General features: G+C 38.6%; 3 protein-coding genes and 1 long non-coding RNA gene across 4 annotated transcripts; 1 reads left to right on the forward strand and 3 right to left on the reverse strand.

The window, feature by feature from the left end:
- Positions 1 to 1,583: 1,583 nt before the first annotated feature.
- Positions 1,584 to 2,743, reverse strand: LOC122658845 (glutathione S-transferase PARB-like). The gene is made up of 3 exons (XM_043853979.1): positions 2,511 to 2,743; positions 2,340 to 2,388; positions 1,584 to 2,237 (listed from the first exon to the last, which is right to left on the reverse strand). The coding sequence occupies exons 1-3, from the start codon at positions 2,661 to 2,663 to the stop codon at positions 1,780 to 1,782; spliced, it is 660 nt and encodes a 219-aa protein (XP_043709914.1). The 5' UTR covers positions 2,664 to 2,743; the 3' UTR covers positions 1,584 to 1,779.
- A 2,379-nt stretch (positions 2,744 to 5,122) lies between these two features.
- On the reverse strand, positions 5,123 to 9,405 carry LOC122657877 (mechanosensitive ion channel protein 6-like). The gene is made up of 5 exons (XM_043852670.1): positions 7,622 to 9,405; positions 6,303 to 6,426; positions 5,913 to 6,206; positions 5,620 to 5,822; positions 5,123 to 5,441 (listed from the first exon to the last, which is right to left on the reverse strand). Exons 1-5 carry the CDS (start codon positions 9,388 to 9,390, stop codon positions 5,153 to 5,155), a joined length of 2,679 nt encoding a protein of 892 aa, XP_043708605.1. The 5' UTR covers positions 9,391 to 9,405; the 3' UTR covers positions 5,123 to 5,152.
- Positions 9,406 to 14,429: 5,024 nt separating this feature from the next.
- LOC122660061 (serine/threonine-protein kinase STY46-like) lies at positions 14,430 to 43,425 on the reverse strand. The gene is made up of 16 exons (XM_043855234.1): positions 43,104 to 43,425; positions 42,400 to 42,514; positions 40,410 to 40,504; positions 40,090 to 40,209; positions 36,839 to 36,893; positions 35,763 to 35,873; positions 23,915 to 23,965; positions 21,366 to 21,541; positions 20,829 to 20,936; positions 19,522 to 19,595; positions 19,184 to 19,359; positions 18,738 to 18,833; positions 16,020 to 16,100; positions 15,852 to 15,905; positions 14,747 to 14,881; positions 14,430 to 14,650 (listed from the first exon to the last, which is right to left on the reverse strand). Exons 1-16 carry the CDS (start codon positions 43,295 to 43,297, stop codon positions 14,588 to 14,590), a joined length of 1,704 nt encoding a protein of 567 aa, XP_043711169.1. The 5' UTR covers positions 43,298 to 43,425; the 3' UTR covers positions 14,430 to 14,587.
- On the forward strand, positions 22,635 to 41,236 carry LOC122660062. The gene is made up of 3 exons (XR_006332607.1): positions 22,635 to 22,849; positions 23,477 to 23,483; positions 41,225 to 41,236. It is a non-coding gene; the product is annotated as an uncharacterized LOC122660062 (long non-coding RNA).
- Positions 43,426 to 60,715: the final 17,290 nt, after the last annotated feature.

Raw genomic sequence — 60,715 nt, forward strand, 5'->3', positions numbered from 1 at the left:
GACGCCATGTGCTTCCCTTCATGGCGATTGGTCTCTGCCGTCCTGCGTGGTGGAATACCTCAAACTCGCACGAGAGGATACGACATGCCACCACGTTCTTTATCTCACTGTCTTCCATGGATACACACCCAATAAACTCGATCTCTACGTACATGGAGAGCACATTTTCAGCCTTCAACAAGACCTTTTCTGCTCTGCATCTTTTTTAGTGTACAAGTTACAGAGAAACAGAGAGAGAGAGAGAGAGAGAGAGAGAGATGCGACTGAACCGTAATTGGGTTCGGATGGGAGTGCGCAAGAATTGGGTTGGAGCTGTTCGAAGGAGTTTCAGGTGCAGGGGATCATCAGAATCTCTTAAGAGAACGAGCAGCATTGGATTACAGTGTAACTGGGTGGGAGCTGTTCGAAGGAGGTTGAGTACTAAATCATCTTCCGAGGAAACAATGATTGTCTTCCACCACACCCACAACAGTGAATCCTTCAGGAATGACCAAGAGGAGGAAGACAAAGAAAAGAATACCAAAGAAGAACAAATCCTAGATTCAAAAGAGGTTGCTGTTCTCGTCCTCCACCATATCAACAACAGCGAAACCAAGGATGAAGACAAAGTGAAGAAGATCAAAGAAGAACAAATCCTAAATTCAAAAGAGGTTATTGATGCTGATGACGATGGTGGTGATGCTGCTAGTGATGCTTCTTTTTCATCCATCCAGGAATTGTTACTGATCGAGGACCTCGCTGCCATCAAGATCCAAGCTTTTTTCAGGGCTCACCTTGTACGTATCCAAAACCCAAATCTCTTTCACTTTCATGTATGCCTGATTCAACTCATTAGATTAATTTGAAAAATTTTATTTTCCTGAAAATTAACAGGCAAGACGAGCATACCAAGCTCTAAGGACTATTGTGAAGCTGCAGGCACTAGTTCGTGGCTTAAACATCTGTTTGTAAGTGCAAGGGAGAACATCACTTCCGTTCTTTCTTCTTCAATTCTTTGATTCAAAAAATTGTGAAATTTTAACAAGGAACATTGTTGTTGCTTTCTTTATCTTATTTTCTTCTGTACTTCTTTACTGAAAATTTGTTGCGCACCTAGTTCTATCTAATTTACATTACCCAGTTACCAATAGCTGTGGCAATGGGTAGGATTTCAAATTTGGCTCTCCTCCGGCTGTGGCGAGAGCTGGAGGAACCAACCCAGCAAAACAGAGGGGGTGTGGATCATTTCACGTGAAATGACCAAATCCCCCTGTTTTTGCTGGACTTCACCGTCTAGTTCCCGCCACGGCTGGAGGAAACCAAGGACTTCTCAGTTCCCACTGCCAATTGCAAAGGATAAACTCGATAGGACGAAATTTTGCTGCTACCCTGATTGCAGGAATGTTCTTGTTACCTGTGGCCAAAGAAATAGAATAAAAAGAGTATTTTGAAAAATACTATAGATGGTATTTATGAACCCAAAGGAAAAGTGAATTCTTCCATTTTTTCGCTGCAAGTCCAGGTAGGTAACAGGAACATTCCTTATATGTTAAGGTGTCTCGCACTTTCGCTTGAGTTATTCGGCTCTGCCGTCCCCAAATTAGGCCATGCAATGTAGTAACGTGTACAGTAATTCTTTAATTAGGACTTTCAACGAACAGTTGGCTTGAATCACTTTATCACTACTCCTAAGTTCCAAAAAGATGACCACTGAAACTGAAAGCGTCAAATTCGAAGGTAAGGAGAAGTTTAAAAAAAACCCAAATGATAACAGACAACGAAACCATTCTATCCACCATTTCAAGCAGGCGGCGAATTCTGCATATCAACCACCTTCTTCCATGAGTCTCTACCGGAGATCTCATCCCACCATCTCCCCACATTCTTCCTCTCCGTAAACAACTGGCCCTTTTCAGTATTCACCAAGTACTGCGTATTGGGTAGGTGAGAAAGATCGGCAAGCGTGAACTCATCACCGGCCAAGAAACGACTATCCCCGAGCCTCTGCTCGTACACATCAAGCACCTTCGAGAGCTTCGCCTCGTTCTGCTTGATCATGTTCTCGTCTTGCTTGATTTTCATTCGCGGTGCAAACGCAAGTTGGAACACCAGAGCACCGCTCGATGGGTGAAAGCTCTGTCCTTCAGCCTCTAGCCACTGATCAATCGATGCCTTCTCCAGCGGATTCGTCCCAAACAAACCCTTATTCCCCTGCTTCGAGTACTTTTCCGAAATGTAACGACAAATCGCCCTCGACTCTGTAAATCCAAGAAGAACATCAACTGTGTAAGCTTACATTTGTTGGCTATATTCGAATCCAGATGAAATGCACAGAAAGAGTGAGAAAAAAAGGGCCAAACCAAAGAGGGAGATATCTTCGTCCTGGAAAGCTGGGACTTGGCCGAACGGCTGCGACGCCAACGAAAAGGTTAAATCTATCTATCATTTATGGAACAACGAAGAAAACCCACAAGAGAAAGAAACGGATAATTGAAACTCAATCTTATCCAGGGTTGGTCATACATTCATACCTGAATCTTGAGATAATCGGGCTTCTTGTGTTCTCCTTTAGCCATGTTGACGTTTATGAGCTGAAACTGGACTTCCTTCTCGAGAAGACAAGCTAAAACCCTCGCCACAGCGGTCGACATGGGTGGCCCGTACACTTTCACAGGCGTCGCCATTGGAACTCCTCGCGAAGCTGATAGAGTGAGAGCTGTCGGTGGCCCCTTATCAGTTCTATCTTCCGCGTATCTTTTCCTTACTTGATGTGAGGAGCTAAGCAAGAAACCAAACCATTGGACATTTTATCTTCAAAATGTAAAAGGTTGCACAGCATTTTTTTAATTTAATATTACGGGAGATTCGAAAGTATTTAGGAATCTATGGTAAATTGAGGGACAGCTTGGGGAGTTTCAAGACGAGAGAGAGAGAGTTGTCATCATTATGGGCTTGGGCCCATCATGAAGGATGGAGGTGCATTAGTGGGCTATAAACCAAGTCTAACCTATTCCCAGTTTGGGCCCAACCATTTGATATATGTTCACGGTTTACCTACCAAAGAAAAAAATGGAAACTCGAAGGTACATTGATTATTTAACCATGGATTTATGTTTTTTTTTGGTAAAAATTTAACCATGGATTTAGGGATCTATATCTGTTCAGCCGATAATCGAGGGTAAAATAGTAAAAAGAAAGGTATCGAAATCTTGGGAGGGGACAAAATTTTTTGATGTAGGCCGATTTGACGGATTTGTATAGGTATCGGTATCAGTATTGACAGTGATCGATATTGTGAATTATTAGTCCCTGAATTTAACCCCATTTAGGGGTACTCGATACTTGGCCTGTAATTTTTGGCACTCAGTTTGTTTTCAAATCTACTGCCTGGGGATTTATTATTAAAATTGTTTCTTTTGAATGTTGCCACACAGACCCTAAAAATAAATGGCTAGCCACGGGCATTGGGGGGTTTTCCTATATTGATGGATTGACAAGTATTTGCAAGTAAAATGTGAGTGTTGTTCCCAATAGAACAAAAATAGCAAACATGGGCCATGTGTCTCATGGCCCAATCAGTCCCTATGTGTCACCCATCAAACATGAGTCAACTCTTGGCTAAGGGTGTCAATTGATATGGTTTCGTTTCGGTTAAAGTTATAGAATACAGAAATCAAAACTGAATCGAGAATAATAACACATTTTCAAAATCACAATCAAATCAATTCGTTTCGATTTGACTTTGGTTAGTATTCGGTTTAAATTTGGTTTCATACTCAGTTTAGGTCCTATCAACTACAAAGACATTTCACCAATAAATAATATAACCTCCAAATACTAACACATATTGACTTGAATATGCGCATAATTCCCCCCACAAATTAGAAAGTTCTAGTATCTTGTGTTGGGAAGAATGAAAGAAATATAATTTAAAGTTAACAATGTATACTTAATCACTTGGATTCATATAATAACAACAAACACAACCTTATCCCAATTTAATGGAGTCGGCTACATGGATCCAAACAAAACAAATAGGAAAAACTGAAGTTTAAACAGAAATGGGAGACGAAGAGATGGGGAAAAGAGGGATGAAGAATGAGATGAGAAATGCAAAAAAAAAGAAAATGACAAATGAAAGATGAAAAACAAAAGGAAAAATGAAAGATTTAAGTAAGAGGAATGAGACACAACCCAGTAATACAGGAGAATCTTAGCTAATTGGGGTCTGCTACATGGATCCTCACCCTCTAATAGATTCTATCCGAGATCATACTTGGTACAAGACCTAGACTATGCATGCCCTTTTAATCACTTGGATTCATAAGGTTGAATATGCAACAAATGTCCCAAATTAGCTTGTGCCTTAATGATTCTTTATGCCTTTATCTTCAAAAACTCAACTAGTTCTTTTTTTCAACATATCCGTAGAAACTGTAAATAGGATTGTTCCACATAAAACTTTCTTTGTGTATTAGTGACTTTTGGAGTGCTTTTGGTGGCAGCTCACGTTACCCAACTCTAAACTATTAATACAATTTAGCTTAAATTCACTTCAGTAGAGTTCGAACCCAACAATGTCGAATTTTTATCCTATGCAGTAACTGCACGGTGCTGTACTGCATCGTGCGGCTGCTGCAGAGGCCATGTGCATCATGTGGGGCCCGTTGTGCCACATGGCCTCTGTTGCGCCGCACGATGCAGTACAGCACCGTGCAATTACAAGAGAGGATAATGATTCAACAATCTCATCCTTGAAACCGATCAGAAAAAAGATTCCTTGTTTTAAAACCAAAATCAAACAGATTCTTCTTCGGTTTGATTCAGTCCGATTTAAAATATCCATTCTTAAAAAGGTCAAAATCTCACCTCAAAAAAATGGTACCAAGAGAAGGAGAACATGGTGATGGGGGAATACACAAGAATCACTGCACTGTACAACTTAAAAGAAAAGAAGAGGGGGGTGGGGGGGGGGGGGGGATTGGGATTAATGAGTAAGAAAGAGCCTCAGAAGGCAGAGCAGAAACCAAAATACCCTTCCCTTGCTCATCAGGCTCTCAAATGCTCTCCAGTATCCTAGTTCATATGATTTAACCTCACCCTCTTGGGGTGTCAAGGATGTTATTCCCAGTGTAGCTATCAGGAGGATCAATACTACAAGATTAGAACTGCCTTAGTTTCCACAAGTAGTCCAAGTAGATGGAAGTCTTGTAGAATTTATGCTAGGCATATTTCGAAGATTGATATCAACAGGTAGCATTCGGTATTCGATGTCGAGCTCCTTGAGAGTTTTTATAATCTCCTCTACCAAGGGTTCCCTCCTTATCCACCTTTCCCCCATGTCCTGATGATTAATTCTGTGTGTTACCCATACTGATATCTTTAGTCTGTTCATGTCCTCAACATCCCTTAGAACAACCATGGAACCAGGACACCAATGGTCCTCCTTCCTATCAGCATACCTGAAAAGGACAGAAATCCAACAGAAATATTAGATTCGAATCAAATTCAGCAAAATACAATGTAGTTCTGAGACATAATAAGGAATCTGATCTTCAATACTATGCAGAAGAAACTGTAAAGAGGAAAGTTTCACTTCCAAAAAATTTGAAGAAACAGGGACAGTTTTTGGGCATATACCTTAATATCCTTTGTTTCATCAAATCAATTTTCTCAAGTGGAGTGGAAACATGAACACAGAAATCAATGCTATCCCCCATGTCAGGACTACGGTAGAAGTTACTGATAGGCAATTGAGCAAGCTGAGTGTTTGGGTATGTGATCTTCAGGTTGTCAAACCTCAGAAACACAGTAGTTAAGATGTTCATCTCTTCTACTATCATCTATGAGCCAAGAAGACCAATTTTAATTAGGGTACTAATTAAGACACAAATACACATGGATATTACAAATTCAATTTGATAATATCATACCTGAACTCCATCTATTAAACATCGATCACCAACATCGAATGGGTGCATTGCAAATAAGAAAATTATTGATTCAAATACAGTCTTGCAGGTGTTTCCAAAGATGAACACCACAAGTAGGAGTTGAGAGCTAATCAAGACAAAAAAATGGGTTGTGGCAATTCCTAATATAAGAAGCCATATAACAATGATGATGATTATCACAATGATGTCTAACATATGATGAAGTTTGTTTACAGCAGTTTTCGTATCGTTCAATGTCAGGGCAAGGGCTCTTCTTTCTCTGAATGCATTAACCTGAGATTCAAAAAGATGTCACACATTAACAATGGTTCTCTTTCTTTCATAACATCCACCACAATTTGTTTCTAGCAGGGAAAAAGAATTATTTACCACCCAGTTCTTGAGAGAAAACCTGCTGATTCTCTTGGTATCGTTTGCTCCTTCAAAGAGGCTCATGGTTTTAAGAGCTTCATCTTCTCTCATGAAACGCATAAAATCCTGTAGGTAAATGTACCTGTAACAGAAAAAGGCACTAAGCTATACTTGGGCAAGTTCAGTGATTTTAAAAAAAAAAAAAAGATTTGTAGTTGCATGGGAATAATGAAAGAACTGTGTCAACAAAGAAGCATTAAACCATCAATGTCAAAAATCCAACTGCATGGATTTTCTTATTGACAACCCTCATGCTGTCAAATAATTTGTAATCTTTTTTTTTATTTTTTATCTTTTTAGTATGATACACAATTTTTTAATTTTTTTTCAGTGAAGATAATAGAGTCATTTCATATCTATATTCGAAAAAAATGTGCATGACAATGACATCTTTTGATAATGACATGATGATATGTCACTTTCAAATTATTTTTGAAAACACTTTTATATCCCTAGCTTAAACAACTTTCGAGAATAAGAGACGGGACAAATAAAAGAAGGTATTAAGTTCTAAATACAACTATAGATATGTCATTTAGACACTACCATATAAATGTATGGGAAAATCTTGTTGTACATTAATTATACATAGACACTAATGATTGCCTTTTTTTTTTTTTTTTTTTTTTTTTGTGAATATGATAACCTTGGAAGATTTGATAAAGAAGAGTTGTATCTAGGTTCAGAAGGAACAGTTTTCTAAATAAAGATTAGAAAATAAAATAAAATATTTTGAAAAATCTGTTCCTTTTGAACCTAGATACTAATCTTTTCTATCAAATCTTCCTAGGTTATCATCTACAATAAAATTAAATAGGCAATCATTAGTAGTTTTTTATGAAATGACAAAAGAATTGTCTCAAAGACTATCTGAAATAGAAATTACTCCTCCTGGTTCAAGTATAAATCTCATAAAAATTCTAAGAAGATACTAATTCTATGGCAAATCTCTCTGAATTTGAGTCTTCTCCTCCTTTACAGTTAAATAAAATTATAAATTATTGTCCTCATCTGTAATTGACCAATCTGCACCTTTTTCTACTTGCAAAACCAAGTAAACCATAAAATTAGCCTTCTAAATGCATAGATTATCAAGCTTTTAATCTGAGCATGCAACTAATTCATTACTGGATCAAACAATTGAAAAAAAACAAAACAAAGAAGAAGAAGAATTAGAGAAAATGAAGCAAGAATGAGAATAATTCAACAGCATAAACCAGCCTATAAAACCAAGAAGTAAAAGAAAGTACAAGAAGAAGATGAAACAAAAGATTTACTTGGAGTCAGGTTTAGCCACATTGCGAAAGATCTTCTTTGCAGCAATTTTTGCCTCATATTCACTTCTGATCTGCGTATTTGATTCCTCGGCTCTATACTGTGTTGAATCTAATATCCGTTCATCCAATGTCGATAAGACTCCAAGCCGAACGATATTGATCAATCTCTTCATGTTCCAAGCAGAGACGTTCTTTTGGTTCAGTTTATGAAGGTGATCAATTGTGATCCCCTCATCTTGATGCCTAAAGCTTTTGGTGCCAGTAGCAGTATTCTTCTGTAGCCTTCCACTCCCAATTACTCTCCCACTTCTAATTGAAGGACAAGCAGCAGTTCTAAGGTCAGCCGGCATGGTTGCCCCTGCATCCTGCAACTGCTGAACCTCTGCCATACACTTTTCATTCTCTTCATGTGTTTGTTGAATTTCAATCCAAGGAGGTCCAGAGAGTGTCTCAATTACATATTGATTGAACAGAGAATCTTGAATTCGATCAAAATAAGTGCTCACATGGAACGAAGAAGCAAGAACCTTAACAAGAAGAGTCTTCACCAACCAAATCAAAGTACTCACCAAGAGACAAACCAAAATCATAGTTACATATAACAATAGTCCAGCCTTCTTACTCTGTCTCACCTTATCACCTAACATTGCATACCAAACGATAAGAACAAGTCCCAACCAAATGCAATTCCTAACAGCTCTTCTCACACCATAAACAAAATACAAAACCCTTTTGCGCAACAAGAAATTGCATTCGATGAAGAAGACAGCAATCCGAATTGCCCAACCAGAGACTAATCTTCCGCAGATTAGAACTAGAATCAACATCTCCCATTTCCATAGATGGAGACTCCAGACAAGCTTTTTCTCTAAACGTGGAACTGTAATACTTGCAATAAAGACAGCGAGGATTAAAACGAGACTTATCCATTCGAGTAATGCTAATACACTGAGTTTCCCCTTTCTGAATTCTTCGGGAATGTCTTCTAGGAAGAAAGGATCTTCTTCTTCCTCTTCACCTACCTTACCTGATAAACCAGATTTCAACATTCCTGATTTGGCCGGAGGAGTTGTACTTCTGAAAGATCTTCTTTCTGATTCTTCCACCGGATCTATCAATCTCGACTTGGTTCTTGTCCTTAACATGCCGGAATTTGGACGGAATGAAGCATTGGAAGTACATCTTAACACCGCACTTCTACCATCCGAATTCCAAGACTTCGGCCGTGGTGGTAGTTGTTGATGGTGCTGCTTCTCCTTCTCCTTCTCCTCGTCGTAGTCGTCCGGTCGCCGGATGGGATCAGAGGAGATTTCGATACGATTCCGTGAAGGTTCTTGGAAAGATACCTTGAGGTCTCGAGACAACTGATCGGTCGGACTCTCTGCAATTGGAGGTAAACTTCGATCATTCTGAATCTGAAGCTCTTCCATCTCCAATTCCATATCCAATGACATCTCCCCTGCAGCTTTTTGCTTATTCAAGAACTGCTCAATCAACCTGGACGGTGGATCTTCCCCTCCCTGTTGTTGTCCTGCATTGCTTCCACCTCTGCCCTCCATAACCCCTTCTTTCCAGAAATCGTAACTGGATTCTTTCCACACTTGATCGACATCTTTAGTACAGGCATTGTTGTTGCCGTCAATTTTGACGACGAATTCTCCATGGTGGGAAGGATCGACGGATTTGGTGAGATGATCATCGTTATTAGAGATTGAAATTATTGGTTTCTCTTTAGAAGGTGATTCAATAAAAACTCCTTCCGAAGACATTTTCCTGTAGGAACCGGAAGATTTGAATGGCTTTCTGAGCGAATCCATGAACAGAGAAAGAGCAGTTTCTTATAATAAGTTCCAGGAGAAGAGGTTACACACCCATCACTGCTGAGAACTGTCGTCGTTTTTGTAAGTTTTATCGGTTTTATTGTTCTTTAATTTACGGTCTCTGAAAGTTAGAGACGCGTGATTATAGAAGCTTAAACGGCAAGAGAAGAAAACGAAAACGAAAACGAATGCACAGAGAAGATAACGAAACCCAAAACTTCACCGGCGAGACATCACGCACCCCCACTTTGCCCGACATATACGGGTGCATCAGTGCATGCCATATACGGAAATGGAAACGTCTTAAATTAGGGTTTGAAATTTGGCACGTGGTTATTTAGACCATGAGCTCTTTATTTAAGGTTAAAAAAAAAAAAAAAAAAACCACATCAGCTATACACGTGGCGTGTAGGAAAGGTTATTGCCACGAGTGTGTAGGAAACCTGTTTTTAGAAAATTTATTTGGGAAGCAGTTTTTTGTATGGTCATGTGTCTATCTATCTCCTCCTTAAAATAAAGGGGCAAAGGTGTTTTTTCATATGAAGAGGAGAGAGATAGATTCATGGGAGTACTGGCGTAGGCCACACTCCCGGACAGAGATCTTTTTCCAATTTATTAATATGTTTTGATTGAAAACTGATTTATCTAATAGATTGCTATGTGAAAGTAAAACATCCTATACATGTTTTTTTTTATGAAAAAAAAATATATATTAAAGGGGTGATGTTTCCTGTCTAGGAGTGCACGGGGACGCAGGATGCGCCTAAACATATAGGGCGGGAGTGGGCGGTCATTTTGGTCATTTTGGTCATTTAGCGAGTGGGCTGGTCATTTTGCTCAAAAACAAAATCTACAATATTGTCGGTATATTATATTTTGCTTTAGTGGCTAATATACGTAATTGAATAATAAGATATCTATCATTATTAAACATACAAGTTTGATCTATCAATTTTAAAATCGCATGAATATCAAAAAGGTCTGCGAAAAGTTCCCATAACCATGGATGATCGTCGGGGGACATGAGCAAGGTCAGCAATTCTATAGAATATGTCCATAGTTCTTGCCGTTTGCATCCCACTGACATGGCTCTGTGTACTCCGTGCTTGCTCCCTCTTGCCTCGATTTCTTAAAGACAATTGATTTAGGAGAACTCTAAATTTATTAAAAGAAATAAAATTATTAATGCAAACAAAAGGAGGGAAGAAGAGGAAAGAGATAAAATAAAAATAAAAATAAAAACATTTTCGGGTAACAAGAAAGATATAAATTCAACCCCAGTTTTTTGGTAAACAAGCTTCATTATAGAAACAACAAGAACTATTTTTTCTAAGAAATCATCCACTACTCATCCTAAAAAAAAAACCTCCAAAGTAAAATCCCCCATGAAAACCCTAGGGATGAGGAGCTAAATATGGTACACTAGACACAATAACTATCTTTAAGTAAAAGAACACTGAAATAAGATCCTAAAGTATCCTTCACCAAAAGTAAAAAGTAAAACAGTTTAGAAAATAAAATTTTCCCATAAGTACCCTTCTCATACAATGTACATTTAATCTACATTTATAAAAGAGGAAACCTATAACCACATTACTACAGCCACTTCCCCTACATGTCTTAGCCATTGAAACTGCTCTACTAAATCTAGACCCCAAATTTGGTTTCACTAACACCATACAAAAATAATCTTATGCAATGATGAAGATAACTAAACTATGTTGTGCTAGCATTACACATGGGAGAAAAATAAATACGATAAAAGTAGAACCAACGATGGTTTTTATATACATAATTGTAGAAATGTTACGCCATACATATAATATGCATTTTGTTGTCTTTTGGGAGAAGTATATTATGTGATGGTCATCGTGAGACAGTTCATCAATAGAGGCGGAGAGGAGATAAAGTGTCAAGAGAGAGGGAGAGAGAAGAAGCGATGGAGAGTGCTCGAAGAACTCGCAACCAAGGTTTGAGGAATTGGAATTAAATAGGTTGAATCAATTGGAATCAGCCGTCACTGATCCGATTCTGCCCATATTGAAGCACCAATTCCTTACCACATTTATAGATTTGAAGTGATTATTTTGAGTGATTCTCGGTCGATTCTAGAAATCCTAATTTATATACGCTTAACCGGTTGCTGATTCCGCTTACTTGAACCTTGCTAGCAGCTGATGGAATGTTTTGTTTTGTATTTGCCATAGACTATACTGCTATCAATTTGGATCCTCTACTGCCGAGCTGCCCAACAGGACTGTGTTGTCCCACCGCAAGGCGCAAAATGACTGCCTCACCCCTGTCCGAACGCCTTGCCCAAATGGAGATAAGACGCTTATTGCGTGCCACACCTTATCTAGGCAGCACGATCCTCCGGGCAACTCGGTAGTGAAGGATCTGGATCCATACTGCTATAGTTGCTGCATTTGAGTTTTCCCTCGGTGAAAAGTGGAAAATGTAATGAAGAATAACGCCATGTGCTTTCGGGCACGACATCCACAAAAAGTGATGAACAACAAGTCCTCTGGCTGCGGGCTTGCAAAACCCAACCAAATCAAAATTCCGAAATCTAATTTGATTAAAGACTCAATCATATCAAAAAGTCAACTTCCAAACATTCCCTTCCCTTCCAAACATACAATGTTGGTGACATTTGATTTTTAAAACCCTATACTACTTGTAACGTGACAACTCACTACTTGTAACGTGACAACTCAAATGAGGCTGAAATTCTGTAGATAGAAAAACCACATGATCCTACACGAGGACATATCTCCTCCTCCAACACAGCCTAAGGCTATTGTGCATGACATTTGGACTTGCACGGCTAATCTTGAAAGTTATGGTTTGTTTTTCTGTATTTCTAGAGATATTAATGGTTGTGTCCATTTTCTAGTAAGGAAGGCCATGTCTTTAGCAGGTAAGACATTGTGGTCTCTTTCCACTCATTAGCTTGTTGAAGCATGTAATCAGGATGCCTTATGTGTTTGTTGTCCCCCTTTGTATGAAGATTGGTTGCTGCTTGGGTTGCACCTATGTTCCTACTGCCCCAATTGTAAACATTGATATGGAATCTAGAAGGGTATTATGAAAAATACAAAAACATAAGAGGATAGTTGTGAACCCAAAGGGAAAAGGGATTATTCCAAATTTGCGCCTACGATTGGGGGACAGCAGGAACATGGGTTGCAGCCAAAATTTTCCCCCTTTTCAATAGAATTTCTCCATACCAAAAAAAAAAAAATTTCAACTTAATATGAGTATGACACATGACACAAGAAATGGTTGAAATTAAAAAAAAAGGCACACAGAAGTATAGGAAGTGCATGGAATTTGAGGGTGACATTAAACATGTGGCAAATCTTGACCATTTCTCTTAAATGTAGAATGTTCAGATTTGCGACTTCTTGTTTTTCAAATTGCAGAATAATAACGACATTGTTACAGTTCATTTATCCAATCGATTTGGAAGCCAAATAGAACTTAAAGTTAAAAGACGAGCCAAGAGAAAGTCCAAGTAAGATGCGAGGAGGCATGATCTGAAGTTCAGAGAAGTTGAAATTTTGCGGACAGGTAGGTGTAACTTAAGCTCCTCTTGTCACATGTCAAATCACAAGCCAATCAGAGTTTCCCAAAATACAAGATAATGTATTGAAGAATTTTTGTGACTACCAAGAGGGTGCATGGACAATCCAGGGATGCAGTGATGTTAGGAATGAAATTTTGCCGGCCCGGCACATGGCCTGCTCATCCAGGCCTATATTTAGCCTGAACCACGACTTGACATAGACACCAAAAGAATTGAGAGTCCCAAGCCCAACCCTAGCATGATATAAGTTAGGGAAGTGCTCTCTCTCTCTCTCTCTCTCTCAACCAGGCCACTGAACTAGTCTTATAAATGTATTTTGAGCCATAGCTGGGCCAGGATGACATGCCAACCCATTCTACGCCACGACTTCCATCTCTATGATGGTCCAGATTAATGAGCGGGCTGATTGAGCCACGAGATTACCCACTTCAATTTATAATCCTATTTGTGGAGATCTTGCACACACCATCTAAATCGATTCTTCTCATCAAAAAACAAAAAAATCTAAATCGATTCTTCTCATTAAAAAACAAAAAAAAAAATCTAAATCGATTCTTGATTATATATGTATATATAAACCAAAAACAAACCGATACCAACCAGAAAATAGACCAATAAGAACCCATTAAATCAACCTGATACAAGACCGAACCGAAATTAATCGAAAATGGACCATCGGTGGGTCGCAGGTGTACTCCAAGATAGTGAGCTCATATTTCAACTCGCCAAGTGGCAAAACAAAGCATAGAAAGTAAATGCTTGAATTGATTCTGAAATTTCACATCTGCCAATTTAAACCATTTTCAAGATTATTAACAGTTAGAATTGCCACATAACTCTTCCATGTGGCAAAACAGATACGACCCACCAATTTTGTCCATGGTAGCTGACCACAAACCCAAACCAAAACCCCTCCTTGCATTGCTGGGCTGGGCCCTCCAGCTCCAGCAACGGCAGGAGGAGAGCCAAATTGGGGAGTAGGGGGGTGGGGACCTTTACGTATAATCCTACGACTATTACAAGCCCACGTAGACACCAATATCGAGGGAGTTGGAGAGGACACATATAGGCAGACAGATGGGGGGGGTACTTAAATACGCTCGGTGAAGACAAGAGAGTTAATCCCATGTCCTCCGGACCCTGGTAACCTACTGGCAGAAAAACCAACTGAGCAAGCAGTGGCCTTCCTGACCAAAATAACTTTCACCAAATCAGAATTTACCACTCATACAACTAGCTATCTGAAATCCTGTGAACAACTTGTTAATCTAAACAAATGAGGACGAAAATTAGTGAGTTAATGAATTCTGCTCAAATTTACAATTAATGCCCACCATGGACAACACAAAACTAAAACAATATTGAAAAGTGGAAGAAACATTTGAAAATAAGTGAAGAATAAAAAACCCAATGAGAAATGACTACTATAATTAAGGGCAAATCGATTATTAGGAAAAAAAAATTAATAATTACTGTACAACGCACAAAGGTAGATGGACATTCGCTTACATGACCATACGAAAACATTATAAACAGCACCATCTTCTTTGCTCTACATCAGTGGTGACTCCACTTAAGTACTGAGAAGAATCCCCCAGATTTCTTCTCATCATCCCCAACCTGTTGAATATAAATATATGGAAATATTTTCATTACGTTTACAAAAATATCGAAAAAGGCAATATATTAGCCCTTTTGGTACTAAAAAGTACAAACCTCTTTGGCTATTCGCTGTAGCATATCTATAATTTCAGAAAAGTCTGGTCTTAAGCTTGGGTCTTGCTGCCAGCATCTCTCAAGCAGTTCGGCAAGTTTTGGATGTGTGTTCTTTGGAATTGGGGGCCGTAGACCCTGAAAACCACATCAGTGAAAGCGAACTGTTATTTATTTGGATGTCAAAATTTTCCATCTAGCCAATAAACAAGGAACACAGCATAATAAAATATTATTTAGGCATATCTTAATGACCTAAGTTATATTCAGCAACAAACATAAATTCTGGGTACCAGTAAATCCACGACTTAAAATGGTTAAATTTCAATATTAAGGATGCTGTATTGATTGTGACTGATGTGCAGCATTGAGCTTCCTCATCTTACTATTTTGGAGTAAAGGAAAATAGCCCAGCATCTCATCTAAAAGAAAAGCCAACTCTAGTAGAAGTACAAAGCGGGTGAAAAAAATTTGACCTGCATTTAGAAGTGTCACTCTATTTTTGGTGTCAAAGATCGGTTTGTTGTGAGAAGTGTGTAAGTGACATGGTTACCCAGCAGGTACAGCAAAAATAAACACAAGTCTATCATTTTATACTTAAAAGAGAAGTGTATAAGTGACATGGTTTTTTTTTTTAAATGTTTCCTCTACTCAAGTATTAGGAACTTCTTTCCTGCAAGCCTGCCACATTTCAACCACATAGACTGAGAATTTACAGGCTATCCGTTGGATAGATTTGGGAGCCCTTAATCCTTATATGGGCTTTCCCCATGATTTTTCAATTGCTCCAGTTGAGTTCACTTGGTAGACATTAAACTTCTTCAAATGTCAGGTAGTGATACAAGGGGAATTAAATTCAAATTTTAACTACAGATAGATGATGATGTCGGTAAAAGCCCTCTAAATTTGGGGCCCAGTTGAACTGTCATGTGGTAATAACCAAGGTCGTGCAGGAATGGATTCCTAGTAGAAGGTGCAAGAACTCTGTTAATTTAATTTCATTTTTTTTCCAACAAATTCAGCTATTCATTGAAAAGCGAAAAAGAGAAATAGTGGATGATAAAAGGATCTATTCCGGTGAGACCACAGAGAATGGTAAAATAAATACCTTTTGCACCACACCCACGGCAGCTTGTAATGGAGTTAAGAACTCGTATGGGATCTGAAAAATCAAAAAGAACATTTGCTAACATTATTTGTTGGGCATAGGAAGGTACACTAGATATCAAATTGTGGGACTTCATCTAGTAACCATTATATATCAATAAGAGGTTACCTTCCCTGTTAACAGCTCCCATAATACAATCCCAAAACTGAACACGTCAGCCTTGTGATCATACGGATTGTGTTCTATGACCTAAAAACACAGAGACACAAAAATTAACTAATTGACAAGGAAGTATCCCTACCAAAAAGCAAAAGATGAAAGAAAATTGATAAGAAAATAACATGAAAGAGGCACCTTATATAATAGATAAGAAGGACTTGTGGGTGTAACATTCACCATTTCAGTAAAATAATAAAGACAGTGTGAGATAATATTATACAAGAATATTTTAAATATATATAAACAGATTTAGAATCAGTCACTGTACCATATCAAAGAACCTTGAGAATGACCTTCACTAAAAGTACATTCCTCTCTCTGTCTCTCTCTCCCCCATGTTGTGAGAGAGAGAAAATGAATCCCACCATATACAATCTATCTAAATTAACCTTCTCTTAGAACTGGTTGTCCTATCTCACCTGTTATTAAACCTTTTCTTTTTAAATTTTTTTTTTTTTTTAATAATACTACACCTACCACGAAGCTCAGTAATTCATGAATAAATGCTAAATTACTGATGACCTGCTAAAGCATTCATCTTGATGAAGAAATTTCTTAATAGATATAAGAGGAAAGATTCAGATCGGAGGAAAACCTGCCAGTAAGATGCCGCAGGGAAAAGGGGACAAAAAGGAGATCTCAAAGATGAGGGAGAATGGAGAAACCGCAAGGAAAGAGGAGAGAGAGAGCAGGGGGTTGGTTGGTTACATATTAATAAGGAAATAAATAAAACAAAATCTCCTAGATTGACTCAACTACTAAGACTTTCCAACTAGACAGCTCAGGACTCTAAAGTTCCTAAACTAACTTAAAGACTAACAATTTAAAGAGCATCCCAGTGCACAAGGCTCCCACTACTGCAGGATTGGAGGGGCAAATGTACGCACTACGCAACCCTACCCTCTGTTTCGTAGGAGAGGCTGTATCCAATCAAAGACTAACATGGGACTAAAACAAGATATTAATTTTGTGTACCCCTTAATCCCCAACTTTTAGGTAGGGGTGTCAAAAAAACCCGGCCAGCCCGAACCCGCCCTTAGCCCGGACAGGGCTGGGCCGGGCCTGTGTTTAATATAGGGTCGGGCTGGGTTTACTGTGTTTAATATAGGGTCGGGCAGGGCCGGACCGGGCCTGAGTTGGGGCCTCGACCCTGGCAGGGCCAGCCCGACCCTGTATTATATAGTATATGTTTATGTAATATCTTAATTGTGGCCCTTGCTGCAATGGTTGAGGTTGTTATTATAACCAAGTGGTCATAGGTTCAAAACATGGTATAGACTTTGCTTAATTTCACCTCTATTTTTTATAGTCTGGGCTTTATTAAGTGGGCTGTGATTGGGCATTTTTAGTTTTAAAACTCAATGGGCCAAGGAAATCAGGGTCAATCAGGGGCGGGCCGAGCTTGGAAAAACCCTGCCAGGGTCGGGCCGGGTTGAGGGTATGCTTGACCCTGGCAGGGCCGGGCTGGGCTTGGGTTTAGTTTAAGGCTCCTAGGGTTGGTCTAGGGTTTAGGGCAAGCCCAGCCCAGCCTGGCCCGTTGAAACCCCTACTTTTAGGCCTTACAATTCAGCCCATTACAGTAAATAAACCCAAAAATTAATGCCCAACCTAACCCGGTACTAAATCCTGGCCCAAATTTAAAACAGGCCTTGAAACGGGCCTGCATTACATCTTTTCAATAAATCAAACAAACAAAAACCAAATTTATAAAAGTGAAAGGTGTATGGATGCATGGCATCAAAGCCTACTAGCACTTGAGGTGCAAGGTGCCAGGTAAGTCACCCACCTGGCTGATGTGAGGAGAAATTTTAAAAACATATATCTAAAATTTAGAAGCAATGTATAATTCATATAGTGATAAAGATAGTAGAAAATAACTTCAAACAATTAACACAGTATGACAAAAAAAATATATGACTAAACCAATTACAAGTAATCAGCAACAAATACGTTAACCAGCATAAAAGATGGAAAGTCTGAAGTTCTTTAGCACACAACTCTGCAAGACAACAAAGTCCAAGCTCCATAGCATAACTAATTGCAGAATTACATAGACCTTCTTGCTTGACTGGAGCATGCCGACAAAGGAAGGCAGCACTTGTCATACAAAATGAATTGAGGAATCTGCTAAATACAAAGGGCTACCAAAAATATATAGCATTGTGGTGAAGGTGAAGAGAACATTATTTTGGATTAAATAATGCATGGCACCTCTACTTACATGTGAGGCACTGCCTTGGTGTGTGGGTGTGTGTGTGAGAGAGAGAGAGAGAATAAGTCGGGGCACAGACATCAATTTCAATGAAGATTTGGGATTCTGGTTACAAGGAGGGAACTGAAGAATGTTGAGATCATGATTGATATGTAGCAAAAACAAAATTGACAAAAATTGCATGAATTCAAGCATAAGATTAACAATATACACAGTAGAAAGTTTATTACAGTTATTGGATTCAAAGATTTTACCCCTAGAAAATGTATTAACCCAAATCTTGGTCACCAAAAAAAGAGGGGTGGAGATGGGGTCAGGCATGGAGGTGCCAGCAGGGACGGGAGGGGGGGAACCTTAAAGAAAATCTTAATGGTTGGTGTGGAGGGTTAAAGATTCAGTACAGCTGCAACCAGGAAAATAGCCCATAAGTCAAAAATTGGCAGCAAAATGCTCACCTCAGGAGCCATCCAACGATAAGTTCCAGTTTCTGCTGTCATCACTCCAGACTGAGTTTGTACCCGGGCAACTCCAAAGTCAGCAACCTTGACAATCTGAAACTCAAACTTCGATTAGTTTAGACAAACCAAGTACAGAACCAGAAGTATCTTAAGTATATTGCAGCTCTAAACAGAATTGGAAATTTGAACATATATTAGTCAAAATATACCACCAATAGACTGAAAATTTCAAGGATATGTAGAGTCTGGAACCCATATCTATATCGAATAAAACATGATGAACAAAATCTTCTTTACGTAAAACCTGCTCAATTTAGAGTGAGAAAATCATACGGACTTTATGAAACCATGTGCTATGGCTCGAATCCGTAGTCCTTCATATTCAAAACTTCTAACTGTGCAAGGAATAACAAGCTCTATAAAAGTTTAAGTGAAGTTCTTACTTCATTTCCGTCCATCAGCAGATTAGCAGCCTTTAGGTCTCTGTGAATTATATTGTTCTGATGCAAGTAGTTCATTCCCTTGGAAACATCAATTGCCACTTTGAGTAAGGATGGAAGCTTAAACACGCCCTTTTGTTTATGCAGAAAATCAAACACACTTCCCCCAGACATAAATTCTGCATGAGAAAATCATAGGGAAAAAAAGGTTAAATCAATGATCACAAGGGAGCTGGCAGGGAGAGAACCACCCCAGAATAATATTAAAATTTAAAGAGGACAGCAAATCTGTTCAGTATACACTACAGTGTAAAAAAGGTATTCAACTCCAGGACTATTACCTGTAACAATGCACAAGGTTGGAGGTCGGGTACATGCACCAATGAACTGCACCACATTCTTGTGGCGAACTTTCCTACAAAGGACCAAAAGGAGAAAGCCCTAATAAATGAGAAATATGTAAGAAAAATGCACAAAGAACTTTGTTTTGTCTTGCTCTAAACTGGAAGGGAAGTGAAATATCATTCTATTGACAAAAGGGTAAAACAACCAATAGACCTCAATTCATGCAGAGAAAAAATGGAATAAGATAGCACAATAAACCAGGCAAAACAAGCTGCCTGATCAAATCTATTAACAATTTTAAGTAAGTTATACGCTTAAGGATAGTGAAATTTATGGAACAAGGAATTTCATAATCATCTCAGGTGAGCCACTACATTCTGTCAACTTAGTTCAAGCTTTCAATACATGTTGTAGTTTTGACTCGAGTCTTTTCCCAACTAAATGAGGTCAGCTACAGTCTACATGGATGATCATCCTGTTTTGACCATTCAACCTCTTCCCCCCCCCCCCCCCCCAAGAAATTGACATTCAACTATAAGTCTATAACCACATTATCACGGTCACTTCCCCCACACCCTCAAATTTTTTACTAATATTCATCTAACATACTATAAACAAAAGTAAAAATTACTTCTACCTGTCGATACAGTGGCCCCCACCTCTTTAAACTTGGGACCTATTGTATTGAGTGGAGGGACCAATAGTCATAATGTTTGACTGTCACAGCCATTTTTTTTATTATCCAATATTAATTATCTTACAAAATGCCCTAATACCAATGATAGCTTAAAACAATTGTATAATGGCTATTACGACAGAAACTGGATAGCAGTAGTATGCAATATGCCAGGCCTGATATGCTATCAACAGTAACAATGGCCATCCTAAGCACCCTAATTAGAAGCAACTTGTTTGTCAGCAGCCATGCACACCTTGTATACAATAAATGACAAAGGTTTAAATATAATTTATGAATAAAAGAAGAATATATTGAGCAAGTTCATTCCTTAGATATATCAGGAACACAATTCTAAGTGTAAGAGTAAAGAAACTCTTATCCAGTACAGTGCATTATGGAAACAGCATCTTTTCAATAATTTAGACTGTACATTCAGGTTGCTCATATCTTGAAATCATGAAAGAAGCAGGTTCTTCTTTTTAGACTAGTTAAAAGAGTGATTTGATACTAGCACTAAAGAAGAAACCAAATTGGGAAATCATGCAAACTATTCCAAAGGCGAAAGAATAAATTAGTAAAGCACCATCTCGTGCCACTCAAAAAAAGCACATTAAGTTAACAAACCTCATAATAAATACTTCCTGGGCAAACTCCTTCTGCATATTCTCATTTACACGCTCAGGCTTTAGGACTTTAATAGCCACCTCCTGGCTACAGAGTGTACCTTTATACCTGAATAGATAGAAAGAAATAAACAAGCAACCATCACTCTCAATAAATGGAATAGAACTGAATAAGATTTCTGTACAAGATTTCATCCTATTACATATTTACTTCATCCGAATTCAATCCAAGATAAGTTGAACCTGATGACACTGGAAGCAAATTCAAATCCTATAGGACTTGGAAGGTCTTTGGATGACTAGGTGGAAATTATAACAGGGGGGAAAAAAAAGGTCATAAAATTTTACTGTTCACACTAAAGCACAAACCATGCTCACAAGTAATAAATGTATCTACTTGAACTGCACAAGGAATGGGCCAGAATGCAATCCACTTTAATCGGATTGAATCTTATCAGTTTCAGATCACAATTCTATTAATTGACAACTAAAATCTATACACAATAAGAACATGGAGTCTAAAATAATTAGAACTTACAGATCACCATAGGACCCGGATGCAACTTTATTTCCGAATTTTAACAGCCTCATATCAATTTCCCATACATCAGTCCCATCAGTAGGTATCTTTACATGATCAGGAATGGGATCAGAAGCAGTTTGTTCATGCTGGCTGATAGAAGACAAAGTACGAGGCCTCGACAAAGATTGCTTCTGCAGAGAGAATTCTCAATTATCATCTACAAACAGATTTGTTCTCACTTGTCCGTGACAGAGAAAAATGAATAGAAAAGAAAAACCACAAGCTCACAATATCAGATACAATTCGCAGAAAGCTTGTAATCCTTGAGCATATTTATCATCAACATTTGATTTATTTTTTGAGAAAATTACATCTCAAATTTCTTACCTTGTTCCATATGATAAATTTAAAAATTGTGTGCAAATCCTTTCGGGAGCATATATTTTTTATGCCCAACACTTTGTTTTGGATCTGTCTTACCAATCAACAACCGTCCATTTACATGTATGGATACACAACCAATCATGGATTCCATTAGTTTGACTAGCAAAATACATCATGTGATCAATACCTAAGCTCCTAGGTTTTGATAAATTTAAAAAAGACTCCAATGTACTGCATTCTTTTAATTTTACCACTAAGAGCCTTTAACTTGAACCAGAAAGTAGCACCACCTGTATCGAAATGAAAGGACGACCACCAACCAGCAGCAAAATCTAAAAAGTCCAGATATGGCAGCCACATATTTTTGAGTTCAAATTGGATAGGAGCCCAGGGATCCACTTCCACATGAAAGTGAGACAGGTATATGATCTGAAGTTGGCAGAAGGTATGCTAAAGGAACAACTCTGATCCACAAGTGTCAGTCCTACTTCATCATCCAGTGCAGAACTGAAGTATGTCACCATTGAAGAGGAGCCAAAAAAAATAAAAAAGAAACAGCAGAATCCTGGTCATATCATTCAAAAGAGAATTTAAACTACAATTTGGAATGGTTAAGAGAGCTGTAGAAAGATCTAAGAGCTCATGGGTGAAGAAAAGATGAAGAATTTGAAGACTTTTCAGCATAGGAAGTTAAAAATAGTATGGGACTGAATGTATTTGCAAATTGAAGTTAAACTAGAGTCCATTGAGATTTTCATTCTGCTCACTCTTCTTCTGCCCTTGAGGTTTTAGTTAAAGGCATTGCTGCACTAAACTGTAGTTGAAAAGTAATTCATCTACTTAGTACTTTCTATCAAGGTTCCAGGTTTCAGGTTTCAACATGGACGAAACCAAAACTTCCCAGGTTTAGAACCAAAACCTGGTTGAAACCTCAGAATTTTTTGGGCCAAAATCGAAACCTAGGTTTCAAGGCCCAGAAAATGGGTTTTTGACCCTTTTTTTGTGCTGCCTATTTTTACCATTTTACACCTATTCCATGAATTAGTTTCACAAGAAATTCACCCAAAGTCTTACTTGTGGTTCGGACCCAAGTTTTCTAGTATATCCTGACTGTTGTAGCCTGCTGTACACTAGCCCTATTATAAATACTGACTAAATATCACTGGAAATGTAAATATACAACACAATGACTTTTTGATCCTCTTGTTGTACACCAAGAGGATTAAACATACATTCGGTTTTGACCTTGGTTTTGTCTCGGAACCTATCGAAACTTTAAGATTTCTATCTTTTAATATACATACTAATTTCTCTTGAAATTCCTCAGTGACTTACTATTCCAATTGACAAAGCTAGAGGATTTACTCAAGGTATTTAAGACTCAAAGATTTGGATTCTACAGGTCAGTAGTGTTAGAGTTCATATAATAAGGGTATTAAGGGTACTTTGTTATAACATGCATTTTTACCTTTTTACCTCCCTAGGTACTCATATCTTATGTTAGTATGAGGGGGTATTGATGTAATTATACATGCTCACGCACTCTCTTCTCTTCTTCTTACTTCCTTTTGTTCACTTTTATCGCTTTGAACTTGGTATCAGAGAAAGGTTTGAGAGTCCGCCAGCAACCTCCCTCTCCATTGTGCCTCTTGTTGAACCCTAGAAGGGTAGAGGGCTCCAACAGAGGCTGCACCATGCAAGAAGAGTTGATCACACATCAACTAGAACACACATTGATGGAGTTTTAAAGTTGTAAAGACAGATGTATGAGCAAAATGAAAAAAAAAAAACAAAACTAGTCAACCCCATGCCGTTAAAACACCTTGTACTTCACTGTTCACTAGGAAACCTTTCAAACTTCCCTACACATTTTATCCCCAACTTAGTCTTCCGCAACAACAAAAACATCCATATTTCAGCAGAATGCAGAAAATACATAACTAAGTTCTGTTTAAACATGAATTCGACATTTCAGAACTAAAAAGATTCAAAAGTTTGAAACTAAAGAAACCGAAATAACAGATCAAAATTCGGTAGAGAAAACTCTAACTAAAAATATATTAGGAAGAAACATGAAATTGAACAACAATCATCATAGCCGGACATTCCATGCAGAATTTGTTCAATATGTGATTGTAACCAAAGAGAAACATGTAAAAAAAAAAAACAAGAACAGTTACCTTGATCTTTAAAATCTCTTTTTCCAGCGCATGTCTAAGCTGCTCAGTTTCCTAAAATTCAAACAAAAATGTAAGATCAGAAATTTACAGTCAAACAAATGGAGGAAGAAAAACTCAAAAAGTTTAGATAATAGTACTAACATGCTCACATATAAATTACCCTTAACAGTATAACATAATAAAGTTCCCAGATGACATCAACTTCAAATCAAAGTTGTAACTGATGTGGGAGCACTTCCTTGGACCGGCTTGCACCTGTTTGAGAATCCAGATCGAGAACCGAGTCCAATCTTGGGTCTTGGTCCTGTAGAATATTAGTAGTTTATTTATTTATTTATTTGGATTTATCTTATACTCTTTTGTTTTACTTTGAATAGGCTAGGTAGTGGTAGAGTTCGATTATATTTCAGTTTTAGAGTCTAATTAAGATTCTTTGTTTTTCTCTTCATATACTTGCATGAATCCAATGAGATGGACAGAACTAATTAGAAAATTGATTGGATTGTGCTCAAGGTGCGAGTGAAGCATGATTGTGCATGTGTGACCCCTCTTCCCCCTGCAACTCTGAGTTTCTTCTCAGATTTTCCCTTCTTCCCTAACCACCCCTGGTAACAATCTAAGCAAATAAACTGAAACAGAACATTAATTCAGCAAAAGTATAACAAACCAAAATAAGATTCATAACCAAGTACAATTCTGAATATATCTTAATAGATAAATTATTAAGAATATACGAAATCAAAACATTCCACAGATTAAACTCTGGAGCTAAACGGAGTTGAAGGGCTAAACAAGGATCCATGTAGTCAAACCCGTTTAGTTGGGAAAATGCCTACGTAGAGTTAAGGTGATTAGAGTTGTTTGGATTCATTCTAGGGACACATTTCTAAGTTGCCTCTATTTTCTTCTTTTTCCCATTTACACAGACATCTTCCCAAGTCTAGCTTTTCCTGTGTTAAAGTATACCATGGGATAACGTTGAGTTGTAATTAGTTTGTTATTTCCTTTTAGTTATTCTCCTCTATTGTAACTAGACTTAGACCACAATAGACTACATTCAATTCCTATCGTGGTTCTAGCTCACCCTCTCCCTTCTCCATCGTGTTCACTGCTCTTCTCTCTTCTTCGTTCCTCTTCCTCTTTCTCTTATAAGTGCTGGTTTACAGGTTTTGTTTGTTGTCACATGGTATCAAAGCTTTGTTAACAAGCTCCTAACCTTTTTTTCCGTTCTGAAAGTCCCTTGAGGCTTTTCCTTTCTGGTTTGCAGCAACCTATGCTGCCATATGGAACCTTAGTTTGAAACAACATAAAAATCAACTGAGGTTTCTTCTAAATATATATTGCCAATTTTTTCCCAACTTGGAGCACCATGGAAGATGGATCTACCTCACTTTTCTCATCTATTTGAAGATTATTATGTGCCGCAATAAGCCCTTATGCTTTCCCTTCATCAGGTTCACGGTTCATAGGGAGGCCGAGGCCATGGTAGTGGTCGAGGCAGAGGTCAGCCACCACATCAAGAATGCATCATTGTACTCACTGTGGTAAGATGAATCACACAGTTGATACATGTTCGGGGAAGCATGGGAAACCTGAGTGACCTCAACAACTGTCTGCTACTACTAATACATCTCATCAGAATTCAATTGCGGCATCATCCCTCCGACATCAATCAGATTTCAAATTCTAGAGGTAGTCAATTTGTTTCTCTGTTGCACGATGAACTCAATCAATTACTTAAAGCGTATTCAAGTAATTCAACAGATTGAGCCATCTACCTTTATATCCACTGCTACCATCGCTCATTCAGGTACTGGCACACTTCTAGCCTCCTCTTCTTCCACATCATGGGTCATTGACTCTAGTGCCACCTCTCCTATGACTGGTAAGTCCCATGTATTCTCTTCACTTCAAAAAGATTAATCACCCTTCTAGATTCATACTTGCTAATGGCTTGTCTACTCAGGTATCTGCTTTGGATTGTATTTTTTTTGGATGAATAAATATATTACCATACCCCAGGGGGGGCAAGGCGGAAAGAAGGGGGGGGGGGGAGCCCAGCCTACGCAGAGGAGGGAGGCCTCAAAATAGACAAATCAAGACCCCAGGAGACAACAATATGCCTGTTCCTTAGGGAATCCAAAATATGACGGATGCGGCCGCAATTGATTTTGGAAGAGACGTCAAAGGAGCTGGCCTTCCAAATCTGATCAAAGGATCGGGAGTTGGAAGTCCATCTCCTAAGGTTCCGCTCCATCCAGATGTGGTAGATAGCAGCACAGAAGACCAGCTTATCTATGGAGTCACAGACTGAGGTACCTGAGAAAGGTTTGCCCAACCAGCGCCATTCTCGATCAAAGTCCAAGGATCTTCTACTTCGGTGCCAGATGAGGGAGAGGGCTTTTTTCCAGATGGTGGAGGAGAAGGGGCAGGCAAAAAAAAGGTGGGCTATGTCCTCGTGACCATTCCAACAAAGGGCGCAAGAAGGGGAAACAGGGATGTTACGATGCATGAGGAAGGCTTGGGTAGGGAGACAAAGTCTAAGGGATCTCCAGGCAATAAAGCTATGGCGAGGGATGTGGCCCTTGGAACCAGGTTAGTTTGTGCCAGGGAACAGTGGGGCTGGGCTCACAGACAAGGTTCCAAGCAGAAGAGGTAGAGAAGGATCCCTTGGGGGAAGGGAGCCAGATGATCCTATCAGCAAGGGAGGGGGAAGAGGGGGGGAGGGATTGCCAGAACAGAGACATGGTGTGGGGATTAAGGGAAGGGGGGGGAACCCAAGACCCAGAAACGATGATGCTGGAGAGGGGGGAATCTTTAGGGAGACCTGAAGAATAGATCGCCCTAAGGCCAAGATGGTTATAAAGAACTCCAAGAGGATGCCAAAGATCAAGCCAGAGAGAAATGGAAGATCCATCAGCAATGTAGGCAAAGGTGCCACGGAGGGCAAGAAGCCTGAGCAGGAGGATTTTGCGCCAGCTCCAAGAGCAATCCGAGGGGATCTTAACAGTCCAAATGGAGTCAGATTTGAGAAGATGGGAGTAGACCCAATTGACCCAAATGGAATCCTGGCGGGAAGAGATTTTCCAGAGCAGCTTGAGGATACCCGCTGTGTTGGAGTCACAGATGCGGCGGATTCCCAGACCTCCTTCAGATTTGGGGAGGCAAATAGACTTCCAGCTAGAGGGATGAAGGAATTTGGAGGAATTGGACCCTTTCCAAAGAAAAGCACAGAAGAGACGCTCCATAGCCTTGATGATGGCTTTGGGGATACCGAAGATGCCAGTCCAATAGATGTAAGAGGCTTGGAGGACAGACTTGACACATTCCAATCTGCCCGCATAGGAAAGGAGTTTGCCTTTCCAAAGCTGGAGTCTCTTACGAATATTGTCAAGCATGGGAGCACAGTGATGACTGGACAATCTGGCAAGAATGAGGGGAAGACTGAGATAGATAACAGGGAGGGAGTCAATGGAGAACCCTGTCAGGCGCAGAAGAGCGTCTTTGGCCAGGTTAGGGATGCCAGTGAGGAAGATTTTGGATTTGAGGAGATTGATGCGAAGGCCAGAAAGGGATTCGAAAAGGTGGAGAGAGTCCATGATGGCAGAGATAGAGGAAGGGTTGGCCTTAGAGAAGATCATTAGATCATCTACGAAGGCCAGATGGGTGAGATTTATCTGCTTACACTTGGGGATAGGGGAGATGAGATGAAGATCGGTTTTGGACTGAAGGCTTCTAGAGAGGACTTCCAGAGCCAGGGAGAAAAGGAAGGGGCATAAGGGGCAGCCTTACCGGATGCCCACTTTGGAGTGGAAGAAGCCAGCAGGGAAGCCGTTGACAAGAACAGAGTAAGAAGGGGAGGAGATGCAGGCATAGATCCAACGGACAAAGGCAGGAGGGAAGCCCATTTGGGCAAGCACATCACAGATGAAGTCCCAGCGAATGGAATCAAAAGCCTTATGAAGGTCAATTTTCATGAGGGCGGCCGGGCTATGGGATTTGTGGTCAAAACCGCTTTGGATTGTATTTCTTTATCTTCTCTTCCTATATTGAAATTTGTCCTTTATGTTCCCAAAATACCCTTAAATATTATCTCTAGTAGTCAATAGACTAAATGTATCAACTATTCAGTCACATATTATCCTACTTCTTGTGCTTTTCAGGATCTCCAGACAATGAAGACGATTGGTGGAGGGCATGAGAAGGATGGTTTATATTACTTCGACGGCGTCTTTCCCACCTTTGCTTCTAGTGTGTCTTCCCCTCTTTAGTGGCATACTAATTGGGACATCTTTCTCTTTCCAAACTCCAATGTATAGTTCCCAGTTGCAAGCATATCTTTTGACTTGAATGCGAGGCATGTGAGCTTGAAAAGCATCACTATACCTCGTTCCCTTCTCGTGATGTGTCTCGGAGTTCCTCTTTATTTTCTTTAATTCATTCTGATTTGTGTTTTATGTCGTGTTAAGAGTCAGTTTGGTTTTTTATACTTCTGTTACCTTTGTTGATGATCACTGTTATGACTTGGTTATATCTGTTAAAGGATCAATTAGAATTTGTTTGTACAATGCCATAAAGACTCAATTTTGTGTATCCATTAAGGCTTTCCACTCTGGCTATGCTTTCGACTATACTCAACGTAAAATATCTGAATTTGTTTTGATCATGGGATGATACATTAAACTAGTTGTACACATACTGCTCAGCAGAATGGTGTGGCTAAAGGTAAAAACCAGCATTTGCTGGAAGTTGCTTTATCTCTTATGTTTTATATGCATCTTCCCAAGTTCTATTGGAGTGATGTTTTAACTGCTTGCTATTTGATTAATCGCATGCCATCTGCTGCTGTCATTGACAACCTATCTCCCTTCTGTGTTTTTTTTTCCAAATCATCTTTGTTTGGTTTACCACCATGGGTGTTTGGTTATACATGCTTTATTCACAACCTTCGCTTGGTCTTAACGAATTATCTTCGTGTGCCACCAAGTGTGTTCCTCAAGTATGCTTGCACACAAAAAGGCCATTGGTGTTATGATCCTATTACGCGTCATAATTTTGTTAGTGTTGATTAGAGGTGTCAATCAGTCGGACCGGACCGGTTTCAGTTGGGCCTAATCAATCTTCCCAATAGGCTCGGCATGGTCCCATTTATAAACGGTTTGTCGGCTACCAATCTTTGCTTGATCTACCAATAATCGGGCTAAACCGGCCTTAGACGGGCTTTAAACAGGCTAATGAGATATTTATCTCTAAATGGGCTTTAAAAGTGCTAGGCTGAGTAAACGGGCTCTAAACGAGCTTTAAACATGTCGGCTGAGTTGGGCTAGTAATCGGTTGGTCCGATTGGGCACCCGTTGGGTAGCACCCTTGCACCAGGAATGGCTAAATGTTAGTCGGGTCAGGCTTGAGCCCGAGACGTTTAATAAACGAGCCGGGCCGATTTTTTGTTTCCCCAGTCAAGCTCAATTGGGCCTACCGATGTGGCCTGGAATTGACACCCCTAGTGTTGATGTTACATTTTTTTAAACTACACCATATTTTTCTTCTGAGAGTTATAAGATGGATACCTTCTTGATCCTCTACCTATTCCTGTATCCATTCCTCTTACAGACTCCAAAACTACTACTACTACTACAACTACTACTTCCCCACCTAAGTAATTGCAGGTATACAGGAGTCATTCCAAGTCGACTTCAATAGTTCCGACTAATCCTCTGTAACATGCTCTACTTCATCTGAACCTTTCCTAGATATCCTACCTCCACAGACTTGTCAGTCGCCCTTCGTAAAGGTATTCGAACTCTTACTCAAAAGTCTAATATTTCTTATCCTATTTCTAAATTTGTTATTGTTTCTCATCTTCCACCTTTACTTCGCAACTTTTCTTTGTTTTTATCTATTGAGGTCATGGTTTAAAGTATCGACCGATACGATACGATACGATACGGACCGATACTTATCGGTATCAGTCGATACCGATACGATACATGTCAATACGTCTCCTTTTTTTTTAAATGAACTGTCTCGAATTGTATCGAAATGTATCGACCGATACGGGCCGATACGATACGATACGACCGATACATATCGATACCATCGATACGTCCAGTAAAGGGTTCAGTGGGTGGTTTAATACGTATCGGCCGATACGGCTCGATACATACCGATACATTCCATAAAAAAGCCATTTTCACTCACAGACTCTATACAATTCCTAATCTAACGAAAAAATGAAGGAAAACTCTCAACCAAGAGTCTAAAATCTTGCATTTAATCTTGGTTTTTCACACTTTTAAACTCAAAAATGAATCAAGGAGTGCTACAACATCATCCTTTGCATTATCCAATACTCTTCATAGCTATAGACGATTACAACATATGAGAAACTTCATCTTTTATAACAATTTCAATTTAATGAACTTGTTTGGTCATACATTATTCTCCATTTTAGGTTTTATGCATGACACTTATTATATATTGCTTATTTATATTGTTTTTTGTTCCAAAAGTGTATTTCCATGTGTATCTTGACCATTTCTATGCGTATTTGTATTGTTCGATACGTATCTCCGAAACGATACGATACGTCTCTTAAAATCACCCGACCGATATGATACCCGATACCGATACTTTAAACCTTGATTGAGGTTGTGCCTACTAAGTACCAAGACGCTTTGTCCCATACTGGTTGGAAGTATGATATGGATGTCAAGATGGATACCTTGTTAGATCAACAGACATGGTCCCTTACTGACTTACCCCGAAGAAAGGAGCTTGTGCGGTGTTGTTGGGTATACACTATCAAGTATCTTCAAGATGGTTCTGTTGAGTACCTTAAAAATTGCTTGGTTGTAAAAGGTTATACTCAAACCTATAGAGTTGATTACTTTGAGACCTTTTCTCCAGTGGCTCGTCTTAAATCTGTCAGTGTCCTTATATCATTAGTTGTTAATCTTGACTGGCTCATGTTTCAACTTGATATCAAAAATTCTTTTCTTTATGGTGATCTTGAGGAGGTGTATATGGAAGAATCTCCTAGGTATATTGCTGATGGGGAGAATGCATCGATTGTTCACCACCTTCATAAGGCTATTTATGGGTTGAAACAGTCCCCTTGTACTTGGTTTGACAAATTCAGCAAGGTTATTAGTGGTTATGGCTTTACATTATGCTTCTCTGATCATTTTATATTTGTTCGCCAGCGTGGGTCCAAGGTGGTCATTCTGGTTGTACATGTGGACGACATTATTATTTTTTGGCAACGACTCTTCTAGGATTGAAGATGTCAGGGCTTATTTACATCAACACTTTCAGATGACAGACTTAGGAATGCCCAGATATTACTTGGGTATTGAAGTTGTTTGTAGTACCAAAAGGTGTTAGTCTGTCTAAAAGGAAGTATGTACTTGATCATCCATCTGAGACTAGGATGTTGGGCTCTAAGCCTGTGGATACTCTTATGGATCCTCATCTGAAGTTTGGAGTGTGTCATGACAAAGAATTTGAGGATAAAACATTAGTACATGCAAAATGTTGGAAAATTTATTTATCCAACTGTCACTCAACCTAATTTTTCATTTGTTGTGGATGTTATTAGTCAGTTCATGGAAACTCCTAAACAAACTCACCAGATGTTGCTTGTCACATTTTGAGGTATCTTAAAGGTGCTCCCAGGAAATGTCTTGTTTATCTAGGTCATGTTCACGTTGATATTATAGGATACTCTAATGTTGACTGGGCTGGCGTTGATGGTGACCATAGATGTTCTATTGGGTACTATACGTTTGTTGGTGGAAATATTGTTACCTAGAGGAGTAAGAAACAGACTACAATGGCTCAATCGAGTGCAAAGGCTGAATATAGAGCTATGGCACATACATCAGCTGAAATGATGTGGCTAAAATCTCTCCTTCAGGAGTTGAGGTTCTCAGTTGCTAAACCTATGAAGATGTATTGTCATAATCAAGTGCCAATTTATATTGCCAGTAATTCGATTTTCCATGAGAGGACTAAGTATATTAAGGTTGACTGTCGATTTGTGAGGAATGCGGTTATGCAAAAGCTGATTTCTACTCCGTTTGCCAACTCAGGCGATCAACTTGGCCATATGTTCACTAAGGCGTTGTCCAGGCCTGTGTTTATTAGTGGTCGTACCATAGTTGGGTATGAGAGACATATATACTCAAGCTTGAGAGGGAATGTTAAAAGTATAACGTGGGATAATGTTGAGTTGTAAATGTGTAATTAGTTTGTTATTTACTTTTAGTTATTCCCCTCTATTGTAATTAGACTTTGACCCTTAGTAGGTGTCCTACTAAGAGTTGATTACTTGATATAATATAAGGGACTTGACCACGATAAACAACATTCAATTCCAATCGTGGTTCTGGCTCACCCTCTCTCTTCTCCATCGTGTTCACTGCTCTTCTTCCTTCTTCTTCTTCAACCTCTTCCTCTTATAGGTGCTGGTATATAGGATTTGTCTATTGTCACATCCTGCTAAACTTTCGATATGGTCTTAAAACTTTTGCTAATCAAGTATATTGCCTATGTGTACGAATGTGTGCGGATGGGTGAGTGGGTGTGTGAATTCAAATCTTCCTTCTTCATTTTCCTTTCGGGTGAAGAAGGGGTAAGTTGTAAGCAAATTTATAATCTACAAGAACAAGGAAGGGGACAGAAAAAGGAGAAAAAAAAAGACAACTTCCAAATTTAAGAACAATTTAGTACATACATATGTCACAAGTATATCTATAACGCAAATGCCCTACTAAGCATGAATCTGTAACTAGAGGAATGTTATTGTCTGGTGCCCCTACAACTCAACCTACACAGCACCAGATGTTCTGTAATCCATACAACAAGTAGAGAAGAGTTCTGGCATGACTCACAAGCTCACCCACTGTTTCTCCTAGTTTGGTCTGGCACATCAATCATTTAAGATAATTGGGCACATTTCAGGTTGTCTTTACCCATGGAGAAAATGCCATACACAACCAATAACAGAACCATCACCAGCCCTACTCATTGGAATCAAGGAAAAAGTCTTTCTAACATGTTAGAGTGTCGCCCATATCCAAAACCAAATGAACCATTCCAACAGTCCACGTAATACAATATAAAGCAGTGTAGTAGAGTCCCTAAAGATCTAATCCGGCATGCTCTTGCAAAGAGAGGGTTGTCGAGTAAAAACATATAGATGTAATTAAAGATATGTATGAGAATGTGGTGACTCGTGTGAGATCCGTGGAAGGCCAGGGCAAGGAATTCTCAATTAAGGTTGGGTTAAATCAAGGATCAACCCTAAGCCCTTATCTGTTTGCGCTTATCATGGATAAATTAACCAAGAACATCCAAGACATGGTACCATGGTGTATGCTATTCGCCGATGATATCGTTTTGGTGGATGAGACAAAAGCAGGGATTAACGCTAAGCTAGAGATGTGTAGATTGACCTTGGAAGCAAGTGGCTTTAAGGTTAGTAGATCAAAGACGGAGTATATGATGTGTAACTTTAGCCAGACTACGATGGATGATGACATGGTGAAAATTGAGGAGAGAGAGTTAGCACCAAGTGACTATTTCATATATCTAGGATCTATCATACACAAAGAAGGTGATATAGATGATGATGTTTCACAAAGAATTAAAGTGGGATGGATGAAGTGGAGATGGGCGACCGGAGTACTATGCGACCAACACATTCCTTTAAAGCTTAAAAGAAAGTTTTATAGGACTGTGGTCCGAACTGCTATGATGTATAGGGCAGAATTTGGGCAGTTAAGAAGATCCACATAGCAAAGCTATGTGTTGCAGAGATGAGGATGCTAAGATGGATGTGCGGCAAAACTAGGAAGGATAAAGTCAAGAACAAAAGTATTAGAGCCGATGTGGGAGTTGCCCCGATCAGTGACAAACTCCAAGAATGTCGTCTGAGGTGGTTTGGCCATGTGCAAAGGAGGCCTGGGGACGCTCCGGTAAGGAGGAGTGATGATGCAGGTTCATCACAAAAATTGGCTTATTTCTTTAGAAATAGGCCTAGGGTTGGGTTATATACATGTTGGGCCTTTGTTCCCAAGGGTTTTCTATGTAATAGGGCACTTTAATGAGGCTAAACTAGGGGTATATAGGTTGCATACGGGATTAGCCCAATACTTAGTTTATTTTTATGTTTTTTAATTGAACCGGTTCAAATTGGTTGGATCCAATTGGTTCAATTTAAGTGATCATGTGACTTGGTTAAGTGGTCATGTGACAACTTAAGCGGTCATGTGATGTAAGTTGGGCTGGATTAGGACTCTACAAGTCCAGCCATGTTTTGAGTCTATTTCCTTTAGTATTCTGGTTTCCTAGTCAGATTAAGTTACCTAATAGGTTAGGGATAGGGTTAGGCCATTCCTTTTTAGTGTCTAAGTCTATTTTTGAGTCCTCTATATAAGTTTGTAAGGGAGGCCAGCATTGAATACGAATTTGATTAATGAAAAAGCTTTTGTTTTGCTGCCATTGCTGCTGCCCTACTCTGTTGAGTGTTGCTCTTTATGAGTGTGCATCCTTGTGGTTCTATCAAGGTGGAAAGGGACTGGTGGAATCCGGTTGACTCCTTACGCCGTGACGGCTGGGAGGATCTTCTTCAATTCGAAGGTGGTTCTATCCTTCACATCTGTTCAAGCTGCTGCCAGTGGAATCTCCAGTAAGTTTGATACCCAATTTCTTCTTCTAACCCTCTAATTCTTTCCCCCAATCGATCCCCTTTATTTTTGGTTTGAATCCCATAAACCCTAACTCCATTAAACCCTAGATCTTGCTGCCCAACCATATTTAACCATTAGAATTACTTCAAATTCAAACCACAGCCTCTCCTTAACACCCCCTACATTCGACCCAAGCTGCTGCCCCTATTTGTCCATCAAAACCCTAATCCCCTCATCCTTCATTAATTTCCCCAAAACCCATAGTCGATCCTGACTTTCTGCCCAGTTTTACAGAATTTTCAAAACACTTAAAACTCTATCATACCTACATTATTAGAGTCCTATAAACCTGCCTAGCCATACCCCCTAAGCCCCCCCTTCCATTATCCTAACCTAAGCCCTAGATTTGACCTAAAACTGCAATTTTGTCCTACTGAAACAGAAGAACCAATAGCCCCTTAATTCCTTGTTATTGGTCCTGGTTTAATTAGCTTCTAGTAGGGCTTTACCCTATCTAGAACTACATTAAGTGACCTGACTTCGATTGAGGGAGCTAAAAGAATTAGGGGCAGGCCTAAAATGACCATAGGTGAGGTTGTGAAGAATGACATGCAGAGTCTGGGTCTTGTGCCAAGTATGACCTCAGATATAGCTTATAGGAGGGCAAGGATCCACATTGTCGGCACCAAGTAGCTGAGATATTCCTGATTTCCTGGGCTTGCCGCTTTCCTCTACTCTCATTTTTCATTTTGCATTTATCACTTTTCTTATCTCATTTCTTAATTTCTATTCTTCATTCCTCTTACTTTACTTATACTTTATGAGGACCTCTGTTTTCCCTACTTTGTTTGTAAGGATCCATGTAGCCGACCCCATTTAATTAGGATAAGGCTGAGTTGTTGTTGTTGTAGACAATAGTTACTAGTCAACTATGATATCAATGAAAGTATACACAAATTGATAACTCGAGAGAAAATACTGTTAAAAAAAAACATAGCAGTAAAAGGCATGGCATAGGAAACAAATATAATGTGGCCAAAGTAGCACAAAAGGCAGCATATCATTGATATAACACCATGGAGAAATGTCACATTTGCTTTCTCAATAGTAATAAATCCTTTTCATCTCATAATAAAATGGAGAAAAGGGGGTAGTACCTCATATGGCCAGCCATCAACAACGAAGACGTCTAAGGAGTAGCCATCTACTGTGGAAAAAGCATGTGCCTCTTGGATGTTCAGTCCAACCTCAGCAAGTAATGATGTCAACTGGAAATTATAAAATTAATGTAATTATGACAAACACAAATCAGAAGCATGGAAATACAACAATACAAAGAACTTCTACAGGTGTATAGCAGGCCAGGAAACCAAGACCATTAGTAATACAACGCAAGACCAAGCCAACCTGACAGAGAAAAAGATGGGAGGAGGGAGAATTTGCACCGAAGCCCTTACAGCCAGAAACAAAGATAATCCTTTGACAGATATGGTTTGTATTTGTTTTTTACATTTCTACACATGAGTTTGATTTCAACAAATTTCTTTCGCCAAGAACAGTGGAAATTTTGAAAAAGAAACAAAAAGAGTGTATGAAGAGCCCTCCACAGGGAAGGAAGAGAGATAAAAAAGAAGAAAATACAAAAAGAAATGAGAGAGAGGAAAGACAGAAATCATAAACATTGGAAACATACTAGTATACTACTGTCAAAAGTAAAAGTATCAAATCCCTTCATGTTTCAGCTATAATCATAGCTTGAATGCAGTCCAATGATGAAGGGCCTTGGAGATTTGCTCATATACTTAGGCGCATAAAATCCATTGCTTCCTGAATTCTGCATTCAGCTGGAAGCCGAGGACAGCCAACCACAATGCAGATTTGTTGGCTACGCAGGTAGTTGATAGGCCAAGTTGGAGGCTGGGAAATGCACTCCTTTTGGATAATCAGGGTGGGTGCCATTGATATATCTTTGCTTCTCATGGGCCTCCCCCCCCCCCCCCAACGTTCTGTCCTTTGGATCTTAGTAACAAAAAATACTCCCTGCATGAGGCCATGGACTGGCAAGTAAACCATCCAGGCTAAGCTTCGGTTGGCTCCCAACAAGCCTAAGTTGCAATAATACCAATATAGCACAGAGTATTTGTACATCTAATAGTGTCTTATCATGCATAATATTTTTCAAAACTATATGATCCTAGATCTTAAAAACTGTCCAAATCAACCAATGAATTACCTGACTAAGAAGTTTTGGCTTATCATCGGTTGAAAAAGTGACTTCATGCATAGGCCTACATGATTCCAATATACAAAAACCATGAATTCCAGACTACAAAACAGCAGAAACAAGAGTGCGCTATTTTTTTTTTTTAAAAAAACTCCAAGAATTATAACTTTAATTTAAACCTGGCAAAGTTGAACATTATAAACTTATAATCAATCATTAATATTACCACTGAGAAAATTTTTCATCAGGACTAGACAAGGAGAAAATAAAATAACAAAGATTTAACAAAATGAAAGAATCAGACTATAAGACAGCAAGGATATACTACAGAATAAACAAGAAAATCATATATCTAACTGAGAAGCAGAAAAAGACATAATTTTTACACAGCTGGATAACTCAACTTATGCAGCTCTAAATTTGTGTCCTTCACAATCATGGTAATAGCCATGTCATACTCTTCAATAATTCTTATGACCATGCTTCAAGCTTTCACACAATTCTAAAAGGACACCACTGAAGGTCACCTTCAAGGTCCGAGGCCACCAATCAACAAATTCAGTGTAACAGAACATCACATGGTCAACACCATGTAATCAGCTTTACGTCCAGTATTTCAAAGGTTGATCTGCCAATCCCAACATCGAAGCAGGCTGCAATGTGATAAACATAACAGTATAACACCCTCCTTTGAGCATATCGCTTGCACTCAATTTGAGTCTAGATGGAACTCCCTTCCTAATTGCATCCACAAAATCGTCCAAATGTTTTAATACCTTTGACATCCATGAAACTTACTGGGCCACCCTCCCTTTGGGCATATCACTTGCACTCAATTTGAGTCTAGATGGAACTCCCTGCCTAATTGCATCCATAAAATCGTCCAAATGTTTTAATACCTCTTACATCCATGAAATTTAGTGGACCAAACCCCCCACCCCCTCCCCTCCAAAAAAATTCCCTGCAGCCAAAACAAATATTCCTCAAAGGAAAAAGGAAAAGGTAGGATAATTAAGAAAGGCCAAGACAGTTATCCCCAGAAAAGAAACCAACAACACACACAAATCTCTTCCTCAAAATTTTAGACCCAGAAAAATGACAAGGCTTGGATCTTTCATTTTCCTCTCTATCCTTACCAAGAAAATCTTGGAAATCTATTCAAAAAAAAGGGTGTAGGCCGTACGCAGCCTTGGAAATCTATTCAAATACTAGGAAAATACGTATTCCTATCCATGGCCTCCCCTGAGGAATTCCCTTTATTAGGGATATAATTTACAATTTCTAATGTAGAATCAGTCCCCAACTAGGAACTAATTCCACAGCAGGATCACTAAGATATCAGCAGTAGCACTTCACAGAAATCAAACAAGGATAGTAAGGATAGATTTGGCTTGAGCTTCTCACTCTCTCCCAGACCTCTCACCCTCTCAAAGCATCTCACCTCTCACTGAATCGCAAAGCTTCATGAAGAAAACTTCAAATATTCATTATCTCAATCGTTCCCAGCTAATGGCTATTCCAAATACATATTTAAAGAAAACCCAATAAGAATCTTAATTCATCTAGGAAATTAAATCTAACTAACCTTCTAATTTCAGATTACAAATAATTTCACTAATAAAACCAACACAGAAACAAATTTCAATAGAAACCTATCTAATAAAACTAATTATAACAGCTGTAGGAGTCCTCCATATATATTGGCAATTGAGTCTTCAATTTGTATTTGCTAGCTAGCAGGCTGTGGGTCCACTTGATCACAAAATCTCCTCCCAATAAAGCTGAACAATATCTGTTAAATTCTGGAAAATAAACCCTTCATGACAGGCTGGCCGATAGCTAATGACAGTCTCCAAATAAAACTATAAACTGCTTGATATAATAGGAAATAGGATAGAAAATATTTCCTTAAATAACTGATCGATCTCCTCTTTAATTCTGGAAGTAGCTAATGACAATTCTGAAAACTATCAGTTCAATTCTAGAACATAAACCGTTCATGACAGGCTGGTCGATAGCTAATGACAATCTCCAAATAAAACTATAAGTTATTTGATATAATAGGAAACAGGATAGAAAATATCTCCTTAAATAACTGATTGATCTCTTCTTTAATTCTGGAAGTAAATCCCCTTATATGCTGCTGAACAATACCTCTCTTTGGGGCAGCAATCAATGGGTTTGAATAACCCAGAATTTGGACAAGGGACCTGCTGGTCGATCTACATCAATTTCTTGGGCTCTAAAAGAAAGATGTAGTAAATAAATCTTGGAAGGTTATCAAAAGAAAAGAAAAAAAAACGATGATATATGTTATAATACGAGTAGGATGATACTATACGTCAAACAATTTTTTTATTTTTTATTTTCTTTAAAAGGCTACAATAACCAGCAAAAATATCTTGGCACACTAATGAATTTTGTAAAATTTCTTTAAAAAACATTATTTTTATTTTGAAAGATTAGGAAAATTAAGTATATGTAGTAGAAACCAACATGTTTCAGGCTTGAACACATAATTAAAAGGAATAGGATTTTGTAATGTTTCATGTTATTTCAGGGAACACACCAACAATAAGAATTAGAAGGAACAGGATATTGTAATGTAATATACATTTAATCATATTCATTACCTTTTCTTGGGCGGAATGTTCTTGGGCCTTTTACACACTATCAATCAAATTGATTACCCAGACAAACAAAAAAATTAAACAATGAGGAATTTAAGAAAATAGCTGAGATGTGGTGCAAAGTGCAAAGTCGATTCCCAACTTCAAACATGTATTCATTAGCATTGGCATATCTATTTTCATCACCAAGCATATCAAAAACATTTTTCCATCATGCAATCAACCATATCATTAGACAGCTCAGCTGGACAAAAAAATCTTTGCCATTATATCTTTCTAACCTACAATTATCCGGGAATATTGAACACTGAAGATTATGTGCACTAGAAAGATTACTTGAACAAAATCAAGAAGTAGTCATCAAATGCACCAATTTCACTGTTTCGGTTCTATAGCAACCAAAACAAGTATTGAGATATTTCCTTGTATTACTCATTCAATGCATGAGATCCACAACGTGCATAAGCATACATGTGTGTGTGTGTGTGTGTGCGTGTGTGTGTGTGTGTGTGTGTGTGTGTGTGTGTGTGTGTGTGTATGTGAGAGTGAATGAGTGAGTGACACAGAGAGAGAGAGAGAGAGAGGCCATGGATAAGCTAACTAAGAAGAGACGAATTCCAGCTGTCTTACTGGGAGAGTTGTGGATTGTCATGTACAGATTTATCACCATCTTCAACATGTGATTTGCTTGCTTCAAGTGCAAGGGCTTCTAGATTAGGTGATGAGCCAAATGCAGGAGGAGGGTGAATGCTGAAGAATCCAAAGGGGCACAGACAATCAATGAAAGCTAAAGCAAATAGAAATGAGTGAAAATGAAAACTGAAATGAACGCAAGACCTCATGAATACATTGAATTTGCATCCACAGAAAAGCATCTTAGAGTGAACATGCATAAAAATAAAGCATCACATACTCTGAATAGTAAAAGAAAGAGAAAAAAGAAAACTGACCTCTGTCTTTTGTGTTGATTGGAAGAACTCTGAACACCTTCATTTCCTGAAGAGCTTGAGTTGATGGAATCAACTGAATTTCCATTACGCATAACCTTCACAAGAAAGGGATTGACAAAATGCATTTTACATAAGTTCCAGACCACCACCACCAGCGCCCCCCCCCAAAAAAAAAAAAAAAAAACTAAAAATCGAATCAAACCAAAGTCAACAAACTAATTATAGAAATGATAGCGACCAAAAAAACCAATGATGTATCCAAAGGGCTATTCCCATCAGCTCATGTCCACCCAATCCATTCAAAGCCCCTTAGCCTATGTTCAGCCTAATAAACAAGCCAGCATATAAGCCAATTCGACTAAATAGAGCCAAACCCAATTAGGTTAAGCTCCATCTAAGACAGAATGTTCCAAATAAAAGGGTGTTTATAATCTAGGGGGAGACAAAAACCAAGGAGAGAGAAGATGATAGAATAGATTTTTCTAAAGTGAAAATAATGAATGCGATCTCCTCTGGTGTCAAGTGATTCCACTGCAAATCCACCATGTCAAGCACAACTGCAAGGACCCAATTAAGGATTCTCAGATTAATTTGCAGATCTGTTAGTCATTAACAGGCCAACCTACATCAAATTGATCTACAAGCTACAGAGTGATGCCTGGCATAAGTAAAAATTTCTCTGACATTATCACTCACTAGGTTTGGTTTCACCCTATAATCCAACATCACAGTGCTGGATTTGAATCATCTTCTTGGAACCCTGCCATCACCTGTTTGCAGACTCACAAGTCACAACCCACATCAGCAATGCAAAGCACTGACCTCATCTACTGGTGGATATACAACAGAAAATGAAACTACTGGCCAAAAAAAAAAAATCTCCTCATTCAGAAAAATTCAAATGAGTAAACTTCAAACGCATGAATAAGAATCACTTTTAGGAAATGCAAAGAGAAACATTTGTTTAACAAGGCATGTCAGGCACCAAGTCAATGTCCAGCAGATGAAGGGTCCAAGGCACCAAGGCGACAACGATATTTCTTAGCCAAGACCACATTTCTAGGTAGGCAGGTATCATCTCAAATCCAGAGGATAGCAGATTTCAATCAGAGTTAAGATGAACCCAACTGCCCTGTCTCTTGGGCAATTTGGAGGACTGTGCTTAGTAGATTTAACCACCAGGAGGCTTGACTAGAAGGCAATTTGGGGACTGAGCTGGAACTTGTGTGTCCCGCAAATCTGGTGTGCCCCATTGACTATTCTTCTTCATTACTAATGATTTGCACTCTTCTGCCCTAATTCCTTTACTCCATTAGTTGATATTAGCCTAAGCATCTGCTAAAGAGGAAAATTCATGATCAAGATCTAACCATGGCCAACAGAAAGTGACAACCTCACTTAGCAACCCATTTATGTAACCACGAATGATGAGCCTTTTAGATTATGAATACAGAGATTGGTGTGGCAATAATTCAAGTAATTGGAGAACTTTGTTCCAGATTTCGGAGTAAATTTCTCTCTCAGCAAATGAAAAATTATATATTGAGAAAAAAAAATACTATTTGCACGCAGAAGCTGTCTAAAAAAAATATGCCACCACTGAAAGATAAACATGACATGTTTTCATGTCATAATAAAAATGGACTAAAATGCAAGTGTACTACTAGATGATCACTTTATTCATAATACAAGGCAAGCATTGAGATCAAGGCTATGGGTATCAATATCTGTGTCCACATCGGTCTCAACCAATACCGATATGGATCAGGCAGTATCAGGTGTAAATTCAAAAAATCGACGACTTGTGGCAGATACAACCATATCAGTATCGATCTACAGAGACACCGATACGTATTGGTCAATATTCCAATATGATACCAGTACTTAGAAGCATAATTGAGATAGGCCATTCCTCAACAGCCACCAAATAACTGATGAAATAGCTTAATAATAATAATAATAATAATAATAATAAATTAAATGTTCCTACCTGCACAAGGCGCACATCTAATGCTGGTCTGTTATCAGGGTCATGCGCGAGTTGCAGTAGTCTTTTGTGTTTGAGAACATCTTCGGCCCTCTCAGCATTCACATCCAGTGCGTACCTACAATGCAGCAAACAAAATCCTTCAAAACAGTCATTAAACAAACAGAAACATTAAACAAAAAACAACAAAATTTTCAAAACCTTAGCAAGCCAGACCATAGCAGCAACGATCATAATACTAAAACACCGCGTAAGCCATCCCAGACACAAAACATAATAACAATTGCCTACCAGATGAATTATTACAAGCATAAGAGAATAAACTTGCTCTGTTCAACATCTCGATTTCTCAGTCTGAAAATTGCAGACGACAAGGAGAGAGAAGCTAATACCATATTTAATTCGGAAAAAGAAATACATCAAAGTGCATTACGAACACGACCTGAACGAATGGAAAAGAAACCAAATAAAAAAATTTTAAAAAATAAATAAAGTAGCAAAACAACAAGCAAAGCAAAGAATGCTATAAAAGGACATTCCAGATATAAATATTAAGACGCCAATCTCCCACACACTGCAATGAAATATCTTTATCAAACAAAGATAATGACAAACAACAGTTAATGAAAAAGAAAAAACCACAACAAAACCAGAAAAAGAAAAGCAATGAAACTGAACGGAGCAGAAGAAATCTAGGGTTAGGGTACCTCGTCGGCAGTCGACTGAAATGAGACCATAGCTCATCATCAAAGCCAGGAAGATTAGCCTCCTCGTGATTAGATTCCTTAAGTCGACGAAGCACCTCGTTATACACCTCAAGCTTCTGTCTCTGCTGACGAGGATGCGTTGGTGATGACTCCACAACTCTGCTACTGCAACTCTCGTTATCGTCCATCGCCATTAAAGAACGAAGAAACAACAACCAACCAATCAAAACGAAATTAAACAGAATAAACTCGAACAGAAACTCTAGTTTTCTCTCTCTCTCTCTCTCTCTGTTCGAGATCAGAATATCCAAACACGAAGAAACAACGCCAACCTACGACGGCCACTCATGGCTCACGGTTATATAGATACTAAAATCGAAAATAGAGAACGGGACACCGAAGAGAGAGAAGACGACGAGAGAGATAGAGAGAGACAATGAAAAGGTCGCAGTAAGAAGGAAAGAAAGGAAAGAACATGAAAAGGGAAAATAATAAATATTTTATAAAAAAAAATTTATATTTTTAAGCTCTGTTACTTGAATTGCATGAGAAGTGAAACTGGCTAGTGACCACTCTACCAATTAACAATGCACACTGGCACTGGGCAGAGGGGGAGGGTGGCAATCCCATCCACTCATGCCGACGTGGATCTTAACACGTGTGCTTTTTAGTAGATTTGGATTTATCTGATTTAATTAATGAAATATTGGGAAGCTAATCTCTATATTAATGATAATACAAATGAATATGAATCTCACGTCAACGAATCCTTATCCCCTCCAATGCGCCACCCTCTTCAATTCCTCCAAAGCCTCACATGAGGTGAAAATAATCATTATCGTCTCTTGTTTCCTGTCTGGTACAGTGAGCCAGTTCCTCTCATAGGGAGGCAGACATGACCACCTAACCCCTAAATTTTTATCCTATACGATTCCCTGACCAGTGTGGTTCCCTAGTGCCTCTCACAAGAGGAGTGTGGACCCCATCCGGGTAGAATGTTCGATCAGATGCCCGGGTGGGTCCCACCCCCTCTTGTGAGAGACACTAAGGAACCGCACCAGTCAGGAACCGTAGACGATAACAATTCCCTAACCCCCTGCCCGAGGGAAGTTAAGTGGTCATTTCCGCCTCCCTATGAGAGGAACTGGATCACAGTACCGGGCAAGGAACAGGACAAGAAAAAAATTCCCCTAACCCTTGCCCAAAAACACTATCCAAGGTGGGGTCCACTCCCCCTTTTTAGAGAAATTGGAGGAATTGGAGGTGCCCGCGAATTAAAGGTGATAATTATTCCACGTCAACCAGGCCACCCACCCATCTTTATCCAATAATAAGAATATCAATCGATTGGTTTGGCCCGGTTTTAATTGGATTCAGACCACTTATCACCCCAAATGAAAAAATATTTGATTTTATTCATCGGTCTGACCGGATCGGGCTGGACTTTGATATCTTTATTCAATACTAGCAAAGGTTTCACGAGGGAGGTTGTGTTCATGATTTTTAAGAAAACTGTGACGGAACCTCTTGAGGTGGAGAATGAATGGGAGTGATAAGAAGGTGACATATCATGAATCTTGATAAGAAAGAAAAGGGAGAACATGAAGAGGGAAAAAATAGTAGTAGACCTTGAAACAGAAAAAGCTGGTAGTTGGATCTATAACTTTTGAAGGATGTATTTCGTGTTTTATATTTGGATTTTTATTTATGGAATCCATCCAAATTCCATTTTTGTTTTTGTTTCCATTTTTATTTTTTATTTTTTCTGTTTCCCCATTTCCATGGAATTAGGAATTTGGTATGTTTGGTCCCTGCTCTATTTTAGGTTTTAGGAATTTTGGGGATGTTTGGTCCCCTTTACAATATACTAGTTTGGCTAGATAGATTGTTAGAGCTGGAATGTTCAAACAAGATTCAAGATTGTGACACGTTGTGATAATAACTAGTTTAGAATTTAGACATTTACGCTCTGTTTGGTTGCAAGGGGAATTAAAGGAAAGGGAAATGAAATTTTTAAACTTAAATAAGAAACTTTTGTAATCATTATCCCATGTGATTATATCATTTGCTTCAAATCATTCCATATTTGGTTATTAAATTTCACTTTACTTTGCATCCAATTCCCTTTTGGTTTAAAAAGTAAAATAAAAATTACATGTAAAATGTATCATTACTAAATATGATATGAAATTTAAGTAATTTATACAATCACATGGGGTAATTATTACAAAAGTTTCTTTTTAAGGTTTGAAAATTTTTACTTCCCTTCCCTTTAATTCCCCTTACAACCAAACATAGCCCTAGTGTTTATAGCATTTAGGGTTTTAGGATTTAAGGTTTCAAATTTATCGTTTGGGGGTTTAGTTAGGGTTTAAGGTTATGCTTGGATGTCAAGAAATAAAAACATAATAAGAAAAAAGTCATGATGATAGAATGATTGATTTATATGTCATTCTCTCTCCTCAAATAAAAAAAATTTGAATTTTTTCTTTTATTTTCTTGACAACCAAGTATAGGTTTTAGGGTTTTGGATTTAAGATTTGAAAACAAAAGGATTTTTTATTTTTATTTTTTTGTTAAAAGAAAAGTTAGATTAGATAGAAATCCACTCAAATATTAAAATATTATAAAATAAAAAAAAAACTTATAATTCCCACTCTTCATGGATAGAAAGAAAATATACAAGAGAAGGCATTGGAATGGCACAATCAATCTCTTTATAGGGACTGCAAAAATATCTCAAACTTTCATGTCAATCATTTATTGATATCAATTCTTAACTTTATACCATAAAAATTTCCATTAAAAAAAAAAAAAAAAACTTTATACCATAGAATTACCAAATCAAAAGAAAGAGAAAAGAGAGAGAGGAGGAAAAACCAGATAAGAACAAAAAAATTAGTTTGTTAGTTCAAAGTATATAATTCATGTAGACCAGCTCTTTTTGATGGAGTTTCTCTTTTTAGGGAAAAAAACATATAACTTTTTCCCTTGGCAATCGGAGGAGTGGATCTCCTTCCAATCTAAGCTTTCTTATTTTTGAAGTGATTAGTGTCATCTCTATCTAGTATGACAATGCAAGCGTTCCTATTTTAAGATGAGGAGTGAAATCTTTATCTAATCTAAGCCTAACTTTTTTAAGTAAATTAAGGGTACGTCTGGTATGCATTCTTGGAACATATTCTCACTTAATAATGCATTCTACGAAATCAAACAAAATGCAATTTTAAATCTCACCGATGGTCTCAAGCACCTGTACTCACTCTCTATGTAAGGTATATTTGTATTTGTATTCCGTCGCATGCGTTTGTGAGCTGATTCCAAATGGCCTTTAAGAGGCCATAGGGCCCCACGAGAAAAAATTCATAGGATTATATGGGTATTTTTGTAAAGTGTACCCATATAATGTCACTATGAATTGTAGCGAGTTCATTCTTTTTAAATTGACAGAGGCATGAAGACAAGCAGTTAAAACCCTATTCTCTATTTATAGTGGAGCAAATCTCATCTCACCATGGATGTAGGCAATCTTGTGGATCCACGTAAATCATTGCATTGTATGATTGATTGTTTACAATTTTCATTAATTTTTTGCATCATTTTAAGTTTCAATTTCTACAACTTCTTATCTCATCTTGTCGACCTCAACATTTCGTGGGTCTTGGGCACCCCACCCCTAGAAGATCTAAGTCTAAATTGTGATTAAAATGAATGAACAATACAAACTATACTTCGAAAGAATTTGAAATTGTATAGTGGATTTTTTTAATTTAAAATTGCATTTGATATGATTTTTTGAAATGTGTGATATACCCAAAAAATAGCCCATCAACGGCTAGTCAACATGTGGCAAAGTTAAGGCCACAAGCAATGCCAAAGCGGCACAAACCCCTAAGAATTTACATCCCCATGTAGAAAAGTAAGTCTACACATTCCACCTTCCTGCAGTAAAGTCTACACTCCTAGGCTCTCCATCGTTATGCTTAGAAGCCAGATTCATGCACCATTTCACCTATTAATAGGGAGGTGAAGCTCAGAGGTAAAGGATCTAGGACAATTTACTCTCAAAGCCAACTGCTCTCTCAATACCCCAACATATACTATTGCCTGGATTTTCGATTTAGGCATAGAGAGTTTTGGAAAATTATCACTCCTGTCTCTAATAGTGGTCGGGTGTTTGGGCATGGGTAGAGGTCATTTCAGCCCCTTTGGCTCAGGATGTGATAAAGATCCGAGAGTTCCTCCCAAGTCTCTTCTCTGTGCTCACTCTCTAGTTTAGTGTGTGCAGGTCTCTACAGGCGTTACGTACGCGTAGATTTCAACGGCAACATCATGATTGACCTAGAATGCATACTAAACAAAATTTTAAAGTTTGAAAGGCTAACAGAGTAAATTGCCAAGGCTGATATTTCTCTGAAACAGATGATTAAGATTAAATGGGTGACTTTTATTGTTATGTACAGTCTTTCATTACAAATACAAATAAGTGATCTAGTTCGAACAGTTATCTAATACTTATGATGGAGAATTTTGAGCTTTGAGAACTAATGAACCATATGAACCATGAAGAATTTAAGTGTACCCATGAAGTTGCACATGACACCATATGAACCATGTACATCAAGGCGACTACCTGGTAATTATTATCCATCAAGAATTGAAACCAAACCACACTTGAAAATATTTATGGCATTAGGACAAGTTGGAAGTTTAGAGTGGAAAAAAAAAAAAACAAAAAAACAAAAAACAGAATTCCATTATTACCTTAAGCCACAGGTATAGAGAAAGACATACAACCAAAGTTTAAAGGTTCCAGAATAGATAAAGGAGGAGAGGGTGGCCAAGAATCAACTAAGGCACCAAAACATGCTCTTAAGCAAGTGAGCAAAACACCCTTAGCATTTCCTAAACATTGCAATAAGCTAAAAATTTACGAAGGAAAGAACAGAGTTTTCCTTCAACCATGGTGATGGAGGAATTCTTTCACTAATGGTCATTATGGAACTTGAATGGATTGTTTAGGAACATTGAAGGACATTTTGAACATCCAAAGTATAGCAGAGTAAGTGAACTTTATTGTCACACCTCCGTTTTAGTTAATTGGCTAATGGGTTGGTTGTACATCTTGTGGATAAAACGTGTGATAAACTTCAAATTCAAATTCAATCAAATACCATCGTGTATATCTATGTATTCATGTATTTTTCAGTTGTCTATGTATGTCGTCCATGTACCTTCCTTTAGTCTTTATATTTCAAAGTCTTATTTTAACCACTTGATGAACTCTTCTTGGATTAAAACTCGACATGTAGGCAAGGGATCTTGCGTATATATTTTAGGGTCCCTATATTTTACACACTTCAAACCAAAATTTTATGTATAGGCATCAATGTGGAACCACATTATATGATCCTTAATATAAACACAAAGACCAAGTTTTCTTTCACCCATGGTAAATGGAAAATCTCTTCAACCACAAAATATGACCCTCCAACCGACTAATTCTACCAAAAAAAAAGATATTTTGGAGTTAATAATCCAAGGATAAGGTCAAATCACAATGCTTAAAGAGATTCTCTCTTTGCCCTGTGTAGGGGACAAAAAAGCCTTTTGTTTAAGCAATAAATCCTATATTTTGAATCTTTACGACTTAATCTAAAAATGGTTCCTTTCTTCAGCCTGGATAGTTCGAACTTCAAAGGCATTGTAATGTGGATCCAGATCTTCTATGGCACAGGCTGCCCGTCCTACCCTGCTGTGCAGACACAATACGATGTGCATTGACGGTCTTACCCCTACCTAAGCGTCTTGTCTGAGCAAGGGTAAGATACTAAGATGGTCATTGTGCGTGGTCTTGTGTTTGTGCAACACAGGCAGGACAAGACAGCACGCGGTTGAAGATCTGTGTTGTTGTAATGTAGGCCCATTAGCTCATTGCCAATCCAGCCAGCCAACGAGGGAGCTTCCTAGTTTTCTGGTGATTGTGTATTTAAGAGGTGAAATTGACTCAATCAATGACTTGAAGAAAAATTAGTTCCGTCAATGCGAGAAGCTAAAATGGTCAAATTTGTACACGTGGCTGGGCGCACGGAGAAGATGCGCATTAAATAACGAGAAAACTCGAATTAATTAACAAAGAAATCTCAAAGGATATGCTGATGTGGCAAAAACGGCTCTTCGTAGTGGCCAAAAGCCAGTGTGGGTGGACCGGTGTAGGGGTAGGAGTAGGAGCGTGGGTGGCGGCCAGGAAGATTAGAACAGTTGTGTAGTGTATGTAGTAAGTGGGTCCCATACATTGCCCTCGTCGTGGACTGTGAATATTCGTCGGATCGTCGGATCGTGAGTTGGTTGGTTCGCATTAAAGCAGCGAATGGTGGAGTTTAGTATACTATTCCCAGCTACCAACAACAAATTTATATATTGGAACAACTATAATAGATGCATGTATAGATAAGATATTCCACCAAAAACAAAAATGTATAAATAAGATATAATAACAGAGGATGAGGGACGGAGGCAGGGACCGAGGGGAGGGAAATACAAAGTCAAACAAAGACAATTAGAATTAGAAGACTCAGAGTCAGATCCAGGTGGGAAGTTATCTATTTTCAGGCCGAGTTTGTCATAATGCATGCATGCATGCATAGTCACATCGGACAGGGAAATCCCCGGCTCGTCAATTAATCACATGGAGGAATTCTATATAGGGGAAAAAGATCTTCTCTAACCATCTATCCAACAGTGGGAACGATTTGAAAATGCGTCTCCAAGTATTAGGATGCATGTTTAAGATCTCTCAACTATTGGATGGGTGGTTGGAGAGGAGTTGGAAGGTAAAATAGTTGGAGCTTCTATTGGTCCATTTCTAGGTCCATGACCTCTAACAGTAGTCCTATGAGTTGGATAGAATGAATTAGTTAATTTGGCCAATTCCAGTAGATTATCACCGATTCTGATAATAATTGGCATTGACCAATACAATGTTGAAAACCTTGCATATTACACATATCTGGTAGGCATTAAAGTTATGGTAAAAGGTTGGGCGCATTGCCAATGTTATTGTAAGTTAGAACCTACTATCTCTATCGTTTCTTTCTCCCATTACCGTACACAGGCAATGTGCTTATTCCTCTCCCTTAGAGTTATATTTTTTTGGGGCAAGAGATCGATGTTTGCACCTGTAGTGTCTGCACCAGCACATGGGCTAATGAGAACGGACCCAAAAATATGAACACAAATCAACATATATAGTACCCTACTATGTGAATATGTTAGGAGTATTATTTTCAACCTTCAGTAATTGGTTATTATATCATTAATTCAGAAGATTATAGTGGAATCTTTTTTGTGGAGAATAATGGTATAAACCATATTCTACAAATCAATAAGGTTACCCTACTATGCGAATATGTTAGGAATATTATTTTCAACCTTCATTGCATTAATGTAGGACACACTTCTACCAAAAAAAAAAAAATGCAGGACACACGTGAAAGGTAATGGAAGATATGACATTGATTGCAGAGTTTTATGCTATTCTTATTATTGTAATCAATGATTGGTTAAAATAAGATTTGAATTTTTTGCCTTACACGTGTGATACTTTTCCCCCCTTGTTATTCTATCATTTCACATACAAATTTATTAAATCATTTTTAAACTTTTAAAATTTTTTTTATTCCTACATTGAATAACTTTTAATTGGAGGGCGAGCCTTGGTGCTAAGCTAATGTTGCTCTATTGAGACCAAGTGATTATGGGTTTAAGTTTGGAAATAGTCTCTCTGTGAAAGCAAGGGTAAGATTATGTATGTACATTATGACCCTCTCTAGACCTCGCAATAGCGGGAGCCTAGTGCACTATCTACACCCTCTTTTTATTGATGAATAATTTTTAAAAATAAAATTATGAACAATTAAAAAAAATATTACAACTTCTTAATTCACTAATTTAGTGACAACAAGTTGTTCCCATTTCTTAAGTATCTAAGATCCAAACTAACAATTTCTGATGGAAGTCTACTACATTCCATTGGGTTATGTGTAAAACAAAATAACTACGTCAGAACAACTATACATTATATTTATTGATATGAATTTTGGTGGTGTAGGCGACAAGGTGGAAGCTATAGTAGCAGGTCTCTATCAGGGTCTTCAAGGAGCAAGGGATTTAGGATTAATATATCTTGAGATCAGATCCAATTCCAAGTAGGTGATTCAAATAGTAGCAGATTTTGAGGGCAACCGATGGCCATGGCCCTACTTCCATATGCTGATGAACATAAAAACATTTTTGAAAGATTTTTTGTACATTGGGCGGTTCAAGATTTTGGATAATGATATATTTATATTTGTTGTTGCTTGGTTAGCAAAGAAAGCTCAATCTGATAGAGTTAGGATGGTTATTTTAATGATTGTACAAACTTTGCAAACTCTCTATTTTAAGATTTATTTGTTCCATAAAAAAAAAAAAGATTGATTAAGGCCCTGGTCAACTACATTTTTTTGAAATGATATTCTTGTATATTTTGCATTAAGTTTCTCTCCTCCAACCGGTGAATGAAAAGCCACCATCTTAGGGTTCACAAAACCCTCATAGGTTTGAGTATGTTCCACAAAATATCCTTTCAATATCCCCTATGCATATTTGAACCGGCATAGATATATGAATTCTCATTCACCGCAGTTAAAGGAAAACTCAGTCTTTTTATTATTATTATTATTTTTTCTTGTAAGAGTAGTTTCTTTCATTTATTTGTTTAGATTTTAGAATTGAAATTGAACAAAGTTGGACAAACAATTTTGTCCGGCCAACTCCTCTCTAACCACTCATCTAATGGCTGGTAGACTTGACCATGCATCCAACTTCTCAGAATGTGTATCCAAGTTCTCCCAGCCATTAGATAGGTGGTTGAAGAAGAGTTGGAATTGGAGAGGATCTTTATCCTTTGATATTGTGCAATGAACTGAGTGGGATAAATACTATCACATCCCTTATACGTAAATGTGAAATCGACTTAGAATAGACTATCAATGCGAAGAGGAAAATCGGCTAAATTTGAACTAGTGGCGGGTCGTCGCTGGGAGAAGACCGTAATGGAAAAATCTTGTTTATCAAGGTTTGGTAATCCCAAATAAGAAAAGAAACATTAGTCCTTAAACAAATCTCGAGATTGCATAATTAACTTATCCCAAAGATATGCTGACGTGGTATAAGCGGCTCTTCGTATCGTCCAAAAGCCACCGTTCTCATGACCCCACCCCCACCACTGTAGACAGTGGAGTATGTATGGACGGTAGAACCGCGGGAGTAGGAAAGATATAACGTGAGAACACCGTCACATGGGAGGCTGTCTATGGTTAGATTAGAATAGTGACACCAGTGGGTCCCAGAACCGTCTCTGATGTAACTGTACACCGTCCTGGGCTGTGAATGTTCGTCGGATCTAGGCTCTAGAGAGAGAGATGGAGATTGTACAATAATATAATATGGACAATGGAGTAGGTTAGCAATAAAGGCGGCGAATGGTTGCGGTGTGAAGGACTAGCCGGTCGAATGTACTAATAAGGCGTAAAATAAATCTATATCCAAACAAACAGCAATTTAAAGGAATGGATAGAGAAAACCTGAAAAGAATGGGACTGATCTGAGGTAGGGTCATATAAAGTCAAATAAGACAATTAGAATAAGTAGGACTCCACTAAACTCCATTCCACGGTCAGATCAGGTGGGGAGTTGTCAGACCAACAACCCCTTTCATCAACTCATCACGTGGAGGTGTTCTAGGTCCTCTCTCTACCGTCCATTTATTGCTGAAAGTTTGGAACTCATATTCCTTTATAATACTGAGGTCATATGACTCATATCTGCTTACTCATATTATTCTTTTTAGTGGGCCCGTGGCACCAAACTCAATGGTATATGCTTTCTGTGGTAACCGGTGCAGTGCCTCGGGCGTGTATTTGCGTCCAGCATAGCCGTGCGTTGGTCTTTTCGATTTTTTCAGGGCATACGGTTGTATTTGACACAAGTACACATCGATGCACAACATCGGTTAGTGTTCTTCTTTTTTTTTTTTTATTCCTCCATGAATGACGAGACAAAAAAAAAATATCCAATTTATCTTTTGATAAAAATTTTAAAGTAATTATTATTGTCACAATAGTCCGTCAAATGTCACGAAACATTTATTTTGCAATGTGGATAGATGATATGTCCATCCGAAATGTTGGATAGCTAGAGAGAACATGATTTATATTTGCCATATGTCGGATTTCAGACTTTAATTCAATAATATCCCTTTTTATATTGACACACATTTTGTGTATGAATATACATGTGTATCAGTGCTCTAGAGTCTAGACATTACTATGCACTCTCCCAACTTTAAGTGGAAATGAACCCTTTAGATTAAACCTCCTTCCTTTACTCCTTTTTTTTTGGGGGAAAAAACTCTGTCCGGGAGTGTGGCCTACGTCAGAGGTGAGTCCAAAACATGATCCAATAAGGTGCATCGATTTCAATTCAACTTCGATTTAGGTTTGGTTTAGTTTTAGTTTCGTATCAATTTCTCTTATTAGTTTGATTGTAGGTTGATTTTGGTTTGCCATGTAAATATATTCAAAATTCTAAAAAAAAATATATGTTTTTTTAATGAATTTCAGGTTGATATCGGTTTCTTATCTGGTTATATCAGTTTCGGTCCAATTAGTTTGATGTCACAAAACCCCAATCCGAAATGCAATCCAATAAGTTAATATTGGTTCGATTCATTTTGTTTCAGGCTAGGTTTTGACACCCCTAGGGGTACACAAGCAACTTGCCAATCCATTCTCTGTGTATTAAATGTATGAGCTCATATCATACAGAAAAAGATACGTACTAAAGTACTAATTGTTTTTTTTGGGGGGGGGGGGAACAAGATACGTACTAATTCATATTATGCGAATGCATTATCGTACTAAATCCAATGGTTCAATTGTGATTATCGAAAGATCATTGGGATAATTCAATGCTCTCTTTCTCTCTTGCTTATGTGTGCCTTTTTAAATATTTTAAAAAGGTTGATGTTCTCTATGCCTCAGCGCAGTCTACGCCCAGACACATGGGCCTGCCATTCAAGGGGGCAAAGTGATCATTTCTCCCATCCCATGTGTCTAGGCGCAGCCTGTGCCCCAGAGATAGAGAACATTTGGCCATTTTAAAATTATAATCTATAATATATGTTTGAGATACATCTTTGGTTAATTTCTAACCAAAGAATTAATTACAATTAAAATTTAAGTACAAGTTTTGGTGGTAGGCGATCACTAAGAAAATGTTTTTGGCCACGATTATTCCATGTTGTTGACATTTGCAACTAATGATTAAAGGAAGAAAAACATTGTAATATTTCCATCACTTGTGTTGCTAGGGTGGTTTGTGACACCATTAATTTAAGGACCTAGTTTTTCTAGAGGGATGTCAAGGAAAGAATCTTCCGAAGGGGCATATGGATCTGCCTCGTGGTAGGTTAGATGGGACTAAAATTTGTGTAGACAGTTAAATACCAATATCCCCTCCTGATCTATCACAACAAGGCTCACTCAATGGGCCATACCAAAACCATTCTTTTCTTGTATAATGTATATTGGAATCTTAATCAATGGATTCTTTTTTGGGTGGGGGACCGCTGCCAAATCGCATGGTTTCTGCATCCACACAAGGAGGGTGAAATGACCACCCTACCCCCATGAGCCCACCTCAATTGGATGTCTGTGTACACACTCCCATTGCTCCCCGCGTTGATGCTGGGGCCACGTGACCTAGCAGCTTTCTTCCCCACCCCCCACGCCCCACGCCCCACCCCCCCTCTTTTGTGGGTAATTTCATCAATAGATATTAATATCTGTGATTGAGATGTTATATAGAATGAAGGTTAAATATATTGACTTTATGACTTCTGCAAATATTCTTTGTCTAGCTGGGCTTAGCCAAAGGACCTAACTCAAGCCAAGCCCAACTGAATCTCGGCCTATAGACTGAAAATCCCAGCCCATAGACTGAAAAGCCTAGCCTAAACCCTGAAAATGAATGACCCAGCCAGGCCTGGGCCGGCCCGGCCCTGGCAACCTAGGTAGATCCCCTGTGGGTGACCCAATCACTACTGAAAAAAAGGAAAAAAGAAGCCATAGACTATGGTGGTCCGAATCGTTATCCCCTTCAAATCGTTGCCCCCTCCAATTCCTCCAATTCTTCACATGGGGGTGAAAAAGACCACCCTACCCCCTGCCCAAAAACATTGCCCAAGATGGGGTCCACTCCCCCTATTAGGGGAATTGGAGGTGCCCGCGAATTGGAGGTGATAATTATTCATAATGGTCCTCGTCCCTTTGGCCTCTGAATACCTCATATCATATCATAAAGCCCATAATATCTCATGAGATCGAATCGAATATTCACTGCCTGTGGATGAAGATTATCAATTGTGGGGCTCCAAGTCTTGCCACTCTCCTACCACCGTAAAATTGCTTTTGGGAAAAAGTTTTCCCTTATTTCATCATTATTAGAGAAAGCCATTTAGTTCATGGGGTTGAACTTCCACAATCCACATTATTGCTTTTGGGCCAAAACATTTATTTACAACACATGCCCGAACAACTCTACATATATATAGATTCGGTTATCTACAATATTAACTTGGCTAAAAGGTAGCATGTATAAACATGTGTTGATGGAACGATTCATGCAATCAATAATATAAGCTTGAGTTGCAGGTTCTACCATGGTATTATGGCTTTGTAAGAAGGTCGGATCTATAATCACAAGGCTAAGATTGTAAATGATAGATATGACCAAAGACAAATTAGTGTAAGTGGTAACATGAAATGCAAAGGACATGGTCACTAGAGAAACAAATACTTATATGTCTTGGCTATATATATCTAGTGAGGCTAAGAAAGATGACGCTATCAACTCAACTCAATATAGTGAAGACAAAATTTGACTGACTATTTATATAAGCTTCTGAGTACTATTGTGGTATACATTTAAGGAATATTGTGGTATACATTTAAGGAATGAACTCTATAGGTCAGTGACATAAGTCAAGGTAATAGACATTCAATTTATGTGATAGGAGATCCCTGGAATTAGGTTTAAAGGGTAAAAATGAAATCATTGGATGACTTGATTAGTACTACTATGCTTTAACTTGTTTAGATTAGATGGGAAAATATTATCCACTATTCGCCATAATGAAAGGAGGATGAGTTATAAACTTTTAATTAGTTAAAGTCCCAATGAAAAGTGGGGGTGTGTTAACTATGGTGCACACTATGAGATAACCTAAGTGGATGTAGGAAGTGAGGTCACCTACCAAGAATTTTAAAGGCGAATTCTTTAAACACCCATGAATCTAAGATGGGGACAAGTCCAGTTATAAAATGTTCATTTAATCGAAAGGGTCACTAATAAGGTCAGATGTTAGGATGTGAATGACAATTCAGTCGGCTACACCAATGAGGAAAGGTTTAAAAAGTCTAACTTCACCTGTACTCTGTAGCATGACTTGTTAGACCTAATGTAGATTCAAGTTCAAAACACATCTACAACAAGACATCCTAATGTTCTTATGTGCTCAGTCATTCTATTTTCTGTTTTGCTGGTATTTTGTAACTTGTGGGGGATTATTTTATTTTATACTTTTTATACTTTTGAAGTTTCAAAATAAACTTTGTGTGTTTCCAGCTCAATCCGATACTGGTCGGTTTTGACGGAAGCCAGTGCTTCTTCTTCCTGTATCAATTTTCGTTGGGTCTCTTGAAGGTATACATCCCTTGGGAAGGGTATTTCCAAGGAGTCCTCCTTTATATAAAGTGTCCATAGAGGCCTTTTATGGACACTTTGTATGTATTACAAGTGTTTTTTTTTGGTTTTGTTTGAGAGGTTTTGTTATTCCATTCCTGTTATTGACTTAGCATAATCTAAACGTGTTGCGACGTGGCCAAATAAGCGAGAAAAATGATTATTAAAGGGGCCTGTGAGGTTGTTTTATCTTGGAAACTGATTCGCAAGAACCCGCATTGCATCATAAAGGGTGTCTACAATCTTAAGGAAAGTATCCGTTACCATGACTCAGCCCCACCGATTCCTTAAGTGTCATCATATATTTGCAGTTTCGTGATGCAATGTAAGTGCTTGAAATCATCGTCTTCGATCTTGGTTTGTCTACAAATCAGATAAGTAATGCCAATTGTACATAGGAGGAATGGTCACCTATTACCTTGACCATTTGCCACATACTTGGTTAGTAGAATGAACATCGTTGGTGTCCATGTAGAGAATGCATTATCTGCACGTACGTGCAGGTGAATGTACATGTGAGAGGTAACCACTTGTCCTTTTTGTTTCCATTAATACCCCTCCTCTCCTTGTAAATGACAAAAATGGGACAAGTGGTTACCTCTCACACGTATGTACACATGCATGTACGTGTAGAGGAATTGGACTCGTTCGTGCAAAGTTGATAGCACAGTATAAAACACGGTATTGAGTATTATATCGATCACTTTTAGTATTGACATCGACATCAATATCAGTGTGGATCAATTGTATAAAGCTGTTTCGAGATCATGAAATAACTTTCAATAAAAAAAAAAACCCACTTTTTAATTGATCTAATCGACCCATATTGGCCAAAAATATTGATAGCCAAAACCTTGATTAGAGTGAGAGAGTATCCCCTTTTAGGAAAAAAAAAAAATCCTCTCCAATTCCCAAAAGTGGAATTGAAGTGCGGAGCAGTTCATAGCTGAGAGCTCGACACCTAGCAGACGTGACATCTAACGGTGCTGAGTTCAAGAGAAAGAGCAAAAAAAACAGGCTCAATCGACCTTGGACTGTTGGATATCATGCGTGCCAGGTGTCGACCTCTCAACTCCAAACTGCACTGCAAGCGGCGATCAAGGAATTGAAGAGGATTTTAATCCCCTTTTTACCCCCTCCCCCCCACCCCCGCCCCTCAAAATTTTTAAAAAAAAATTAAATCTAGTAACCCCAAGTCCTTAACTTTCATAAGTCATGAGATCAATGACAATCATCGGTCAATCGATCATGAAATGTTCGAAGGAAGATAAACTGGGCAATAATAAAACATAAGTTCTTATTGATTCCACCAATTGGGGATTGTGCTTTGGCACAGCGATGGGCTGCTGGCTTCTGCAGGGCAGTCCAAGGGTAGGTATTCGATCCCCCCCGGATTGAGCTCCTCTCTAGGGAGCCCAGCACGCCCAGGGAATATCCAGCTGTTGGGCTATGTAGCACATATCTCCTAGGCGTGTACCGAGATGTGTGCGGCACAGCCCAACCCTTGGATACCCCCTGGGCACTCCCTGGGTGCTGAGCTCCCTGGAAAGGAGCCGGATCCCCCTGTAAACGTAACACCTTCAATATCATAGGATGACTCACACAAGGACTCTATCACTGAGAAACGCAAGGACTCTTCCACTCAAGAAACTTCTTAGTCGTTATCTCATCTACTGTAACTAACCTTCTAAAGGTTATCCTTATCCTGTGCTCTACAGTTACGTGTAAACCAAGTGTAAAAAATACTTATAAATACAACACTTCAAAACACCAAATTGGTGTAGAAGAATTTCAAACAATATTGAAATCTTACATGGTATCAGTCGCCCGCTAAGTTCTTAGCGTTTTTTGAACCTAGTTTCTCTCCTCTCGGCTTTCTCTTTTGTTCTTAGTCATGGCTACGGGATCCTCTTCCACGTTGGCTACCACGCCTGCAACTATTTCAGCCTCCACTCCCTTTGGTTTTGGAGGTAACATATCTCATATCCTTCAGATCAAATTGGATCAGAATAACTACTTGTTATGGCGTGCGCAATTCCTGTCGTTGTTTCGACTTCATAGGTATCTCCAATATGTTGATGGCTCCTTTCCTTGTCCGTCATCGATGGTGCCTGGTGTTCCCAATGCTGCTGATCCTAACACTCCACAGCCGGCAACACCAAACCCAGAATATATCACTTGGCAGCAGTAGGATCAGATGTTACCTTGCTGCCTTCTCTCCACTCTTACAGAATCGGTCTTCTCTCTGGTTATTGGCCTCAACACTTCCCATGAGGTTTGGACTGCCCTTGCCAAGCATTTTTCTTCTCACTCTCAGGTTAGAGTGATGTAACTTGAGTTTCAGCTTCGATCCTTGAAGAAAGGATCTCTTTCCACTGCTGAGTATGTCCAAAAGGCTAAATCCATAGCCGCTCATCTTGCCGCGGCAGCGCAACCCGTCTCTGACGGCCAAATGGTTCTCAGTCTTCTACATGGCCTTGGACCTGAGTATGATGGTTTTGTTACCTCTATCACGTCCAGACTTGAACCAATAGCTTTGGATGATTTTCTTGGTATTCTTACCAACCAGGAAGTTATTCTCCAAAGTAGGACTACAGAGGTTGTTCCAGCCACTCCCACTGCAAATGTGGCTGTCAAAGAAACCAACACTGCCCCTCACCCTGTGAATCGTGGTAGGGGAAGAGGTCGTGGGAGATACAATTCTGATTCTCATGGTTATCACCAACGCTTGATGTGTCAAGTCTGTTCTGCAACTGGGCACTCGGCTCTTCAGTGTTATCAACGCTTCAACCCGAATATAACTCATAAACAGGGTAATCCTACAGCTATGTTTGCCGCACCTCCTCAATCATCCAATGATGATGCCTAGTATCCGGATTCTGGTGCCACTCACCATCTCACAGCAGATATGGCAAACTTGTCTATTCCATCAGCATACAATGGAACCGATCAGGTTCGGGTAGCCAATGGTTCAGGTTTGAAAATCAACCATACTGGTTCATCTATATTAAGTACACCTGTGTCTTCCTTTTCTCTCAATAATATTTTTTATGTTCCTAACATAACAAAAATCTCCTCTCTGTTTCTCAATTTACAAAAGACAATAACTGTATTTTTGAGTTTCACCCTGATTTTTGTTGTGTTAAGGATCCATACTCGGGGAGCATCCTTCTGCGCGGCCAGAGAAAATGGTCTTTATGTCCTCACTGGTGCATCTACTTCAACTAATTCTATCTCTTCTATTGTCTCCTCCAGTTTTTCCAACAAATCTGGTTCTCCTACTGTAAATATTGGGGAACGCGTACCTGCTCAGATATGGCATGAACGATTTGGTCATCTTGCTCGTCGCGTGGTTGACTCCATTATTAAAAAGAATGCCTTACCTGTAGCACAAAAGACTTCTTCTTTTAATTTTTGTGGATCTTGCACTTTATGCAAATCTCACCGTTTGCCGTTTAAATCTTCTTTTACTCGTTGTATTGCACCATTACAATTACTTCATTCTAATTTGTGGGGACCATCTCTAGTGCCTACTGTCTCTGGTTTTAAATATTATATCTCATTTGTCGATGACTATAGTCGTTACACTTGGATTTTTCCACTCACTTCTAAATCTGAGGCTCTTTCAGTTTTTATTTCCTTTAAAACACTGGTGGAAAACTATTTTTGTACCACTATCAAGAGTTTTCAATCTGATGGTGGGGGAGAATTTCAGAAATTTAAGAATTTTTTACACACTAATGGCATTCTCCACCGTTATTCTTGTC

Source organism: Telopea speciosissima, chromosome 4, assembly GCF_018873765.1.
Source record: "Telopea speciosissima isolate NSW1024214 ecotype Mountain lineage chromosome 4, Tspe_v1, whole genome shotgun sequence".
Lineage (NCBI taxonomy): Eukaryota > Viridiplantae > Streptophyta > Magnoliopsida > Proteales > Proteaceae > Telopea > Telopea speciosissima.

What these genes read in the sequence shown, in the direction of transcription:
- LOC122658845 (XM_043853979.1), bottom strand. Translation starts at nt 2,663, where the DNA reads ATGGCGACGCCTGTGAAAGTGTACGGGCCACCCATGTCGACCGCTGTG. An exon ending in CCGATTATCTCAAGATTCAG is followed by an intron (nt 2,389 to 2,510) that starts GTATGAATGTAT and finishes TTGGCGTCGCAG; the next exon opens with CCGTTCGGCCAAGTCCCAGC. An exon ending in CGAAGATATCTCCCTCTTTG is followed by an intron (nt 2,238 to 2,339) that starts GTTTGGCCCTTT and finishes TTGGATTTACAG; the next exon opens with AGTCGAGGGCGATTTGTCGT.
- LOC122660061 (XM_043855234.1), bottom strand. Translation starts at nt 43,297, where the DNA reads ATGGCGATGGACGATAACGAGAGTTGCAGTAGCAGAGTTGTGGAGTCA. An exon ending in AACCTTGTGCATTGTTACAG is followed by an intron (nt 19,360 to 19,521) that starts GTAATAGTCCTG and finishes TTTCTCATGCAG; the next exon opens with AATTTATGTCTGGGGGAAGT. An exon ending in CCGTGGGTGTGGTGCAAAAG is followed by an intron (nt 14,882 to 15,851) that starts GTATTTATTTTA and finishes TGTGGTTTTCAG; the next exon opens with GGTCTACGGCCCCCAATTCC.
- LOC122657877 (XM_043852670.1), bottom strand. Translation starts at nt 9,390, where the DNA reads ATGTCTTCGGAAGGAGTTTTTATTGAATCACCTTCTAAAGAGAAACCA. An exon ending in GTTTAATAGATGGAGTTCAG is followed by an intron (nt 5,823 to 5,912) that starts GTATGATATTAT and finishes CTTGGCTCATAG; the next exon opens with ATGATAGTAGAAGAGATGAA. An exon ending in ATGAAACAAAGGATATTAAG is followed by an intron (nt 5,442 to 5,619) that starts GTATATGCCCAA and finishes TGTCCTTTTCAG; the next exon opens with GTATGCTGATAGGAAGGAGG.